General features: G+C 37.2%; 2 protein-coding genes across 2 annotated transcripts in view; both read right to left on the bottom strand.

The window, feature by feature from the left end:
• Positions 1–32,890: 32,890 nt before the first annotated feature.
• Positions 32,891–36,411, bottom strand: LOC127129606 (uncharacterized). The gene is made up of 3 exons (XM_051058781.1): positions 36,012–36,411; positions 34,668–34,856; positions 32,891–33,943 (listed from the first exon to the last, which is right to left on the bottom strand). The coding sequence occupies exons 1-3, from the start codon at positions 36,180–36,182 to the stop codon at positions 33,476–33,478; spliced, it is 828 nt and encodes a 275-aa protein (XP_050914738.1). The 5' UTR covers positions 36,183–36,411; the 3' UTR covers positions 32,891–33,475.
• A 34,643-nt stretch (positions 36,412–71,054) lies between these two features.
• The window catches only part of LOC127087499 (G-type lectin S-receptor-like serine/threonine-protein kinase LECRK2), a 2,061-nt gene continuing 1,026 nt past the window's right edge, over positions 71,055–72,089 (bottom strand). Inside the window, exon 1 of the mRNA XM_051028388.1 lies at positions 71,055–72,089. This exon is cut by the window's right edge and continues 1,026 nt beyond it. Within this exon, the coding sequence (XP_050884345.1) occupies positions 71,055–72,089 (1,035 nt within the window).

Here is a 72,089-nt window from a genome sequence, read left to right as displayed (position 1 = left end):
GGGGCAATGAAGCTCCCATGATCACCATTAAACGATTAGATGACCCAGCATATTGTTATGAACTTAATGCTGATGAAGTAGAAGAGAAACCTTGGTTCCACGAAGTAAAAAGATATTTAGAAACTCAGGAATACCCTGAAGGGGCATCCATCAATGACAGAAAATTTCTGAGGAAGTTCTCCGCTAAATTCTTTTTGAGTAATGGAGTATTATACAAACGTAATCATGATTCGACTTTGCTTCGCTGTATGGATAAAAAGGAAGCAGAAAAGATTATGGAAGACATGCATGACGGTATTTTTAGGACTCATTCTAGTGGACATACGATGGCCAAGAAGATTCTGAGATCAGGGTATTATTGGTCTACCATGGAAGCTGATTGCCACCATCACTCCAGAACTTGTCACAAGTGCCAGATCTATGCGGACAAAGTACATGTACTTCCTGCTCCATTGAACGTGTTGACAGCCCCTTGGCCCTTTGCAATGTGGGGAATTGATATGATTGGAGAGATTAAACCTACTGCTTCTAATGGACATCGTTTCATTCTTGTTACTATTGATTACTTTACAAAGTGGGTAGAGGCAGCCTCATTTGCTTCTATCACCAAGAATGTGGTGGCACGGTTCATCAAGAATAGTCTTATTTGTCGGTATGACATCCCTGAAAGAGTTATCACTGATAATGGTACTAATTTGAACAACAAGATGATTACTGAACTCTGCACGCAGTTCAAAATAAAACACCATAACTCTTCTCCGTACCGGCCAAAGATGAATGGCGCCGTAGAGGCTGCTAATAAGAATATTAAGAAGATTATACAAAAGATGACAGTAACATACAAAGACTGGCATGAGATGTTACCATTTGCTCTTCATGGTTATCGCACTTCAGTACGCACTTCGACAGGGGCAACTCCTTTCTCTTTAGTCTACGGAATGGAAGCCGTTTTACCAATGGAAGTTCAGGTTCCCTCTCTAAGAATTATGAAAGATGCAGGCTCAGATGAAGATGAATGGATTCAGACTCGACTCGATCAGATAAATTTGATTGATGAAAAGAGACTTGCGACTGTTTGTCATGGACAGATATATCAGAAGCGCATGACCCAGGCATTTAATAAAAAAGTCAAGAGACAGGTGTATCAAATTGGCGACGTGGTGATAAAGCGTATCATTCTACCACAAGGTGATCCTAGAGGCAAATGGACTCCCACATACGAAGGGCCATTTGTAGTTAAGAAGGTATTCTCTGGTGGAGCCATGATGCTTGCTACAATGGATGACGAAGATTTCCCGCATCCCGTGAACGCGGACATAGTTAAAAAATACTACGCATAAAAGAGACCCTCTAGGTCGACATATCTAGGCAAAAGTAAGGGCATCCCGGCGAACCAAAAGGGTTCGGGCAAAAATTAGGGATAAACATATAAAAATGTACACCCGGCAAGTCGAAAACCTGAAAAGGCGGCTTGGGCAAAAAAGGGTATCCTGGTGGACTGAAAACCTGAAAAAGCGGTCCAGGCAATAATTAGGGATTAAAGCGTATGACTATGTCCCGTTCTCGGTCAGCTTCACCAAAGTCAAAGAGACTGAACAAGCCAATCACTTCTATCCGACAGCAAGATATGAGATGCTTGAAGATATAATAGCAGTAGTAGAATTAAAATCAATAGGACTTTTTTTTTTTCATAGCTGTTTTTTTTTCTTTGCTTTCTTGACAATTTCCTCAAACTAGGATTTTTGTCTCCTTGTATTAAAATTGCTTGTTTATAGGCCCTCTTTCAAAATCAATACAATTTTATTTCCAAAAAGATACTTTTGTTTTACTTTCTCCATTTTGTTTGCATAAACGTCCATTGATTTAATTCGAATTAATATATGCATTTGAATATGATTGATGTTTACCGAAAATACATACATAAAATAGAAATAGCAATTACTAAAAGACTTTAGGATCAAGGATAAGGTTTAACCATGCGTTCTAACAAATCCGGTTGCAAATCCTATTCCCCAACAAGACCAGTTATTCCCAGAAGAAATTGGCACTACTAGACAGACTGGTCATCTCTTTTATCCCCAGTCAGGTTCTGTTGAATATTTCTACCATCAGACAGAAATCAAATATCCTCAGCTAAGAAAGGGTCATCAATACAAATATCTCCAACTAGAATATCGGGATTTATTTTCCCATGGCAAAAAATTTCAGACGCATAATTCATTCATGCATCATTTCACAGCATATACATGCAGGCAATGTTCGCATTTATTTTCAAGAGCATAAAACATCTCATGCATCATGACATGGCATGAGGCTAACTCTTTTTTTTTCCAAGTTAATTATCCTCCTGATACAGTCAAAATAAAGATTCATTCAGACGGATATCTTTATCGATTACATTCAAACTTCAGATACATCTTTCAGATATAATCCATATGAATATTCATTCTGACAAGCATTCTGATATCCTCCTAATGATGGCATCTTTAAGCCCATCCCAGACATTTATTGCAAATACAACATATACAAATATTATCAGATATAGCCTAACGTACGGCTCATTCTGATTCAGCCTAACGTATGGTTCCTTCAACTGTTCCAATACGGTCTAGCGTACGACCCATTTGGATATTCATCCCCTCATATACTACCTAGCGTACGGTACATTCTGAAATGTAGTCTAGCGTATGACTACCCCTTTTATCATCAGATATAGCCTAATGTACGGCTCATTCTACTACTCAGATACGATCTAGCGTATGATCCATTCTGATCTTTTATCATTAGATACAGCCTAATGGACGGCTCATTCTGCTACTCAGATACGATCTAGCGTATGATCCATTCTGATATTTTATCATTAGATACAGCCTAATGGACGGCTCATTCTGCTACTCAGATACGATCTAGCGTATGATCCATTCTGATCTTTTATCCTCAGATACAGCCTAACGGACGACTCATTCTGCAACTCAGATACGGTCTAGTGTACGACCCAGTCTGGCTCTTCTCATCAGATACTACCTAGCGTATGGCACATTCTGAAATGTAGTCTAGCGTACGACTACTTTTTATCGCCCGATACAGCCTAACGGACGACTCATTCTACTACTCAGATACGATCTAGTGTACGATCCATTCTGATCTTTATTTCTCCAGATATAGCCTAACGGACGGCTCACTCTGATACTCAGATACGGTCTAGCGTATGACCCATTCTGATCCTTATCTCATCAGGTTCAGCTCACCCTAATATCACCTAATGGATGACACATTATACGGTCTAGCGTACGACCCAGTGTGACACCCATGTCTTCAGATATGGTCTAATGTACGACGCACTCTGAAGCTCTCATCATCAAACTTTCTGGATGGCATCTTTAAGCCCATCTCCATCAAGACTATCTTTTAATTAACAAGTGCAAATTTTTGGGGCATTCTAAATGTTCAATAATCTTCCACCTCCAGATCACGAATGGCGTACATACCATTCTAATCCTCTCGGTTTAAGAATATTGAACAGGGGCAGCTGTCATACCCCAAAATTTTCCTGTTAATTTTTATGATAAATTGATTCATGCATGGCATTCATTTCACATTTGCATTCATTCATTAGCATACATTCTCATATAAATTATAAATTTTAATTTATTTATTATGTGATACAGATATAAAAAATAATAATAATTTTGGTTATCTGTATGATATAAATAAATTTTATATATATAAATAAAATAGTTTTAATTTAATGATAAATAAAAATAGATTTGAATTTTAATTGTATAATTAAAATTTTAAATTAATTTTATTTATTAAAGCTCATTAAATTATAATAACTATTTTTTATAATTTAGTGACTCATGTTCCATTTATTCATTATTTATAAATAGTATTTATTTAGTGATTCACGTTTTTTACTTAATAAAATTTATTTATAAGAGTAACATTTTAAAAAAAAGCCCATAAATTATAAAATAATTTTGGTTGATATAAGTAAGAATAATTTTGATTTCTTTTTTAATGATGAAAGTAAAAATAGAAATATGTTTAAATTTTAATTCAATTATGTAACTAAAATTTAAATTAATTTTTACTTAAATTATTCATTATTTATAATAATATTTGTATTTAATAAATATTTAGCAAGGTTAAACCCTAACCCTCCTAAAGTATAGGAAGGGATCCAAATATTTAGCAAGGTTAAACCCTAACTCTCCTAAAGTATAGGAAGGGATCCAAATATTTAGCAAGGTTAAACCCTAAAGTATAGGAAGGGATCCAAATATTTAGCAAGGTTAAACCCTAATCCACACCATTATAAATACTTCACATGGCTGCAGCGAGAGGGGGGGACAAAAAAGAGGAGAGATACAGCAGAAGAAGATACACAAGGCAAGGCAGAAGCAAGAAGATTCACGGGCAGAGAAAAGAGAAGCAACCATAAAGCACTCATAGCCTGAATAAGAACAACATACATACAGGGAGCAAGCTAGAAGAATCAGATCCCCAGTAAGTGTTCATTATGGAATTTGCATCCAGCATGATTACCTTGCAATACTCCTTAATTCATGCATGAATAATATTGGTTTAATATATATATTGAGATGATGTATTCATGGTTTGGTGGATGTTGATATTGCTTTATTCAAGTATGCATCTGTTCTTGATATGTCATAGCATGTTGGAGAAATTCTGTTTGCATGATTAAAGAATTATATCTGTTATTTAATTATTATTATATGAATGTTGTTTCTAGCATGATTATGTTTATTTCACATGCTGTTATTACATAATAATGATGATGATGATATAATGGTGATAATATAAATCCTTGGTTGTCTTTAACATGTATGTGTAAGGTTTGTTTTATCATTATCACTTGCAGTAAAGAGAACTAATACATGAGTAAAATAATATAAGCTTCTTGATTTGTGTATGGCTATTTTTATTATTGCATGATGATTACATATGATCTTATTTTATGTGTGTGGTTTGATATAAGATGAAGTTACAGGTTTGTTGTATTCACATGAAAGAAACAGCATGAGAAAAAATAAAGTAGCTTGCCGTAAGAGAGAAAGTTGTAACATGCATGGTGGTGTTGTGTCAAAATGGAAAAATCCATGTAGAATTAATATATATTTTAAGGAAGGCGAATAAATAACGAATGGACCAACATGGCTCGTTGGTAGCTCCCCCCTCACTGCAACGTAGAGGTCCTGGGGGAGCTTTTCAGTGTTTTACTATGTTTACTCCCTTTCCACTATAATTAATTCACCACTATTTTCTTTTATTAAAATAAAACCCATTAATTAATTTTCTAATTAATATATTATATTAGTTATTTAAACTAGGATACAATTTAATCTAGTTTATTAATTAAATTTTCATATATCACTTAATTAATTAAAATTGGCTATTTTGAATAATAAAAATCTAATTATATATTTTTTTCCTCTTTTCTTTTAAAATTGCTATCAATTTAGTCTGAGTTTTTTCATAAATTCATAAAAAAAAAGTTTCTATTATTATAGACTAAAAATATTCTTAATTCATTCTTAAATTTAGTTTATTTATTTCATTTGTCATGAACTTTCTATGTAATAGATTTAATTAGGATTTTTTTTATTTCTTTCTTTTTAGTTTAATTAGGTTTTATTATTTTGTATGCCCTTTTAATTTTGTACTCGTTAATTAAGATTTAGATATTTTATATCCCCTTTTAAATTATGTACCCCTCATCCTGAAGCCATGTAATAACGTAGGCTTATTTTTCGCTCTTTAATTTTTCCATACTGTGAATATAACTGTCTAGATGTATGCTAATAGGATTGCATGGAAAGATAAATAATCGAACTTAGATAAATTAATTCAAGATAATATATCTGAATCCAATCATTTCCACACTTGCACCTCTAGGGTTACCCTCTCTTTGTTGCCTTACGATATTACGGTCATGTCCCGCGAATGTGGGGATACCCTTAGCAAAGACCCTTTCGATTAAATCATCATCATCCCTAAACAGATAAGTCATAGTCCCTTCGATCAAAAGGTCAATGTCCCTACAAGATAAATCATAGTCCCTCGAACGTTGCCTTCGAATATATGACTTTGTCCCTGGAACGTTGCCTTCGAATATATGACTTTGTCCCTCGATGACCCTTCGTTGTAGCCTGCGATTAAATGATGACCGTTGTAGCACCTCAAATTTGCACCCTACCTTCTGTACATACATTCTCATGTTAGGTCATTAACATAACATAGTCCACTGCATAGCATTGCATTGTCCTTTGCCCAAGTGCAAGTTCAACTGGCAGAATTAGGTCAAACTGGTCAGGAGATCAGTCAGTCAAGCAAGCAAGTACAATTTCCAATGAGACAAGGCCCTAGGGTCGGTTCAACATGTTCACATGACCTAGGGGTCCTTTTGAAGTGGTTTGGTCAAGGTTTGATTGCTCAGAAGTCATCAGTCAGTGTGCAGTCTACTAGAAACCCTAGAAAGTCAACTGTTGGTCAATGGTGCATTTAATCAGTGATTGGATGGTGGGAATTGGTTTGAGAGGCCTCATTCATGTCCATATAAGCCTCATATAACATATCAAGCATCCACAGTGAAGAAAATAAAGTCAGACAAGAAATTTCCAAAAATAGAAAGTTGACCTGTAATTGGAATTTGCCAAAAATGGAAACTTCTTCTCCTCAAAATTACATCATGATACAAGCTTAAAATGAATTTATGCCCAACATGAAAGTTGAAGATCTTGTTCTCCCATTTCCAAAAAGTCCAAGAAAACTCAATTCCCATTTATGGTTGGCAAGTTATGATCAAATCATTCTCAAAAATTTTTGAACTTCAAAAGGCCATATCTTCCAAACCATTTGGCCAAATTGGGTGGGGTTTTTTGCTACAAGTCATATTTGATGCCCTCTTTCCAAATTTGTCATCACAATTCATCAAAAGTTTACCAATCAAAATGGCCATTTTTGAACTAGCATGAATTAATTCAAGTGAGGTAAAAAAATGAACTTTCAAAATTAAGCCTTCGCCATATTTTTACCACTTGGAATGGTTCAGAAATGATGTTTAGAGTTTGTTCAAGGCCCAATTCGTGCACATTTCATACACCCCATGTAATTTGGCTTGGTTTTTAGTAAATGTCCAAAACATGTCATTTTGTGCCAATTCCAATTACCACCTAAACTAATCAAGCTTAGCACCTTAAACAACAAATATATACTCCATTTTCTCTCTGAAAAGCTCTAGCACACAAGACTCAAACAGATCAAAAACCTCTTTCTCTCAAAAACTCATTTTGGACTCCATTTGAATTTTCTCTAAAGAACCTCAAAGAACTCGAGCTGGGTTTGTTTATGCCATCATCCACCAACCTTTGTCAAGCTTTTACAAGCACAAGAACACGACTGTAAGGCCATTTGCACTACTGTTCCATTAGAGCTCTCTCTCATGGCAGTTCAAGTTCTGAGCACAACCAAGCATTGCTGAGCCAAAAGCTTTCATCCATTCATCATCTAGAGCTGGGAGGAGCATCTGTTTCGAGCATTTACCACCAAACGACATCAGAATCACAACTGTTCTTCAAATTTGGTGAGTTTTCGACCATGACCATTTGCAAAATTATTGTATGCTTTAGCAAGATCTTTGTATGCTGAGTTCATTGGTAGTCGTAGTTCTGAAAATGGTTGAGTGTTCTGAAAGATATGTTGATTTGAAACTTGATGTATGAAAATGTTTTTTGCATGATTCTTCCATGATAAGTTGAATTAGGGAAAATGGTTGTTGGAATGTTGATGTGTGATGTTAGATGTGTCGAGTGATGTATTTGATTTCCATTTCTGGGCAAAATAATTTTTCACGATCTTGATGAAGATGAAGATACACTGTAGCTTCATGAACCCTAAGTTGCCTTGCCCAGATTTTGCTTCAAACGTGTTTTTGCATGCGTCCACTGTTCTATCGCCCATGAGCCAATCAGAACATTTCCTTCCCTTAAGTGAAACGCAGCGTTTCACTTAAGGGACGAGTTAATTACAATAATGCCACGCCCGGATTTAATTATTTGTTTAATCACATTATTTCTTCAATTATTATTTCATTTGTTACACAATCTTACAAAATTCATAAGTCAACCATTTTTGATCCAAAAGTCATGGGATTTTTTGCATATTGTTCATCATAATCTCTAGTTTTTTATCATATATTTTCCAGATTTTTGGCATGGATGGTTTTTTATTTGTGCTAGGGTTTTGCTCATGTGTCCATTTTTTGTACCCTTTGCCAAATCAATTGTGAAATGATGATGCTTTATCCAATGGCTTTGAAAAGTTTTATGCTCAAACTAGACACATTCATGGTGATTTTGGTGTAGAGTTTGTGAATTTATCATTGCTGGTTTGTGAGTTATGATTTTTTGAATTAGGGTGTGACAATTTGTGTCACACCATTGATATCCAACTTCATGATTTTTTCTACCTTGCCTAATGAACTCAATTTGGTCTGATTTTTTGCATGAACATGCTTATGGATGTCTAGTTTACATGTGATTTTTTGTGGAATTTTTGATGGCATTTCCTAATTTTTTGGAATTTTCTCCTCTGTTTGACCAAAATGTTGACTTTTGTGACACTTGATGCCATTTGTTTTGTGAAATTCTCATACATTATTGGATGGACATGAAATTTGACATGTGATTAGTAGACATCTTAAGGTTTATCATGGTGTTAGTCCCTTTCATTTATCATTTGCTATAACTGATTTATGATTTATTCAAGTTGGTGCATGTTTGGTTGACTTCTTTGAGCATGTTTGAACTTGCCTTGCCTTTCTGATTTTCATTGACCAACTTCCCATGATCCAATTGAGCTGAAATTTGGTGTTCTTACCATGCTATGGATTATGTTTGATCATGATTTATTTGATGATTTTTGGAACTGTTTATGATTGATTTTGAATTGAGTCTTGCTGTTGACTTCTATGAGCTTCCATATGCCATGCCTTGACCTATTTTGCTTATGAAATGATGATGATGAATGATATGACTGTGGAACCAATTGAGTTTGTTTCTTGATTGTTTGAACTTGATTTTGGACACTTGCCACTTGCTGTTTTGACTTTCTCATTCCCTTTTGACCCTAGGCTTGTCCTAGTGGTCTTGTTGCTCATGTTTGAGTTCATTTTTTCAGGTTAAGAAGCAATTGCCCAAAGAAACTTATACAAATTGATTGAGATTGCTTGATTGTCATGACTAACTTGTTTGTTTTGTAGGTTGCTTGGCTCATATGCTTGAGTCTTGTGCATTTCACATTTAACTGACTGTGTTGACTGTTGATTTCTACCTCATTTTGATTTAACTTTGAATTGAATACTGATGTTGTCTGACTGGTTTCAGGTACCTTTAGTTGTTTTTAGTTCTTTAAGAACTTTGCTTTGCTTTGCTTAATAGCAATTTGCATTGAGGTATAGCTTCCTATCTTCATGTAGTCTGGAAGACCTGGCCTGTTATTTGGCCAGGCAAATGTCTGAAGTCCTCCTTAAGAGGCAATGTTTGTGACTGTTTACATTTGTCCTTGTATAGAGTCAAAGACCTCCTAAGTGAAGAGGCAATTGGCAGAACCCAAGGGATATACAACCTATCCCCTGCTATTCTGTGTGTCATCTGCTTTGCTCACACCACTGTGTTGATGCATTGCAGATACAAACCCAAGATCTTGTACAATTGTACAGTTGAGTCAGTTTTAAATGTGTAGAAGGGTTCCCACTTTCTGAACCCACACATTCTTGTCTTAAGCTCTCCCAGGCCAGGGATAAGAGCTGTGAAGTCTTATCTTCACTCACCTTTCATCTGCTTCACCTTAGCCCCTCAATGGCAAGGTTAAGAGCTAACAATACCCAGTTCCAGAGGTTGTTTGTTGAGGTTGATATGACCCCTCAACTAAAACCTAACCTTGGTTGAGCCCATTGCTTGCATATAGTGTGTGCTACTTGTGCTTGTGTGTTTGATTGACTTGCTTCCTGTGCAAGATAGGTTTAGCTTGCTTCCTGTGCAAGTTAAGTTTGGTGTGGCTTGCTTCCTGTGCAAGTCATGTTTAGGATAGGCTTGCTTCCTGTGCAAGTTAGCTAGAAACCTTAACTTAGGGATGATTTTGCATGACAACATCTAGGCTCGAGTCGTAGTCTCCCTAGTGTTGTGTCTCCCTCTGTTAGGCTAGTCCTTTGTCCCTCCGTAGGGGAACTACATCGCCCTGATCCTTATATCAGATGAGGTACGTAGGCAGGAGATGAGCTGATCTCTCCGGGTGCCCTTTTGTTTTGTTTGTGTGAGTTGTTTCTCCTTTTCTGGTTGGAGTCCGATGTAAGTCCATCGAGTGGCATTCGGGTTCCAGTGTGGGTTTGTTTGGTTCGGATGCTGATGTAAGCCCAGTGATTGGCATTCAGGCTCCACGTTTGCCTTTGCATGTGTTTGTTTGTGTGCGTGTCAGCCGAGATACGAATGCTCTGATTCTTCTTCGTCCAAGAAGATACGTATGCATAGGATGCGATATCCTAGCGAGCATGTGTTGTTTCTCCGGTCCGAACTACTTCGACTCTGATGTCTATGCCTGATAGACTAAGTAGGCCCAGGATGCGGTATCCTGCCGAGTCAGTCTTGTTTGTTTTCTTGTGTCTCTTTCAGCCTTTGTGTGTGTGTGAGCAGTGTTTAACAACCATTTTCCTTCCTATTGTGCATGGATCCCGTCGAGTACAACGGATGCGTAGGGGTGCTAATACCTTCCCTTCGCATAACCGACTCCCGATCCCATTCTCTTTGGTCGCGAGACCATGTTCTTTCCAGGTTTACTCTGAGCGTTTCCTTTCCCTCTTTTGGGATAAATAATGCACGGTGGCGGCTCTGTTGTTCTTGTTTTCCCGCCGGTTTTTCGCGTAATGCGACAACCGTCCCTTCGAATGCTAAGGTATCCTTACAAATGTTGCCTTCAATGACCAATCGACGACCCCACGATGTCCCTTTACATCCAAAGGATAAGACTACTTACTTCTCAATAGTAAGGACAGTTTTACCCTCCTAAGGATATGAAATACCTATAAAGACATTGGTTAGGTATAACTCTTAAATGCTTGCTCACAGCTTAAAATACTTTTCACACCTCACACTTTTCAAAACATCTTTTAGAAAATCACCACTTGGTATACATTCGCACCAGAATCATCGCCGAGTTATATCTTTCTAAACATCTTTCAAAATCAAACGAGATAAACACTTTGTATACATTCGTACAAGAATCATTACAAAGTTAAACTCTCCTTTCAAAATATTTTCTAAACACACCACATTTCTCAAACACTTTCTCAGACAAGGAAAACATAAGTGAGTTAAGCAATTAAGAGCCCATGGATACAAAGGGTGCTAACACCTTCCCTTTGTATAATGTACCTCCCGAACTCAAAATCTAATCAAGGTTTTTCCTGTTCTTTTCCGCCTTTCTTTATTAGATAAAAGAAAAGTCGGTGGCGACTCTTGCTATCCGCAACATTGCTTTTCAAAGCAAAAACACAAAGTCAGTTCACCGTATCACAATGTTCTAAAACGTTTCTAGAGTCTTAATCCCATATATCAGATACTATATGTTAAGATGACTGATTCATCAACCCATAGAATTCTCAAGAGAAACTCGTCTGAGTGTAGTATTGTGTAACAACTGTTATCAAGTCTACACTTGAACAATCTCCGCACTACGTCCTAAATAGGCCAAGTTGGGCTAAATGTTCTACGGTTCTCAGCTTCTCGGACCCCCAATTTAGAGAAAGTAATGCATATCCACGACTTACTCGTGTGACATTAGTAACTCCAAAGAGGTCTCCACTGAGTTGGGGATCTCATGTCAACTCTTTCAAGACTACTCCTTCAAAGCCAACATGACTATACCACCCTTCTATCTTAGATTGCACTCAAGTTCGAGTTAGAACTTATCTTACAACACAGAGATCACCAAGCACAACAGACAGAGCATCACACAAATAGTATATACAAACAAACATCAAATATATAAATATACACACAAAAAAGTAGGCTAAACCCACTGAGGACTACTCCCCAGCAGAGTCGCCACTTAATTCATGTAGTGGTAAATTCATGACCATCAAGCTATGGATGAACTTGACGTCAATAAAACCAGAGTCGCCACCGCACTTTTATTGTTTCCAAGGAAAAAGTGAAAAGTACGAACAAAACCCAAAGATAAGAAGTTTCAAATCAAAACTAATAAAATGTCAGAGATTACAGGTAAGGGGGTTGGTTACACAGAGGGAAGGTATTAGCACCCAAAGTGTCCTAGGTACTCCTAGGGAGCCCTTTTTTGTGTGTAAGTGTTTTGGTCAAAATGATGTTTGATAAAAAAATATAGAGTGAGGGGGATGAGAAAATAATTCATTAATAATATTTTTGTGTTTGACAAGCCCTCTGGTCCTACGCCTACGTACCAACATAATAATGAGGGATCAAAACTCCGCAGTTCGTGGTAAAAATTTCAGAGAAGTTGATTAATTGATTTTATCAAAGGTTTAATAGGAAAAGGAACAAAAAGGCTAAATACTTGAATGGGATTGTTAGTTCTTTTTGTATTTTGAAATTAAAGTCAATATGGTTAAGTTTATTTATAAGTTTGATTTAAGAAAAGGTTTGAAAATTCATTGGCATAAGGCCAGAGTTTCTAATCATTAAAACATGTCTGAGTTTGAAATCACAAGCAAAGAAGGTTTTGAAAAGAGGGAGAGATTTGAAACTAAAGAAGGTGGAGGAGATGAAGGGACTACCCTAGACAAAAATTAAAAGTTAAGAGTTGAAAAGATCTGACCAATGGGATGCAATCCACAAGACAATAATGCCAGATACAAACCCATTTTCTTTGGACTTTTGAGCAAGCAACAAGCATAAGCAAACATCCAATCAAATCATATTAAGACCAAGGCATCAAATAAAGATATCCATAGCATCCAAGAAAGAACTCCAATAACTAGCAGTCTTCCAATGTATCAAATGAAAATATTCCTTGGCAAATTCTCAGAAACAATCATCAGATATCAATCACAAAGTCAAAATAACAGCTTGAACATAGAGACCACATAACAGATGAACAAGAAGCACTCAAGGTTGCTTCAGATGAAAGGCACAATCAAGGATGACTCAGTCTAGATAGTGGCATTAGCCAAGTCCTCAAAGCATGGGGAAGATACCTATTCTAAGCCCAAAAGTTCAGATCAAGTCCAACAGTCCATCAAGATATTTTTTAAGGTTTTTTAATGTTATTAGGTATTTTAAGGTCCCAAGACCACAAACAGAACAAAATCATAAGCACACAATATATACAATCACAAGATATAGCTCAAGTGAGTAAAGTGAAAAGGACTGAAACATAAACAAATTGAATGAAATGTAAATGAAAATGAATGATAAAGGTACTGAAATTTAGATAACATTTAGTAAATAATTTGAAAATAAAGCAACATTAATAAGAAGTTAGTCAATGTTAGTGAAGGATTTTTCTAGTTGTCTAAGTCATTCCTTGGAGAACACTCAACCATCCATTCACAAGTATGAATCCATGAACCAAGACATCATCCATGAGAAGGTCTCCAACTTGGATAAATCAACAAGTATGCCGCTAACTCTCATGAATGGAAAAAAGGTCAAGTTTTCACATAATGCCATGAAGAATTGGAGACTTACAATCTCACTTACAAGAATGATATGCCTTTTGGGAAAAATTTAGCTTTATGTTAAGCAATCGTAATTGGACTTAGGTAAAAAGTCACAACTATCTGAGGCTGGGCAATAAAGATATGTATGTTAATGCATGTTAGAGACTTGGTATAAAGAACCAAACTCCTAAAACATACCATACACTGGAAATAAAGTGGGAGGGATATATCTCAGTCAGGCTCATGTTGATTCATCTGACATAAGGTCATTGATGAATCAACTAGCATTAGACATGAAGAGAATTCATTGGTCATTGATGGATTGGGGAAGAATAGGGATGAAGATGAAGAGGGTAGGGGAAATGAGAACCCAAATTCATCACAGGAGGAAATTCATCTATTCAATACTATCCATTCATTTTGGGGGATGAAATGTACTTTTCATCAACCCCCTAAATCCAATAGTATTGATCAAATGGAAGTTTAAATCAACCATGATCAAGGCCAAACAGAAAGTCAAACATCACAAAGTCAATCAAATGGCTCAACAATATTTTTAAACAATTAAAAATCAAATTAAAAATGAATTTTTAAATGGATAAAACCTCAAATCCCTTCAAATCACCAAATAAATGGCCAAGGGATTTATCCTAGGTCAAACAAGATCAAAGGACCTTAGACAAAAAATTTCATAATTTTTGGAAAGTCGGAAGTATTTTAAAATATAAAAAACAAGTCCAAAATCCATTAATTCACTAAAAATATCAAAATTAATCCAAAAAATGATTTTAATTCAAAATATGGAAGAGGAAAATATTTAAAGAATTTTTGGTGAAAGTCCCATATTTTTTGGACTAAAAATGAACTAAACAAAATAAGTGGATTAAACATAAAATAAAAAATAAAATAAAATAAGAAAAAATGAGGGCCATCAGATCTCCCTCATTAACTGAGGTGGCAGATCAGATGGCCAAGCGCGTGTCATCCATGGTACACCTCAGTTAACGCGCTTGCAACATGAGTTATATGAACCAATGGCTAAGATTAGAACGTGGGAAGATGATCTGATGGCTAGGACCTTGCCACCACACTATCGGAGCTAGGGCTCCAGTCATCTTCTCCGGTGGACCTCACTACATTGATCCACCACCAACTTCCATAAAAATGAAAAAGTGAGTACACTACTTTAAAGAGAAAATCACCAGGAATCCAAATCTGACCTCAAAATTCTCTAATTCTAAGTATATTTAAAGATACATGGAATTGAGAATTGAGGAGTATGAATTGAGTTATTTTGATTTGGCCTCAAAGCAACTCAATCTTATTGCCTACATTGGTAGGTCTTCAGCCAACCAAAAATTAAGTGAAATGATGGAGAATTCAGGGAGAATCAAAGAAGCAAGGTTTAACAAAATCCACCTTCTGTTTGCAGTGATGAAGCTCGATCTTGATCTCAATTTGCTTGGGCTTGCTTCTACTAGCTTACAGGAGATGATTTGGATGCAAAAGGGCTTTGAATTCCTTGAGTTTCAATTACAAAACAGAATAGGAATCAAAACTCGATTTTAAGAGAAATCTTCAAAAAATTCTATCAATGAAGGGTGGGAGTGTTTGCAGGTTAAAGCTTGGGCCAAGGGTCCTTGATTCTGAGCAGAATGAGTTGCATTTATAGACTTCCCAATTAATTTTCACACACTTCCATTCAAATGCCAAAAATAGTAACTCTAGTGTGCATGGTTGCATGGGCCTGTGATAGGCCTAAAAAATGATTGGAATTGGTCCAAAATCATGTGCAAACTAACCTGGAACAATAGCATTGGGGCTCAAACTAACCTAATGAGATTGGGTTTTTTATTATTGCGCTCACCAAGAATTGGGGCTCTTGTGTCTATGTATCATTCATCGGGGGATAAAGAATTAGAGCTTCATAGTTCGGAGTACAAAATGTTTGTGTGTTGGTTGATTTTACATTGAAAAGGTTTTCGGAGTGATGCCCTAAGGCGCAAAAATAAGTTTGATGAGTTGGTGTTTGTTTTATGGTTTTTGAAAAGGGATGTTTTTTATTAGAATTGCACTAAAGACTATGTGCGGAGGTGAATATTTTAAACGAATAAGCTAAGCGTCTTGTGTCCAAAATACCTAGAGTAAGGGTGGGAAAACTCCTTTCTTACTCATTCCCCACCACTTAAGGCTCGTGGCACACAATTATAATTGTATTTTTTTATTGTATTTTGAGTTTGATTAAGAAAATGCCACTTGACGTTGGATCAAGGGATTATTGCTTATTAATTTTGAAATGGTGATATACATGGGCATTTACAAGAAAATAAATGCGAGAAATAAAGGATCTCATTGTAAGTTATCCCAAGATAAAGCCTTGTGTATGCAAAGTGACTTATGCTAGCAAGTGGATAATAGGCTTAAGAGAATGTCTCTCTAGGGTAGTGACATGAATTCCATTCTCACAATAAAAGATTGCAAGTTACAGATGAAAATCCAAGTTAGAGCAATTGGTCAAGAATTTGGGCAAGGTCCAAATGCAAGGGTCCTAATGAAACCTCTAAGTCCAACAGTGGGTCATAGATGAATGCATTTTTTTATCTTTTGATTTTATCATGTTTTTGTAGTTTTTAATTATGCAATGACAATAGGTAAATGACAAAAAAATAAAGATGCATGTGATATATATACAATGATGATAAATATGTGTATGGGTGCTTGAAATAAATGACAATGGAGTAAATTGACAAGAAAATAAAATACAAGATAGTATTGATGCAAAGTATTGAAGATGATACAAGATCATCTATAAATAGATTTGAATCAAAGAAGGTTATAACAACCTCAAGTCCATATATCAATGATTTGAAGAGTGGAAGATTGTATCACCCAAATAATTATAAGTTAAACATTCAAATCCAAGTTCCAGTGGTTAATGATCAATGGACACAACATAACCAAATAGAATCAACAAGTAAGGCTCAAGCAAATGGAGGTCTCATCTATACATCAAAAGGTTCAAACATGATCAAATAAGGGCAATCTATCAATACCTCAAAGTGAAGGCGTTGATAGGAGGGTAAGGAAACCTCACTATCCATTAAGCCTAAATTCACTCGAGAGTAGATAATTCTCTCCCGCCCTTTTACCTCAGATTTGCAGCTAGGTTGATGTTCCTAAAAGTTCCTTGAATTTCTGCTCTTAAACTCTCCTCTTCCTTTCAAAGTTCTACCAGATCCTTCTGCCTCTTTTTATGTATGCTAGGAAATTCTCAAAAACCTAGCTTTCCACTGCCTTTTAGTATTTATATGGGCTAACTTCTCAAATTCACATTTTTTGCCCAATTAATTCTAAATCTCTCTCATTCCATCTCTTACTGTCATTCCATCTTTTACTCTTCATTATTCACAAAAATGACTCATTCTCCTATTTAGTCAATTAAATAATGATTTAATTAGTATTATTTATTTTCTATTATTTTATCTTATTACAAAATAATTAATTTGCCTAATTATATGTAATAATGTAAATAATATTATTTATCTTCTCTCAAGTCTCATAACCCTGACAATTAGTAAATTACCAAAATACCCTTACATCCCGAAAATGTCACAATTCGCAAATAATTAATAAATCACACCATCAAATAAGTAAAATACTCAAATTATAAGTTGGGGTGTAACAGTGGTGGCGTGAAAAAATGACCACGAGCGCTCGCACGTTCGAGATGATAACAAAGTCGCCACCGAACTTTATTCATACCAAAAGGAAATGGAAAATATCGATAAAGCCCTTAAATAAAAATTAAATGGTCGTCACAACCAAATTTGGGTTCGGAAGTCGGTTATACGAGGGGAAGGTATTAGCACCCCTCGCATCAGTTGTACTCTGTAATACCCCAAAATTTGCCTTCCATTTTTTATTTTTCATCTAACTTTTGATTTGTAGTTCATCTGGATACATGCACGCCAATCACACATGTATCATATATTCATACTAACATTTGCAAGCATCTTCATGGATTCAAAGGTTGATGATGGATCATGCTTAAACCCTAGTTCTTGACTTTGGGTATTCATTGATCTAGTGGTTTGCTTTGACTTGGAAACCCTAATTCCTTGACTTATGATATTGATAGATCATTTTGCTTTGCTTGGTTAACCATCTATGTTCTTGAGTTCTATCCCTTGATCTTTGCTTGCATGAAACCCAAATTTGATGTGGTCCTTTGTTTAAGGCATTGTTGATCATCTGGTCATCTTTTGACCATGTAGCTTATAAACCCTAAGTCCTTGATCCCCTGTTGTTTGTCTAATCATCTATGACCTTGTCACTTGATCCTAAAACCCTAATTCAAAAGGTGCATCATTCCCTAGCACTTGTTGATCTTACTTAACCATCCAATCACTTGTGGATTTCTTTGTGCCCTAGTTCTTGATCCAAGACCTTGGTTCATTCATGTTGGGTTCATTGGTTCATTACATTTATTATTTTCATAGTGCATGGTTCCCTCATGGTCTATAGGGTTCAACTTGCATCATTAATTCAAATGGCCTTAGCATTGCATTATATATTACTTTTCTTGACTAAGTTGACTTTTGGTCAACTGTTGACTTTTTGGTTAACCATTTGACCAAAGTAAACAGATCATTTCTTGATGATCTTAAGTTTAGTCTATGGTTATTCACTTGACATTCATGCTTGATAGAAGCTATGTACCTTCCATTCATTAATACTTGATTTCACACATTTTGGAATTAACAATTCAATTCGATGCATTTCACTCATTAACATTTTCACATACACAAGTTTGCATTGATATTGACAAAGCAATTTTGCATACAATAAGATCATAGTTCATTACATGTGGGAATTCTCTATATTATAGTTCATTACATATTGTCATTATGCAAATTTTACAAAGTCCATACATCACCAAAATCCTATTACACAAACTATACCATGCCATGCCCTAGGATTGATCTTGCTTGCCATCCACTTGCCCTTCATGACCTTCACAAGTCTCTTTGTATTCACCTACATTAACATGACCCAAACTCATCATATCATAGTATCCAAACCATATACAAATAGCCATAACTACCTTAAAGTCCAAATGAATCCTCGCTCATCTCCATCACACAAAGTCTTATCAGAGACCCTTTAGAGCTTCGGATTGAAGCTCTAATTGAGGTTTGGATTTAAGCCTTTCACCTTACCCTCATTCACGGAAGAGAAAGAAAAACGAGAAGAAGAAGAAGAAACAAGCAAAAGAGGAAAGATCAAGGAGAAGTGAGCATACCAGTTTAAAGTTCATCACCTTCAGTTCATCCTCACTAGAGCCACCGTGTTGGAGGTGTTCCTCTTCCATCCATTCACCAAACTAAACTTACCAAGTTGAAGAGCACACTTCAGAGAACCAAAGCCCTTAACCAATTGTCTGATTCCGTGCACAAATGCCATTTATTTTTCCTTCAAAGATCTAGGGTTCATCTCTGGGAAGCTTCGATTCGGACTGCTCATTGATTCTTTGGACAAGATATCATTGGATTTGAACTCATGAATAAGAGAGGATTATTTTGATGTAGGTTCTTGGTGGTCTAGGTTCTCCTCCGCCGCGGGAGGCGACGCCTGCGCAGCGGAGACGGTGAAGACTTTAGAGAGCATGGCGCGTGCATGTTTTGAACTGAGCATTTCTATTTTTTCTCTCTTTCTTTTCACCATTCACACTCCTAAATTCACCACCACACACCCTCTGCGCTGACTTGGGTCGGTATTAGGCTTCTGGTTAGGCATGTACCACCTTTTTCTAGCTCAAACCACTTGTTCAAGCCATACACCCCCGGCCCAATTTATATTTATTTATTTTTATTTTGATCATTTTTGTTTTGCTTATTTATTTATTTTCAATATCATTCTAATATTGTAATATTGTTTTTCTATCTTATTTTACTTGTTTAAATATTTTTAAGTCATTTTTATTCAATTTTTGATTGCTTTGGTTTTAGTTTAAGTTGATCACTTGGTTGATGAGGTCTTCCACATTTCAAATCATTGATAGATGAACTTTTGGTTGACTCAATCTTATTTGACTCAAACATGTTGATAAATGATCATTTGATCATTTTTGACACTTTGAATTAATGATAGGTTATCCCTTAATGCGCCACATTCTGAGTCCTTTGACTTATGGATAGATTGATCCATATGTGATTGCCTTAGCTCTCCTCTTCACTCTTTCTATCTTCATACATATGCTTATTTTTTTTTAAACCACTGTGTTACATGTTTTAGGAGAATAACTTTATGGTATTTCTCTAACATGTTTTGACACATAAATTCTCATTGACCGGCCTCAGATAGGTATGGCTTCTATATAAGCCTACTTACGATTGCTTAACATAGCACTAGTCCCGATCCGATCAACTGACTGCTAACTCTTATTACTAACTATTGACTTGTTGACTTTGTTTTTCTTGTCATTTAATTCTTATAAATTTACTTTCATGCTACTAACTTCTAACATTTACTTTTGTGCTCCTAACTCCTAACATTTTGTCTTATTGAACTTTATTCCTTTTATTTTATCTTGTTCTTGTTAAGACATTCTTAATAAATCAAAACATAATAAAAGAGTTAAAGGATTGGATCACACTTTGCCCTATGCTTGGAGATGTGGACTTTGGACCTAGGACACTTAGAACCTTTGATTGACTTGGAGTGACCATGGATCTATGTACTTTTTGGACATTTTGCACTTTGGTCCTGGTGAGATTATGAACTTTTCTTGTTTATTGTTCATTGCATTATACATCTTCTTATCACATTCATATGCCTAGGTTAGCACTCTTTACACCCACATGGCCTTCTCTTGGGTTACCTAACAATGAGACTAGGGCCTTCTCTTGGGTTACCTAACAATGAGACTAGGCTCAGTACACTTTGCACCCACATGGCTTTCTCTTGGTCTACCTAACAATGAGACCCTAGGCTAGTATTTGTATGATCATGCATTGAGTGTTTTTCTATCCATCCCTTTCCCTCTGATGTAGCTTGATTAAATTCTATTTGATCAACTAGATCCTTCAACTTTGTGCACATCCCTTTTGTCCTTGTCAAGTGACCATAAGTCTCTTGGTCACTTCATGGGACTTGTCTTTGTTGCTTTGGATTTCTATCCTCCCAGCAAGTATAAGACCTCAAGCACCAGTCAGATATCAGTCATCTGCCTCATCCCCACGAAGCATCTCTAAGAACTTACTCCAATAACTTGTCAAACATTTACAAAGATTGCATGCCATGAGCCTTAAGCAATAGAGAATGGGTGAGAGGTAGCATTCTTATCCTCATTCTGAATATTTTGGATACGGGATGAATGACCCTGTTGCTCAGAGTATTTACCTTTATTCATAGACTTCAGTACAATTCAAGTCAGTTCTCGATCAAGTCTGTAGCTGCCTTAGTTGGCTCTCCCTTCATACCCTTTTCCTTTTGGGACACACCTTCATGGTTAGCGCTCATACCCTTCCTTTTGGGACACACCTTCATGGTTAACGCCCATACCTTTCCTTTTGGGACACACCTTCATGGTTAATGTCCATACCTTTCCTTTTTGGAACATACCTTCATGGTTAACGCACATGCTCTTTCCTTTTGGGATACACCTTCATGGTTAACGCCCATACTCTTTCATTTTTGGGACACACCTTCATGGTTAACACCCATACCATTCCTTTTGGGACACACCTTCATGGTTAACTCCCATGCCTTTCCTTTTGAGACACACCTTCATGGTTAACGCCCATACCTTTCCTTTTGGGACACACCTTCATGGTTAACGCTCATACCTTTTCTTTTTGGGATACACCTTCATGATTAACGCCCATACTCTTTCCTTTGGGGACACACCTTCATGATTAACATCCATACCTTTCCTTTTTGGGACACACCTTCATGGTTAACGGTCATACTCTTTCCTTTTGGGACACACCTTCATGGTTAACGCCCATACTATTTCCTTTTGGGACACACCTTCATGGTTAACGCCCATACCTTTCCTTTTTTGGGACACACCATCATGGTTAATGCCCATACTTTTTCCTTTTGGTTTGAACACCACCCCCTAATAATCATCTTTCTCAATCTTTGTCCTCCGAACTACGGAGCTCTGACTTCCTCATTGCACTATGAGGATACGTAGGCACGAGGATGCGAATCCTTGGCGAGCACTTTTCTTTTATTTCCCCCTTTCTCTCTCTGGTTCCATGAACTACAAGGCTCTGACTTTCTCATTGCACTATGAGAATACGTAGGCATGAGGGCCCCAATCCTCCTCGAGCACTCTTTTTCTAACCCATTTTCTATTTTTCATGTACATGAAGATAGCAATACCCATCCAAGCAAGAGCATTCAAAATGATTCCCATGGAGTACCATGGATGTGAGGGGTGTTAGTACCTTCCTTTTTGCATAACCGACTTCCTTACCCATTTCTCTATTTCCCCTTGGGTTTTATCGATATTTTCCTTTCCCTCTTTTGGGATAAATAAAGTTTGGTGGTGGCTTTGTTGTGTGTTCGATCATGCGACGCTTTCGGTCATATTTCACGTAGCTCCAGGTGCAATATTTGGGAGTTAACCCTAGTGATGTCTGGCAGGAGATGGATGACACCAGAGAATGTCATGCCAAGTTTGGATTTCTAGAGAGGCTAAATAGGTACCACATGGATTCAACAGTTAAGGCTGATGGAAATGATGTACATGTAACACATCATAGAGTATATGGATTGAGGTCATATGTGGTTAGCACATCCATATTCAGAAACAAAAGTGCATACTATGTTGGTGTCATCTGCTTGAGATACTTCATTGACTTAGGTAGGATTCATGAGAATAATTGGGGGCTCTTGTTTGGTTTATTCGAACTCCAAGTTAGGCGACACTTGTCTATGGAAGACTAGACAGGTGACATCAAGAAACACACTATTTATGGTAATGTATTTGCATCATTACTGTTACTAATATTTCATAAAATGTGTGTTACGCCATTACTAATATTTCATCTGAACCATTTTCATTCATGGATCCTTCAAGACTTTCCATGCTCTCCGGCTGGGTATATGTGGATGACTATGACGATACTTTTCCATGTGCTTTATCCTTCATCCCGCTCAAGGAGAACCAGGAGATCAAGTCGTATAAAGTTTATCTTGATTGCATCACATAAGATGATATAAACTTCACATTGTACGATGATGATCGTGAGACCTACCCCCTTCAACGAGATATCCTTCTACTTCCGATGGCTAGCATGTGGGTCACGACTAATGTATCGACATCTACATGAGTGAGTCATTCGTCAGTTCGGGTATCTACAGGGTATTCCTAGAGCCCCCATCATTGATGCCCCTACCGTAGTCTGCGTGCAGAGATGTTAATGAGATATTAGTGAAGTACGTGTGTTAGCTCCTCAGGTATTGATTGCGGTATACAACTACATCCAATGGTTTTTTAGAGTGTCGCATTCTTACATGACACTAAAGCAGAGAGAGCCACATAGGCCAGCACATCATGCGATATTATATGAAGAACGCGAAGTTGCATGTCTCTGATACATTAAGGGGGAGACCCCATGTGGTTTTGTTGCTTGTCCCTTAAGCTTTACTTTGAATTTAGTTTGATATTTGAGTCTCCTCTTTAATTGTGTATCTTCAAGGATCGAGTTTTGAGATCTATATTTTAGCATCCATAGTTCAAATTGTTTGTGTTTGAGTATGAACATTATGCTTCAAGTTAATATTTAGTCGATTTTTTGGAACAAGAATTTTGGAGATTTTAGATGTGTGATTTGAATCACACAATCCCTTGAGTCAAATCAAACAAGGCAGAGAGGAACTAGGATTTTGTGTAAGTTTGTGAGTCGAATCATAACTTGCAATTTATTCAAATCATGCACTTTATGAGTCGAATCACAGTTTGTACATCAGTCAAATCACAAACTTGTCTTCAACCACTGCCAAGTTTGAGTCGAGTCATGCTTTATTCTTGACTCGAATCACATAAAAAATGGGTTTCTATTTAAGTGTTGATCTTGTTCCACATTACTTTACCTATTGACTAAAATCACTAAATGCTCTTGACTCGAATCAAACATGATTTTTTCACTTCTTTTTATGCTTCATCTTCAGCTCATATAAATATTTTGTAACTTTCAAATTGATGACACTCGGTCATTGCATGTTTTCTATCGAAGAAACAAAGAAAAACAAGTCGAATATGATCAAATTTGATGAATAATGACCAAAGAACATATAAAAAATGACCAAGTGTGAAGAATTGGGGACTTAGAGAAATTTGGCTGAAAAGGGAGCAAAAAAGAGCAAGCCACTGGAATAATTATGTGATGCATCGCCCGCATAATAGAAAAGAAGAAAAGTGGTATCGTGCATGTTGAAGAGCAGCTAACGCAACATCGCACCCGCGATACAGTCTATTGCGCGCACGATGAGCCATTTTTCTAGGCATTTTCTGACGTGTTCTAGTACGATTTGATGGCTATAAAAAGGAAGACTTTAGAATTTTTTAGTGGTTCTACGATTGGAGATTGGAAAGTATGATTTACAATACCGGAAGTGAGTTTTGCAACGCATTCAAAGCCATTGGAGGCCATATCTTCAAGGAATTCTTATGCAATATTATTCTTAAAAATTGGTATTGTAATTTTCTCAGTTTGAGTAGCTAAACACTTTTAGGTTAGGTTTTGTCTGATGATCCTATCTCGAACCTGTTGGGACATATGTTTAATTTGATGTTGCGTGAATTATATTAATTATATTTTTATTTAATTTCTTCTTTTACTTAAAGCACATTATTTGAGATACTCTATTAATGTGATTAAAGACGTATATGGAATACTAACCCTTAGCCTATGCGTCTGATCTAGGGCAATCATCATACTTACACCGGTTAAATAGGGATATGAGACATCGAGTAGTGGCCTTAGAGTTAACGTACGATATCATCGTCTGATTTCACTTATGCTAGTTTAATAGCGATAGGAGACCTCTAGTAGGAATCAGTGAGTTATCCACCAAGGGATTGGGTATAGTGGTCTTGTTAACTCACTATGGAAATATAACGATGCTTGATTTATGTAATTCATTAGACATCAACAAGGGAGAAATAAGGCATTATATGCAAAACCTGACCACTTTCTCTAAATTGTCATAACACTTATGTTATTTTCAACTGCAAACTTGACCCCCCCCCATTGTTACTTTTTATACTTGCACAATTGTTGCTTTGTTAAATAGAAGTCGTTATGGATTCAATACTCTTTTTATTATGGAGGCACAATCAGTACACTTGTCGAGAAGTCATCAAGTTGTTGGCGCCGCTGTCGGGGATTGTTGATAATTTTAACAAGGAAGTGCTTGTGCAACATTTTGCTTATTTAGTTTTTGTTTTCTCGTAATTGTTTAATTACAATGCTACTAAGGTATTTCTTATTCGTGCATGCACAACTAAGGATCATAATTTACACCGCTTGATCCTGAAATTGAAAGGACTGCACGTGCCATCAGGAGAGTCGTTAGAGAAGTGACTTTAACTTAAAGGACATTAGTAAAACACAATTCAATAATTTCTTCTGACTCCGAAGAGGAAATCATCATCGCATACGTAACTCCACTACCCACTATGAGGGACTACTGCAAAAGGATTGATGAGGACATATTTCTATAGGGTTTCTACCGGCAAACCTCGCTAACTTTGACACAAAAAACTATGTGCTTTCAGGTTTGAGAGACAATCCGTACAACGGGAATGCAATACGAGACCTGTGGGAGCACCTTGCTCGCTTCTACGAAATAACCTCAATGTGCAGGCCAACTCGTGTCACTGAAGACAAAGTCAAGTTGAGGCTGTTTAGTTTCTCGCTAATTGGAAGAGCTAAAGATTGGTTGCTTTGCCTTCAAATGGAGCTATACGGACATGGAAAGAGCTAGAGGACAAATTATTTGAGAGATTTTTCAACACCACTCAATTTGTTGAACGAAGAGCTGAAATCATCAACTATGAGCAGCAAGAAACTGAATCATTGTATGACTCATGCGAAAGGTTTAAACTTTTATTATGTAGGTGCCCAAATCATAACATGGAGCAAATGCAGAATTTTATTAAAGGTCTCATGGGTCAAACGCGCATGCTTCTAGATGCTTCCACGCGAGGCACAATCAAAACTATGACATAACCACAGGTTAAAGACTTGATTGAAAAGATGTGCTTAAATGAATATCGTCCAAAGAGTGAAATATCAGTGAAAACTGAAACTGCAGGCACACCAAAAGGTATATTAGCTATTGGCATTTATACTGCAATTTCAGCTCAAATTGAATTCTTGAATAAAAAGATACATGAAAGCGGCTTGAGACAAGCTAATTTGAGTCAGGTACAAGCACTGAAATATGATTTCTGTGGAGAGGGGCATGAAAATGGAATGTGCTCTTTGGAAGGGTCAAGTGAAGAAGCTTAATTTGAAAATTTTAGAGAAATAATATGTATTATAACACCTACAATCCCAGATGGAAGGATCACTCAAACTTCATATGAAGCAATAATCATAATACAAGTGTTAACCATGGTGTTCAGCAAAATCAACAGGCTCCAACCCAAAGGAAAACTTCACCCCTTGAGGAGACCCTCAACAAATTCATCCTCGCCACTCAAAGTAGTTTTGAACAGGTAAATAAACAGCATGAAACAATAAGTAAGAACCATAATGCATATATAAAACTTTTGGAGATGCAAATTGGTCAGTTATCTCGGCAAATAGTCATTTAACCTAGTTCTAGTGGAGGACTTATATGTAACACTGTGAATAATCCTAAAAATGAGACCTACCAAGCTTTAGAAGCAGGTATTGAGGTAATCACCATTATAGGTGAGGATGAAGTAGTGGAAGAGGTTTTGATTGAAGAGTGTGAAGTATGGCCTGAGAAGGAGGAGAGTGAAAACCAAAGTGACCAAGCTGAGAAGGGGGTCACCATTGAGAAATTGATAGACAAAAACTCCCCTTGGAGAAGGACTAAGAAACAAATTCTTAATGACCATAACCCAGAGCTACCTTATTATGTAAAACCGCCATATCCATTCATTAAGTAAAAACCACTACAGGGAGATGAGGCAGGGTTGTTTACCGGGTTAAAAGAGATGTTAACCAAGCTTCAGAAGTTGGATAAATATGATTGAGAAATGTGATACAACATTGCTCCAAACAATGCCAACAAAACTAAAGGATCCATGTAAGTTTACCATCTCTTGCACTATTAGTGGAGTAGAGATGCACATGCTTTATGTGATTTAGGGTCGACTCAATTCAATGCCTATTAATAAGGCGAAAGAATGAAATTTAAGAGAGATCATACCTAGTAATATAACTCTCATCTTAGTTAATTTATTTGTTACTCATCTTAAAGGTGTTTTACAAGATGTATTGGTACATATCGATGGTCTAGTTTTTCCTGTAGATTTTGTGGTAGTAGATATGAAGGGAGACACGGGTGATTCAGTTATTCACAGACGCCCATTCTTGGCGACTGGGAAAGCGTTAATAGATTTTGAAACAATCAAACTTAGCTTGAAGTTCAATAATGAAAAAGTATTGGTTAATGCTTATGAATGAACACTGTATGCAGATGATCTGGAAACATGCGACCAAATGAAAGACAAAGGTATCAAGAATGGCAAAGGAAGGAATCAAGGACAAACATCTGGTGTGAGGGTATCCCTTGCGCCTGATATGCCTTAGGCATGGACCGTCAAGCTAATGACGATAAAGAAGCATTGGATGGGAGGAAACCCATCAGTAAATGCGTTTTTAAAATTTTGATTTTATTTTATTTAATTAAAACATGTCGATTTTTATATCTTATCTGGAAAGAAAAGAATGCAGGTGAAAAATAAAGTAGAGAAGACATCGGTGAAAGGAAAAGAAAAAAAAAGGAAAGCCCCTAGAAAAATCACGTAGCCTAACACACACGTGACAAGGCTCTATCGTGCACGTGATAGTTTCATGACGTTCATGATAAAGACGTTGGAGAATCTGGGATCTGTTAATATTGCACGCAATAGAGACGTTGGAGAATCTGGGATCTGTTAATATTGCACGCGATAGAGACGTTGGCAGAGAAATGTTAGAAGAACCGTTAGCATCACGTGCGTGATGAGAACGAAATTTTTCCTATAAATAGATATTTTCAAATCTCTTTTCCTCACAACCTTTTTCTCTAATCTCTCTTAACCCCAAATCTTTTCTAATCACCATCTTCTACTTAATATTTTCTCTGTGCAGTTGTTATTTTTGTCTGTTGTTGCAGGCATAATGGGTCGGAAAAAAGGCAGAGTTAAAAAAGGTTCACCATCACGCGCTACTCTCATACCAAATGCCCCAACTTTTCCAAATTGAAAGTTTCTTTCTGAAGCAAATTCTTAAAAGTATTTAAAGTTGGTGGAGTACCATATCGTGAGAGAAAGAGCTTTTGCATGCGATGATCTAAGGGATTTCGAAGAAGTGGTGGAAATGTTGTAGCAACGACAATGGGTAAGTTTTAATGATTTAATTCAGAAAACCAACAAAACCATTGACCTCGAGTTTTATGCAAATGCTACTTTTAGTGATGTGGGCTCTTATACTTCATATGTGTAAGGTAAGTACATTGACTACTCTGCTAGTGCTATTAATTCTATTTTGAATCTTTAACCTCCTCTCGCTTGTACTCTTAGGACTTATAAAAAGGAGCATCGTGTTATAAACGAAACCATGGCTCAAGAAATGCTTGATGCTTTCTGTAGACCTGAGGATGAATGGGTTATTGAGCGTGGCTTAATGTTGCGACTTAGAACCGTTGAATTTCTCCAAATCTCTAGGGCATGGGCCTCATTCTTTGTGCAAACTCTAGAAGCCGCTTCTAATCAGTCACAATTTATTGTGAAGCGGTGCTTAGTACTTTTGGCCCTTTTAAGGGGTGAGTCTATTAATGCAGGGTATTTAATTTCTGGAAAATATTAAAAATATGGCTAACGCTGCACAACGAACTTGGGGAATTTTTTGTCTTATTAATAAATTGTTCAGGAGAGACGAACTACCCACCTACCCAGATGATGCGATGATAGGTCCAAAAGAAACTATCAACTCTTCGGAAATTAGGAGGCTTCAACATAATCACCCAGCAGGAGCAGCTTAACAAGATCAAAAGGATAACCAAGCAGGAAACAAAGAAGAATTATACCAACCTTAGGTGCAACAACAGGCGGCGCAAGTTCAAGAAAATCAACAAGCATCAGAATTTCAGAGAATGATGGAAGCTCATGTAGTGGGAGTAACAAGGTGGATAATAGAAGTTTCACCCACCTTGTATGCTGAACTCCCAAGGTTCGCACCAGTATTTAGAGACTTCTACAACCAACAAGAAGACCACATGCTTGCCCAAAGGTTAAGAGCACGCTTTGCAAGTGCCGAAGAAATGGAGAATTATTTTAGAAATCAAAGCAAGAGAAAGAAAGAAGAAGAGAGCACATGAGAGCATAATAGACCCGACAAAATAATGATTTCAAGAACACCATGAATGATATGCATGATCTTTTTCGCAGTGATAACATGTGAAAAAGACATGTAGCAAGTTTTAAATTCCTAGAAGTTTTTATTTTCTAATGTATGCCCAACGAAGAGTAATAACACTTATAAGTATTATTCCTCATTGTATGATTTTAATCATGTTTGTCTTTAATGAATGAGTTTGCTAGTTTCTTTCAAATTTATAAAAATTGCAACTTAAGCATTAAATAGATGAACCAAAAACACCTTAAGATGAAACTTGATCATCAGGAAAGTGACTTACGAATTGAAAGCAAAAGATGAAAAAATAATGGACAGACTTTTACTCAACCTTCAGATACCTTAACTAGTAAGCTTTAAGCCAAATTATTTCCACTATTCACTATTCCTTTCATTGAGTGTATCCATGCATTATTGCTTTATCAAGTTTGAACTATTTCTGATTCAATTTATCTGGTTTGATTTACACACATAAAGGAAGTTGTTTGTTGTGAACTCTGAGCCTTTTTAAAATCACCTTATAGTAATAGGTAAAGTCATTTGCTAACCACTTTGAGTTTAGCCCTTCTTTCGGTGACTTAGCCTTATTTATTAGCCATGTGACTTGAAAGATTACATCTTTCCACCCTCTCTTTGGATTTAGGTAGAAATTTTTAATTCTAAAGTTGTACGAAAAAGAATAAGTTTGGGGTTGCTCTTGGAAGTGAGCAAGGTTTAAGTTTGGGGTTGGAGTATTAGAGAAAAAACGGTCAAAAATTCAAAAAAAATTGAGAAAATAAGAAGTTAAAAATAACCTCTTCAAAAAAAAAGAACGCAATATGAATATTGAGGACCACAATAGTGATATAGCTAGTACCGTTAATCGGAAAAAGAGTTGGTATGATAACAATATGAGAACTAGGTACCTAACTCCAAAGGTTTAAACCTACTTTCCCAAAACAAATGTTCTACCTGAACATAACCTATGTTACAACCGAAAACCCCCTCAAGTGTGTGTGTTTTGATTTCTTTGACGAATTCTATTAAAACATGATCAAACTCAGTATATATTTTTTGCATGTTAATTGAGAGACTCCTTATCAATTGAGTGAGGCATGGTGAGATGAGAGACAGGTTGAGAACTTGTCAAAGATTGACGATGTTTTCTGAATTTTTCGGATTGCAATTGGAGTCTAGAACGGTGGTCAGGTAAAACAAATTTCATATGGTGATGTTCATTTGTTATTGTTGGAACTTTTTTCTGTTTAGAAGTTGCAGTGAAGACAAATTACTTGACAAGCAGCAGTTCAAGTTTGGGGTTGTGATGACACTCGGTCATTGCATATTTTCTGTCGAAGAAACAAAGAAAAACAAGTCGAAGATGATCAAATTTGATGAATAATGGCCAAAGAACAAAGCAAAAATGACCAAATATGAAGAATTGGGGACTTGGGAAATTTGGCTGAAAGGGGGGCAAAAGCGAGCAAGCCACTGGAATAATTTTTGCGTTGTATCGCATGCGCGATAGAGAAGAAGAAAAGTGGTATATGTGTCATCGTGCGCGTGGAAGAGAAGCCAACGCAGCATCGCACGATGGACCCTTTTTCTAGGCAATTTTTGACGCGTTCTGGTACGATTTTATGACTATAAAAAGGCATACTTTAGACATTTTTAGGGGTTCTGCGATTGGAGACTAGAGAGTACGATTTACAACATCAGAAGTGAGTTTTTGAGCGCATTCGAAGTCATTGGAGGTCGGGTCTTCAAGGAATTCTTATGCGGTCTTATTCTTATCAGTTGGTATTATAATTTTATCAGTATGAGTAGTTAAACACTTTTAGATTAGGTTTTGTCTGATCAACCTGTTTCGAACCTGTTGGGACATATGTTTAATTTGATGTTGCATGAATTATCTTAGTTATATTTCTATTTAATTGCTTCTTTTAGTTAAAGTGCATTATTTGAGATATTATGTTAATGTGATTATGGACGTATAGGGAATACTGACCCTTAGCCTATGTGTCTGATCTAGGACAACCATCGTACTTACGTCGATTGAATAGGGATCGGAGACCTCAAGTAGTGACCTTAGAGTTAATGTATGATATCATCATCTGATTTCACTAACGCTTGTTGAATAGGGATACGAGGCCGCTAGTAGGAATCAGTGAGTTATACACCAAGGGATTGGGTATAGTGGTCTTGTTAACTCACCATGGAAATATAACGACGCTTAATTTATGTAATGCATTAGACAGAGAAATATGGGATTCTAGGCAAAAACCTGACAACTTTCTCTAAATTTTCAGAACACTTCTTTCATTTTCAACTGCAAACTTGAACATCCCCCCCCCCCCCCTCAATTGTTACTTTTATACTTGCACAACTATTGCTTTGTTAAATAGCAGTCCATGTGAATTTGATACTCTTTTTATTACTGTAACATTATCGATACGCTTGCCGAGAAGTCACCACAAATCTTTTATAATGTTAGAAACACATTCTTTCATTGATGATTTTAAAACTCATAAACCACTTGTTCTTACATTTTAAAATGGGTTTTATATCTTTCTTAAACACTTGCAAATGATTTCTTTCATCTTCTATCTCTCTTTTTTCTATTGTTGCATGGATCTGAATCTTATCTTGAAAGATTTGTGATTGGTTGAGGAGATTCGTTTTGAATTTATCGTTTCTTTGAAGATTTATTTAAGATTTTAGAGGCTTGCAAGAGTGTGTGGTATTGTGACTAGTTGTGACAGCTCCAATGGAAAAGAAGAATGTCTTTCTCTCCAAGTTGATCTTGGTAGCACTTTTTGGAAGTCTACGGACAGGGTATTAGTTCTTTTCGATCTTCAAACAGACCAACGCTCAAGACACCGAAAAAGTTGTGTGAAAATTATCGTAGACGAAGACTTAGGAGTAGGTTGTTGGGGCTGGAAGATTCAAAAAGCGGTCTTGAGTAAAGATTCCGCATAGATTTCAGTTTGTGGAGTTGTGTACAAGTTAAGATCCAGAATAGAAGAAATTTTATTTTAAGGATTTATTTATGGACTAGTGATTGTACGAACTCCTGTAATATTGTTGCAAATCATAGTGGAAGACCAACGAATTTTCAATGGCAACCATTGGAGAATGGATTAAGCGCAAAGCGATGACGAACGTGTCAAAGCACTATAAATCTCGGTGTACACTTCTCTCTCTCATTTAATTTCGTAGTTGATCGCATGATTAGGTAGTTTCTATTGCTTTCTCGAATTGCATGCTGAAAGGTTTATTTGTTAGTAGCGATTTATTATATAAGTTGTAGCTTTTGTTAGAATTGATAGTTTAACATTGTCTTAGTGTAGATTAAGTCTAAAGACTTTGATAGTAGAATTTTGTTTGTGATCGAAAATCATTTGATAACACATCTTACAATGATTTGGGGGTTCCGTTTCGTATTATTTCAATATTTTTGAGTTTCTAAAAGGTGGCTATTCACCGCTAAGGATGAGAAAGGGTGGGAAGAAAAATCCCCTTAAAATGTGACAACATAAACCTGTTGATGAGTATAATGAATCATATTAAAGAAAGACACAATGAGTGGATAAATCAAAGGGTGCTCGCAGCTGCCTTCTCGTTATTTATTTATTTATTACAAAATATAAGTATCAAGAAAAACCCATACTAATTGTAAAGAGAATCACCACAAAAAATAATCACCTTGCCCCAGATGCACTGGTATTCATTCCTAAAGTTTTGAAATATACATGAAAACATTTAAGAATAATGATAAAAATAGTGACATCTATCTGTACTCTAAAACTATAGTACTACAGATCTCCATTTATTTTAAAGAAACAAATAGGAGCTCAATCTATTGATACAGCTATATGGGCCTCAGAAGGCATAGTGAGAAACTCTCCCCTGTACTTTTGTTCCAATATGGAAACATGAACACTTCAACTTACTATTTACAAAGAAGCAAACTAACTGAACAGTAGAACGTTGACAGCTTCAGAGGAACTCCACATTAACAGCCAAAGCTTCGGGTAAAAGTACTTCCCTAAGATTGGTAGATCTTCGAGCAGATAACATGATTGAGCTATTTCAACCAGTCCATTCTTTTCCATCAGAGGTCACTAAAGATCATAACAGCCATTTCTTGGTACCCCGTATTTGAATCCTCTCATTTCACAGGACGTACACCAATTGTTTTAACACGAAAACGGTACTGGGGAAAAGATTCATCATCGTCATCTTCATCATCTTCGCTAGAATCATTGTCAACACTGTCCCACCGTGCATAGTCCAGAGCTGAATGTCCTTTTGGTTTTGGAATTGTTTGCCATCCTTGCTCTGCTGATTCGTTGTTTAGTGCTCTCGGAATTTTAAGCTCTTCTGTTGACTGTTTAGGCTCATACTTTTGGTCTCTTTCCTGTTTGGATGAAAACTTGGGGTCTGTTTCTTTAGGGGTACATTCAATACTAATTACACCTTTGCCAAGCTCAACCTTTTGATCTATCCTAACATTAGAAGTTGCCGCATATTTCTGTCCTATTTCTTCCTTCTTTTGCTCACCTTTTAGCATCACCTCAGCCTTCTCATCTTCCTGTTCTTCAAACTCCTCTTCTGACTCAGGTATTGGAGCAAGTGACTTTCCTTGATCAAGGAAAAAGAGTACCATTTTTTAGTACCAGCTGATTGAGTATATTAATTACAGTGGACGAAATTCTAGGCCAGTTTTACAAGGTTAGAGCACCCATTTTTCTCTCCCCACCTTTTAGTTCTACTTCTACTTTTCCTCTCTTCATTTCTCCTATATATTTTATATATTGAATACAACTAGTTTTAACCAACATATAACCATTTTCTGTCTTTTAACTGTTTAACATGCATTTAATGTGTTTCTGCTATCAACAGGATGTGCAAGGGCATGGAAAACAGAGGAAAAAACCTAAACCACTACACAGTAATCCCTCAGAACCTTCAAACCTAATTACATGCTGTGTTGTTAATCCCATGTAGCATTGCGTAGCACCGATCCCCTAAAATGCTATAACGGTATAGCTGGTAGCGGGATAACCGCTATTGCAAAGACTAAAAATCAGTGTGCAAAGCAAAATTAAAGACACCTTCATGCGTAATAACTAAAGAACCTAAAATACATAGCACTAAAACTTAAGCAAAGAAGAAAAACACAACAGAACTGAACCAAAGTATAAAGAACATAAAGATTGATTGTTGACGCCGGGCCAAAAGCGTCGTGCTAAACTCTATTAGAGTATTAGTGCTGCACTATTCTGCTATAGCGCGCTATTGACAATATAGATTACATGCAACTGAATTGAAAACATAAGAAATAAGGGACAACACCTTACCAACTGTGTCTTCAAGCGTGCATAAAGGTTTTGATAGACCTCGGAGGATGGATTCAACTCCAAGAGTCTGTTGACATCAAAAAGTGCAGAATGGTACTCCTTCAGGGTCACCAATGTTTGAGCCCGCAACATCAATGCTCCACTGTGATTGCTATCAAGCTCAAGCACCGAGGTACATTCTTCTGCTGCCTGAAATGATAGTAACCATCATTGATTGCATCCCATAAAAACAACTATTAGACTGCAAATTTTTCAGCAAAAGCTTACAACTACAGAGGGAAACTGACAAGAAAAGGCATCATTCCAAAGTATGAAATCCTACCAAATATTTTACTATGCTTGACTAAGATTAGATAGAGGCTTAGAGCTCAAAAAGGGTTCTCGAAAGTACATCAAAAAGTAGTGTGAACTGGTACGCAAGCACCATTTTGCTGTTTGCGTGTGTGTAAACGAGTTACACTTCGATGATCACAGATTCACAGGTCTAAATAAATCCCAACCATTGTCACAAAAAATGGATACCAAAAGGTCACGAATCGAGAATGGGACTGTAAACTAATAAGAATATAATACAACATCAACAACACAGCCAATTTGTCAACAGTACTCATTACAATTACAAATAGTAGATCCTATCGTTCTACATAGCTACAAATAAAGAAAACAAACAAATTTGATTCAACTAAGCAATTCTCAATTCACAAGTCATAATTTGCACATAGCTGAAAAAAAGGTTGACAAGCAAATCCAAATAATTAGATTTCCTAAAATATCATAAAAATATTTGAACCTTCTAAGAAATGTTTGTAAAGCCAGAATTAAGTTTGATTGTTTCAATAAACCTTACAAAATCAAAAAGTTCCTCCCTCTCAAACAATTTATCTTTGTCTTGATCCTCTCGAGTTTAACAAAAAGAGAAGTGTTCTAACCAGAGAATTGGATTCCAAAGAAGCACACTTTTTATTAGAAAATAAGAAATAACATGAGAGCAAGCTCTCTCAAGGATTTCCCCTTCACAATAGAGTTGCTACTCTATTCACAATTGATTACAATATTAAATAATGATTCACTCTACATTGTAATTCACCTATTTATACCAATAGCCCTATAACAACCTTAACTAACTAACTTCTATAACAACCCTTAACTACTCTAACTAACCACTATACTACCTCCTAACAAGTAAACTCTAGCCAATTACGGTTCCAACTTAGAACCAAACTCAGGCACTCTGAATCGATTCAACCTTAATTAAAACTCAATAAACTGAAGCTAGTAAACTAATTCATCTCGATACGATAAATTAACAGAGAACAGTGAGCGATGAACAATAAGAAAACGAACCTTCTTGAAATCATGAAGTTTAAGAAAACAAGCAGCACGATTACTATGCAAGGCGATCTTCTGTGGATTCGTCTTCGCCATAGCGATGGCTTCGGTGTAGAACCCTAACGCCTCTTTGTAGAGTCCGTCACGGTACATCTGGTGACCCCGTTCGATCTTGTTCGACGCCATGGATTTTCAAATTCGAGCATAAACTTGGAAGAAGAATTTGAATTTGTTTGGACTGTTATGTTTAAAGGAAAAAAAAAACGAGATTGATTGAGATGATTTTGATTTTATAGCTTAGATTAGTGACAGCTCGCGTGTAGAGAGAGGAACGGAATGAGATGAAGAAGGTGTTTGAAGTGATTCCTTCAACCAATTATTGCGCGTTTGCCTCTTCATGTTTTTCAATTTTTTAAGAAAATGTGACAACTCTTTATTTAAACATAAAGTATGGATGAATAAAAAAAGAAAATTAGGAAAATTGACTATATAGTAGTATTAAATTATAATTACAATTTTATTATTTTATAAGTTTACCATACGCATAAAGAAATTAGTTAATATTTGCATGTGTGTTTGTTATTATTCTTTCCAAACTAGATGGGTAGGCCTCCTAAGCATTATGTTATGAATAAAACTATGTTATGTACTACTAATTCAATATTTATTGAGAATGATAATGAAGTGTATTTATTTTATATTTTATTTTATATAAAAGAGATAATATAATTATAAAAGATATGTACGGTGTCGTTGACAGATGTTTGGTATCAGGTACTAAATTTATGGTAAACTCAACTCCATGTTCCGGAAGCAAGTCACAAATATCTTCAGGGAAAGCATCAGAAAAATCACACACCACCGGCATATCACTAGCCACAACATTTCTCTCTTCTCAAAGAAACGAACATCACGAGCACCTGATTATCCTTCCTCAAAGACATCTCAATCTGACCAGCAGACATAAAACTCATATATGCACTCTCCTCGAGTTTAGAAAACAACACCACCACATCCAGAAATCGACACTCTTGCAATCAGCGGCACACTAAACCAACCCTACACACCTAAAATATATCGGAAAAGTAGAAGCTTATCCCCCACTTGTTTCAATCCCGCCCCTTCTGGCAAGCGATTAGAAAAACAAACAAGCATCGTCAGTGTTTCACATATGTTGCATACTAGGAAACAGATAAAAATCACAAAATCTGGCCGAAAGGACCAACCTGCTCTGATACCACTATGTAACACCCTAAACCCTGAATCTTGATATAAAAGAGAAATCCACAATCTAGGATGCTACTCAAAATATAACATTCATACTTCATAAATATTGTGTCTAAGTTATCTACATTAATCATAGGTCTTAGTCTTCTAAATATTTCGACATGCATTCTCTTCGTCATGATGTCTGCAATCTGATTCTCAGTTATGCAGTGTTCTAAATTCATCTTCACAACTGTTACCTGCTCTCGAAGATAATGGAACCTCATTTTGATGTGTTTGCTTCGATCATGTGCTATCGGATTCTTCTACAGATTGATAGCTGACGTGATGTCGATCTTCATGGTAATTGCTCCATGACTCTTCACTATTATCTCTTCGATCAGATTCACCATTCACATTGCTTGAGATGCACAAAGGGAAGCAATTGTGTATTCTGCTTTGCACGACGATAATGCCACTACTAGCTCCTTTCTCGAACTCCAAGCAACGTGTGCATCACCTAGCATAAACATATAGCCAACTGTGGATTTTTTATCCTCAGCATCACTACACCAACTTGAGTCGGTGTATCCCACTAGTTTGCATTTTTTTCTTCATCAGCTGCAGGAAACAAAATGCCATAGTCGAGAGTTCCTTTCAGATACCTTAGTATCCTCTTCGCCGCCTAAATGTGATACCTTTGGCTTTTGCACGAATCTACTCACCATACCTACATTGTATTATAAGTCAGACCTTATGTGACAAAGGTATCGAAGTGACCCAATAAATCTTCTATATTGGGTTGGGTCGACATCATTTTCATCTAAATCTTTTGACAATTGTAATTTGGGCTCAGTTGGAGTCAAAGTTGGGTTGCAATCTTGCATCTTAAATCTCTTGAGTATTTCACCTACATACCTTCTTTGATGCATCATCAAACCTCTACCACTCTTGTGGAATTAGATTTCAAGAAAATATGAAATGTCACCTAGATCTGACATTTCGAATTCCTTGTTGAGATCACCTTTGAAGTCTTTGATCTCCTTCTTGCAGCTACCTGTTATCAACAAGCCATCGACATAGAGACATATTATAAGCAATTCACTTTTGCTTCTTCGTACATAAACTCCATGTTTAGTTGTGCACTTCACAAATTCCTTCTCCCTTAGAAAGCCATATATCTTCTTGTTCCAAGCTCTTAGAGCTTGTTTAAATCCGTACAGGGCTTTATGCAGCCCATACACTTTTCTTTCTTCACTTTGTTTCACAAACCTAGCTGGTTGTGCAACGTAAAATTCTTCTTCTAAGGGGCCATTCAAGAATGCAAATTTCACATCCATCTGACACATTTGCCAATTGTTCATGTTTGTTAGACCAACAACAACCTGATTGTTTCGATTCTAGCATTGGTATCTAGAGCCTATCGACCATGGGAACACCATTCATGGCAGATGCAACGCGGCTGCAGAATTCCATTCGTGAGGCGGAGGAATGCATTATGACGACGGTGGAGCCATGTATCACCGGGAAAATCCGCGAATTGGAGAATCGTTTCGAACTTCAATTCACCAATGTGCAAGAAGCCATGTGCGGAATTGGATTTCATATGTCGAAGTTAGTGGCGGTGCATCGACATGGTGGTCACCAGCGATGGAGCACCTCGAATCGCAACATATTGGATTTTCCAAAATTCACTCGCGATGATGTGGAATCCTGGATTGTGAAATATGAATGTTTTTTCGTTCTGGATGGAACGCAAGAAGGGGACAAGGTCTCGATTGTGAGTATCACTCTTGATGATAACTCTTTTCGTTGGTTCCAAAGTATAGAACAGGGATCGAATGACCATTGACATGGCTGAATTTCTTCGAGACATTGAAGATGTGATTTGGCCTCGAGTTTGATTCACCGATGGAAGAACTCAAGAAGTTAGTGCAGACTGGTTCCCTGGAGGCGTATCAGGAATCGTTTGACAATTTGGTGGATAGAATAACTTAGATAGAATCTCAAAAGCTATAATTATATTTGGGAGGCCTTCAACAGGAATTGTGTAATGGCGTGAAAATGTCCGCCCCTTGTACGGTGTTGGAAGCTACTCGTATGGAAAAGTTGCAAGGACGAAGCTTGGAATTGTTGCATAAATGTTTGGTGCCTGCAAATCGAACCCATAGTTCTTGGAGTGAGAAGAAGAGAGCAGTTTCTAACACCTTTGACAAGAAATTGATGCCTCAGGAGAAGAAAGGGATAATTGAAGGTTCTCAGAAGAGCATTTTGGGAAAGCCTACATATACGTTTCAAAAGAAATTTTCCCCTAAAGAAATGGATGAACATAGGGCTCAAAACTTGTGTTTTTTCTGTCATGACAAATTCTTTCCTGGACATGATTGCCCTCAGAGGAAAAAATGCAAGTTTTCCTTATGGAAGTTGGGGAGGAAGACCATTTGGACTCAATTGAGGTTGATTTTGTTTCTGAGGGAGTGTCTAATAATCCTACTCATAATGTTGAGCCTACTGTTTCCCTTAATGCCATTTAGGGAGACTCTTATCATCCTATGGTGAGATTGATAGGCTGGCTGGGTAGAAAGAGAGTTCATGTACTCATAGACACATGCAACACTCATAATTTCATTATCCAAATATCATGTAAGGAAGGGCTCAATATTCTATAACCTATGCATCCCTTGCGGATAACTGTAGTTGATGGCGAGCTTATACATGGTGTAGGACGGTGTGAATGTATCAGGTTAAAGCTTCAAGGGTATGACTTTATTACTTATGATATTGTTATACCATTATCTAGTTGTGATGTTATATTGGGCATGCAATGGTTAAGGCAATAGGGTGTCATACAATGGGATTTTACCAATATGGATATGGAATTTTCTATGAATGGTATGCATGTGAAGTTGCAGGTTGTTAAAGAAAATAAAAGTAGGGTGGTTTATGCTTCTAAATTGCATCAATTAGTGGTTGAAGATAGCTTTTATTATATGTTGTAGTTGTTACCTTGTTCCACTAAGGCAATGTGTTGTTCTGTGACCACGGAGGAGATAGAGAATCTTGTGAGGAGGGCTCATAGAGAATCTATTTTACATGAATTCCAAGAGGTCTTTGAAACACCTACTCAACTGCCACCCTTTAGGGGTATTCATGATCATCAAATTGTGCTAAAGGAGGGTTCTAACCCAGTTAGTTAAGACCTTATAGATATCCATCAGCTCAGAAGGATAACATTCATGGCATGGTTATGGAGCTCTTGGATTCGGGATTAATTCAACCAAGCTTTTCCCCTTTTACTTCTCCAATTGCGTTAGTCAAAAAGAAAGATGGGAGTTGGCAAAGGTGTGTGGATTATATGAGGTTGAATGAAATGATGATGAAGGCTAAATTTCCAATTACTTTGGTGGAGAATTTATTGGATGAATTGAGTGGTGTCGTGGTGTTTTCTCAACTAGATATTAGGGCTAGATATCATCAAATTAGGATGAAAACTGAGGACATGCCAAAGACAGATTTTCAAACTCATGGGGGGCAGTATGAATATGTGGTGATGCCTTTTGGATTGTCCAATGCACCAACTACTTTTAAGGGAACAATGAACACCATTTTTTCTGGTTTATTGAGGAAGTGTGTTCTTCTCTTCAAATATCTGATTTCTTTGAAATTTAGATGGCCAAGTCTATAATTCCATATCCATTCATCTTTGTTGACTGCTGTTGCAAGGTACTTATACTCCATCACATTAAGCTTAATCTTGAAGGTTCTATTCTGAGACATTGAAGCCTTCAAGATCAACCTTCCATTTGAGTCGAGAACTCTCATCATCTTGTCTTCGATCGAAACCTTGTAGTTCTTTTTGACTAATTGTCTTATGCTGAGCAAATTTCTCTTCATGCCTGGTATGTACAACATATTTGAAATTACTGACCTCTTGCCATCTTTCCTCATAATCAGAACATCACCAACACCTTCAACTGTTAGAGTATTATCATTTGCAAATTTTATCATGTTCTTCATTGAGGGCTTTATGTTGACAAACTAATCTTTCGTTCTAGACGTGTGCGATGAGCATCTTGAGTCCAAGTACTACTAGCCCTTGAATATATCTTCATTTCTCGTTGTAACCATCAACAACATCTCTGCTTCTTCATGTTTCACCAACTTTGTGTAAGTTTCTTGATACTTCTGCTTTTCTGGACAATGTTCAGTGGACCACATACATCAGTATGTATGAGGGCCAAAAGATCATTAGCTCTTTCTCCTTTTCCTGTGAATGGAGACTTTGTCATCTTTCCAATTAAACAAGATCTGCATGTCTCATATGATTCATAATCAAAAGAGTCCAACAGTCCATCTTTATGGAGTTTGGAAATGCGTTTCTCATTTATGTGGCCTAATCGACAATGCCAAAGGTAAGTTGGAGTCTCTACTCCATTCTTCCTATCTTCCAGGTACTTTGGGCAGTTCCTCTTCTAGTGTGCGGTCTTACCGCAATGGAAGCAGGTGCCTTCCTTTTCTATGCTTCCACTAGGCTTCAAAGCAGCACTAGTGGGTTTGGGTTTGGCAACTTCCTTGCCTTTCCCTTTATCATGTTTGAGGACAATCCTCATGTCTCGGTACCAATCCAGAAAATTTGTCCTAGACAATTTTTCCTTGTCAAGGTTTGATCGCAATATGTTGTTAGTGTTTGTTGTCATGGTAATCTACATAAGGATTAATGAAAATATAAGTATCATTGACATATTTAATTAGGCCTTTAATTAAACATGCTCCCACTATTTTATTCAAAACAAATGACCCTCATCATTTGATTCGGAAAATCCCGTTGGAAGATTTTCTAGTGGGTCGAGATCCATATTTCACTTCGTTCTAAGTCCGCGTAGGCGGATTACACAAAACTAGGTTATTTAGGTAGGAACTCCTTCCAATTGTATCTCATACAACTCTCGAAAATTTCAGTTGGGTGAATAACTCCTTATTCCAATCCATCATATGGATCATTCCCAACTCTTGCTTCTAAACATATATATAATCTTATTATAATTTGTTTAGTTAAGTTTGACCCTTTATTTTAACAGTTGAATATTACAATTATCCCATCGCACCTTACCAATATATAGATCATGCACCTCGCGTAGGCGAAACCTACATTATCCATTACTAGTCTTGATGAGTGTTAAAACTTGGAAAGCATAAACTTAATATTTATTTTGAGGGAATTGCAATTTTTCTGATCTCACCGGCTTGTTTATCATATAAACCGTCTCTCACATGCATCAACATACATTCACACAAAATGAAACAGTTATGGCCCCTAGCGCAATTGTTCTCCCAAGCCAATGAGAGAACCTAAGCTAACCTACAACGATCTAAGCTTCTCCAAGCAAGATCTTCAAGGTTGTCCTCCTTTGGCACTGACTTCTTTGCTTTCTTCATATCATTACATTACATGAAAGAAACTCGTTTTACATACGAGGGAGTGAGATGAGAAAAGAAGTTACATTTGGGAGATTAAGAGAGAGGCACGACACGCAGGTCGTATTTTAAAATCCAAAACAGAATAAAGGAAAACTAAGGCCATAATCGATCACCACAAGACAATAATAAACACTTTATTATTATTATTAATTCCTTTAATTAATTAAAATCAAATTAAGTTTCGACGACCGATCATCACATTTTAATGAACAATTCATTTAAAATCGATGTCGCTTTTCGTATCAACACTTGACACTTTTAAAGCACTGAGTTAGCCGAATGGGTGAAAATTTCCTTGCGTTAACCGGTTAACCAAATGCGTTAACCGGTTAACACTGTTTGAAATCTTTTAGAAAATTCTTTTCTGCCTTGCGTTAACCGGTTAACCATATGCGTTAACCGGTTAACACTGTTTGAAAAACTCAGAAAACTGAATTTCGTCTTGCGTTAACCGGTTAACCAAAAGCGTTAACCGGTTAACACTGTTTGAAAACTCAAAAATTTTAATTTCGCATTGCGTTAACCGGTTAACCATACGCGTTAACCGGTTAACACTGTTCCAAAAAGTGTTTAGGAAGCACAACTCTTGTGCGTTCAAACCCCAATCGCATAACTCTCTGACAACACAACCCTTGTGCCGTCACTAACCCTGATGCACCAATTTCAGACCGTCAAACACGTCTCGATTGTTAATTCAGTATGATTGATCAACACGTCATTGCTTCACCATACTAATGTCGGATCAAGAAGCAAACGACCGTTGATCGCTCAAAGGAAAACAATCATCGAGGGTTTGAATGAACGAAACGAGAACACTATATCATATATAATGTATTTTGCATCAGGATCACATATATCACATATATGTAACTTGATCGATCTCAATTTAACCTTTGATTCATTCTGTTTTAATCATATTATTACATAACAAAAACAGATATCAGATTCATGGTTTCGTAAGTGGCTCTGATACCACTGTTGGAGAATAGCCATCCAAGGCGCAGCGGAATTTAAAAATTTCTCCATTTAGTGATCCTTACGAATGGGCATGATCAGTGATAGAATCGTTACCTCTTGTGGCGATTCAAACCTTTGGTGCAGATCTCTGATAATGATCAAAACCTTTGATACAGATCCACGGGGCGATCACGAACGTTGAACGATGACAACGTCTCTACTCAGTCCACACGAACGAATTCCTTCAATCGCAGTGCTAGCTGTTATGAATGAAGGCTTTGAGTGAGAGAGAGATACGAAATTCCAACTCTTCAGTTGTGTTGTATTCCCATACAAAGCTTCTGCACAAGAGCTCTATTTATAGAACCACTTGTGTGGGCTTCAAGCCAAAAAGCCCACTTAAGTGCATTTTGGCCTATATCTCATAATATGCCAAAATCACTTAAGTATTTGGTACCTTACCATATTTCGTATTCTGCTTAAGTACACCGTACCTTACGATGTTCCTTAATTATTCTATCTCTCATCAATCCGTCCTTTGTGTGTGACCCTATAGGTTTTCGCGGCGTTGGAAATTATATTAAATCACGCATTTAACATAATAAACAGTGAGCGGTATCTAGCAACACATCACTGCTACCCAAGTCACGAAAATGTCATGTGATCTGACAAAACCTCCTGTGATAATAATTATGTGTATAATTACCCCTTTGCCCTTATGTCTATATTGAACACAAGGTATAGACCGTGTCACCCTTGTCCAGTTCAATATTGGGCCCATAGACATTTATCCTGTTACGCAGGATTGGCAAATTCCATCTAGGACACTCATGTCCCTCAGCATGCTTCGTGGAGTACTCATCAACTGTCTTTATGGTCATCCAGTTACAGATAACGTTGGATCAGTAATAAAGCACTTAACTCTACATCTAGGATCCATAGTGGTTTCAGGTCGAAGAGTGGTATACACTATTATCACCATGAGAATAACTTATGACACTTTACATAACTTTCTATATAGTATTCTCATAGCGGGTCAATCTGGTATAAATATTACTCCTAATATTCATACCTATGTTTAAGACTTGATAACTCTTTATCCATGATCCATGAGAGGTGATCATCAGTCTACAAACATAATAGTCTTAATGCTTTAATGTTATCCCACTTCACATTAAAGCTCGACTACGGATACTTTAAGAACAATGTCCTTATGTTTAATGTGTTCTCATGATTAAGTCACACTTAATACATTAAACGGACTATCTATTCCAGGGACTTTATTAATCAACCATAATAAAGAAAATGCCTTTAAATAATTCGATACAAGTACCAAAAGTATTGGCCTCTAGGGCTTACACCAACAATCTCCCACTAGCACTAGAGCCAATCATGCATACCCCGTATGCCCATTGATCTAGTATGGCCATCATGCTTCTGCTGCGCAAGAGGCTTTGTCAGTGGGTCAGCTATATTGTCAAGTGTAGGTACTTTACATATTTTCACACAACGCCTAAGTATGTCTTTGGATCGTTGGTGAGATCTAGGCTCCTTAGCTTGTGCGATAACACCATTGTTATCATAATAGAGACCAATGGGATCCACAATGCTATGGACTATGCCAAGTTTATTGATCCAAACAGCTTCCTTTGCTGCACTTAAGGCAACAATATACTCGGCCTCAGTTGTAGAATCAGCAACTGCATCTTGCGTTGAACTTTTCAAGCTCACAGTGCCACCATTTAAGCAAAACACATAACCAGATTGGAATCATTCATATTAAAGTGTCTCAGCACTTTGTCTATGTACTCTAACTTAGGCCAAGCATTTCATGATCTATCTCTATAGATTCTGATAGGCTGCTTCACCTAGGTCCTTCATAGAAAAGCATTTCCCCAACCAAGACTTTACTTGTTGCAGGGTAGGGATATCGATTCCAATGAGTAATATGTCATCTACATATAATACCAGGAATACGATCATGCTCCCACTAACCTTCTTGTAGACACAAGGCTCATCTTCATTCTTGATGAATCCATACAGTTTTACTGTTTCATCAAGGCGAAGATTCCATGAGTAGGTCACAGGCTCATCTTGATCCATGAGTAATACATCACCTTGAGTATGTGATCACAACCCCAAACTTAGCTTGTTGCTTGTCCTCAAGTAACATTTTATTACCATCAAAGATCATGTCACCCCAAACTTACTGTAAAACAGTTCTTACCACAATACTGCTGAAATCTTTCGCACTGGACCTCTTGATGTTTTTTCAGGTTTTCTGATTTTTCCACATAGCCAACGAGCTAGAAACTTTTTCCCTCATTGATATGATTTTACCTGTCAGCTTATATCACACTCTCACCAAGTCTCTCTGGGTTAAAGTGTTATCACTCTCAAATCACAATATGCAATATCAAATCAGAAGTTTGAATAAATTCTCTCATCCTATCAACATGTACAATCACACACACTTTTTGAGGTCTTTTTGGGTTGTAACGGGGCTTTGGTTTAGGTAGGGTATGAAATTGGAACAACGGTTTTTGGGTCTTTTGGTTCATAGTACATGAAATCATTCTCTCACTACGTTTCTTTCCTATTATTCCTGTAGGGTCTTGCAATCCTCTTTTCCTTTTATCTATAGTGAATGTAGCATTTTTCAAAAGCTGTTCTTTTATTGTTTTTCGCTTTTCTCTTTCTTTCTTTTCATGTTGTTGTTGTTTTTCTTTTTTTTTCTTTCTCTTTTTCTCTTTTTTCTTTTTTCTTTTATACGACATTCACTTACTATTCACGTACTGCAAAGCTACCCCAAACTTAAAGGTTGCTATTCCAACAGCAACCCCAAACTTAGATAGAAACGTAGAGATGAAATCAATCCTCACATACTCTGAACAGGGTAGGATAGGTACAAGGTCATGGCTTTAGAAAAAAACGGGTATATCAAAAATAAATGATTAACAGGCTCAACAGGGTAAAACAATGGATAATAATAATAATGGGATGGCTAGAAAGGCTCTAGGTGATAAACAAAAACATGCCTCAGTGCGTGTAGTCGTACAGCTAATAATAACAAAAGAACATACGCAAACCAAGATTGATAAAGACATACCTGATATCTCTCATATGATGATAAGTGTTTGGCTTTTTCTGATCTCACCAGGACGGGTTAAGCTGACTTGTTCTATCATACCTCTGAGTTCAAAGCTCATGCTCGTGGTTCTGATGTTAATCTTAACCAGTGCGTCCAATCATAAACAACAGTATCTACAGTCAGGGGACTGAAAGAGAGGACGCCCAAGTATTTGGTGTAAGTGATCAAGAAAACCAATAACCAGACATAGTCACATATCTACCGAAATAAACAGGAAAATGGAGGTAAACCAAATCAAATTCATTAGATTAAGCCAACCCATAATAGGTGATTACATCCAAGCAAAAGAAAATAAAAACTGAATAAACCAAAAAGAAAAATACACACAGAAATTTCAAACCTCCCTTGGGTTGCCTCCCAAGCAGCGCTTCGTTTAACGTCGCATGGCTCGACGGAACACCTCATACTCAGATGAGTTTAACAGTTTCAATTGGTCCCCCTTCACCGGGATCATATGGTTTCAACATCTGACCATTAACCTTGAAGGTGTCGCCATTCTTCTCATTTAAAACACCAATACCACTTTTATGTTTCTTCAGTACCTTTTCATCTTCTAATTCTGGTGAAACTCTCAGATCTTCCCACCTGCGTGGGTTGTATTTCCTCCAAGGGGTTTGTGTATCCAGCATAGCAAGCACTTCTTTTTCTTTTTCCTCATCCTTCTCCTCCATCTCTCTGACCGACAGACTAAGAACTCTTTCTAACGGTAATTCCGGAAACTTTCTTTGAATTGTGCTAGTTACAATTTGATCAATCACTTCTACGGAGTGGTTTGTACACATATTCTCTTTATGTTTCATAGTATCTCGGACATCAATTCTGAGCTCTTCATCATACACCTTTAGGGTCATGGTACCTTCCTCCATATCTATATTGCATCTCCCTGTTTCTAAGAAAGGTCTGCCCAGAATCAGAGGTATCTCTTCATCTTCTGGCATTTCCAAAATTACAAAATCAACAGGAAAAACAAATTTATCAACTTTGACCAGAACATCCTCAACTACCCCAAAAGGTCTCTTCACTGAGTGGTCAGCAAATTGAAGTGTCATTCTGGTATCTTGAACATTTCCAATTCCTAGCTTCCTGTAAATAGACAAAGGCATAAGGCTAACACTAGCCCCCAAATCAATCAGCGCCCTTTTAAAGGACCTATCTCCAATGGTACACGGGATGGTCACAGAACCTCTATCTGGCTTCTTTACTGGTGTAACACCCTTCTACCCAAACGACATATTTAAATAGATTATCAGAGTACAACATGTAGAAGAGTTTACATTTCTTACAACATAACAATTATCGCATCACAACATAAAACATATTATTTATTTTATTAAAACTTCGTAGCGGACAACAACATTAATATTATCATTCATCATATAACAATTCATAATAATGGTTCAACATTATCTCAACAAAACATCTCAACATGTTAGTCATCATAAACAACGTAAATAATAATCAATTATCTATCGAATCCCATAACCCCGGTGTCACATGACCAGAGCATTTGACTCGACTCTGTAGAATAACTCTACACTTATTCTTCAAACCTCAACAATAGCTACTCCTCTTTATCTGCACATTGCTCATCATAGATGAACATAAACACATGCAGAAGGGGTGAGAATTACATTATTAAATAATAATATAACGACAGAAATATAAACATAAATATATTTCACATATGCCAACACAGCTCATCATACTCCTCATAATCAACATATTCATGAACATCAACAAAACAACATATCAAATGCAATGCACACACCCATGCATGACTCAACACGACTCGGTATACCCATTTTGTGACCAACTACAGGATCACCACTCCCAGATTCATCACCATAGAATCCGAGTTCCCCGCAAGGAACCAAGCCTCTCAACAAGCCCGGAGTCAACAACATCATTGGAACTCAGTCCGTTCATCACTAGGCATCGGCCTTTCATGAATGCATGCACACCAAGCATGCATCATAATCAACATAGCAACAACAGCATCATATAGTCATGTTATCATCATCATTAACACATCCTATCACTAAAGCATATCACATCATGCCACATAATCAAACACAGTATTATCACACTCTACTAATATCTATACCACTCAAAGCAACGGGAAATGATCCCTCATATACCGTGCATCAGCTAAGTTACCTCGCTCAGCCTAAACAACCAAAACTGCACAACAACAGCCCCGGAAAGACCACAGTCTGCCCATACGCGTATTGCCTATGCTCATACGCGTATTACCCACGCCTGACCAAATCCATACGCGTATTGCCCATGTCCATACGCGTATGCTACGCGTATTACATTCCCATACGCGTACCAACAGAGACCAAAACACGTTCAAAACATCATCTTCCTCATCCATACGCGTATTGCCTAGTGCCATACGCGTACCAGCAATCTCATACGCGTATTGCCTAGTGCCATACGCGTATGACCAGAAACCAGATTTCCAGATCTGCAATGGCTTTTTTCTGCTACGAGATCTATCCAAATTCATCCTTCCACAGTCTAAATTTCACACAAAATCACTCATATCATCTAATACAAATAGTTCCCTATTCAATTTCACAAATCCTAACATCATTGCATATAATTTCTACGAATTCCTTCGATTAAAATCCCAATTTCGTTCATCCAATATTTCACCATTTTCAGCATATTATTGTTTAATAAGGTTCAGACCCCTTACCTCTTTGGATTGAAGGAAGCTCTGAGCAATCTTTGGCCTTTTCCTCTTCCTTCTCTTTCTCTTCAGCGTTTCTCCCCCCTTTCTCTGACTCTGAGGCAAAACACGTGAAACCACCTGAGTCCTCACTTTGGCCTCTTTTATCCAATTTCCACTTTTACCCTTCCACTCTTCATATTCCATTTATTTTATTTATTTAATTATTATTAAATAAATAACATCTATAATAATAATAAAAATAATCCAATAATTCAACTTCATTTAATTAAATTAATAAAATAATATTAACTCAATTAAATAATTCTCTTATTTTAATCGGGGTGTTACAACTCTCCCCCACTAAAAGAGTTTTCGTCCTCGAAAACATACCTCAAGTAAATAGAGCCGGATACGACTCCTTCATCTGATCTTCACGCTCCCAAGTCAAGCTCTCACCAGCTGGACCTCCCCAAACAACTTTCACTAGAGCAATCTTCTTACCTCTCAGGGTCTTCTCTTCTCGGTCATCTATCCGAATTGGCAACACCTCAACGGTCAAATTATCCCTCACCTGGATATCATCCAACTGAACAACATGCGAAGGATCCGCAATATATTTTCTCAACTGAGATACATGAAACACATCATGCAGATTAGAAAGCGACGGCGGTAAAGCTATCCGATACGCCACTTCCCCAACCCTCTTCAAAATCTGATACGGGCCCACAAACCTCGGAGTAAGCTTTTTAGACTTTAAAGCTCTACCCACACCTGTCGTCGGAGTAACTCTCAAGAACACATGATCTCCCTCTTGGAACTCAAGTGCCTTTCTCCTGTTATCATGATAACTCTTCTGACGACTCTGAGAAATCTTCATTTTCTCCTGAATCATCTTAACCCTTTCAGTCGTCTGCTGCACAATCTCAGGTCCGAGTACAACACTCTCACCTGATTCATACCAACACAATGGAGTTCTACACCTCATACCATACAATGCTTCATATGGAGCCATACCGATACTAGCATGAAAACTATTATTATAAGTAAACTCCACCAACGGCAAATAACTATCCCAAGAACCACTCTGCTCCAACACACAAGCTCTCAACAAATCCTCCAAGGATTGGATAGTTCTTTCAGTCTGACCATCAGTCTGAGGATGATAAGCTGAACTCAACCTCAACTTAGTTCCCAACGCTTTCTGCAAACTTTCCCAAAATCTAGAAGTAAATCTGGGATCTCTATCAGACACAATACTGGATGGAATACCATGCAGCCTCACTATCTCCTCAATATACAACTCTGCCAACTTCTCTAAAGAGTGATTAATCTTCATCGGCAAGAAATGCGCCGACTTAGTCAACCGATCCACAATCACCCAAATAGAATCATTACCTTTCACCGTCCTCGGCAATCCCGTCACAAAATCCATGGAAATGCTATCCCACTTCCATTCAGGAATCTTCAAAGGTTGCATCATACCTGCCGGTTTCTGATGTTCAATCTTTGACTTCTGACAAGTCAAACAGGCATACACAAACTTAGCAACATCTCTTTTCATACCAGCCCACCAAAACAACTTCTTCAAATCTTGATACATTTTAGTTGCACCTGGATGGATACTCAATCCACTTCTGTGGCCCTCTTCAAGAATACTCTTTTTCAATTCAGACACCTCAGGAACACAAACTCTACCTTTAAATCGCAGGATGCCATTCTCATCAATCTCAAAATTACCACCATTACCCTGGTTAACCATAGTAATATGATCAACTAGAGCGACGTCAACTTGCTGACCATTCCGAATATCTTCCAGAATTCCACTAGTCAACTTCAGCATACCCAACTTTACACTATCAGCGGAAACTTCACAACCCAAACTCATATCACGGAACTGTTCAATTAACTCAAGCTCCCGAACCATCATCATAGACATATGTAGAGACTTTCTACTCAGCGCATCTGCAACTACATTAGCCTTACCGGGATGATAACTCAATTCAAAGTCAAAATCCTTCAGTAATTCTAACCACCTTCTCTGCCTCATATTTAACTCTTTCTGATCAAACAGATACTTCAGACTCTTGTGATCACTGAACACTTCGAATCTGGAACCATACAGATAATGCCTCCACATTTTCAACACAAATACAACAGCTGCAAGTTCTAGATCATGCGTAGGATAATTCCTCTCATGAACTTTCAACTGTCTAGAAGCATAAGCTACAACTTTACCATTCTGCATCAAAACACCACCAAGACCCATCAAAGAAGCATCACAATAAACAACGAAGGATTCACCAGGATTAGGCAAGATCAACACTGGAGCACTGGTCAACCGCCTCTTCAACTCAACAAAACTCGCTTCACAAGCTGCATCCCACACATACACTTGACCCTTCTTAGTCAACTGCGTCAACGGCAATGCCAACTTAGAGAAGCCCTCAATAAATCTGCGATAATAACCAGCTAACCCCAGAAAGCTGCGTATCTCAGTAGCAGACTTCGGAGTCTCCCACTGTAATACAGCATCAACTTTAGCCGGATCAACAGAAATCCCACCACTCGAAATCACATGGCCAAGGAAACTCACTTCCTTCAACCAGAACTCACATTTAGATAACTTTGCATATAATTTCTTTTCTCTTAACACCTGCAAAACAATTCTCAGATGTCCTGTATGCTCTTCTTCCGTCTTAGAATATATCAATATATCATCTATGAACACCACAACAAAATTATCAAGGTACGGATGAAATATACGATTCATATATTCCATAAACACACCTGGAGCATTAGACACACCGAACGGCATCACAGTGTATTCATAATGACCATACCTCGTACGGAAAGCAGTCTTCGCAATATCATCTGACTTCACTCGGATCTGATGATAACCCGACCGCAATTCAATCTTACTGAAAACATGAGCTCCAACCAACTGGTCCATCAAATCATCAATCCTCGGCAATGGATACCGATTCTTGATAGTCATCTTATTCAACTGCCGATAATCGACACACAACCTCATCATACCTTCTTTCTTCTTCACTAACAATACTGGTGCACCCCAAGGAGAAACACTTGGACGCACAAACTTCTTCTCAAGCAATTCTTCAAGTTGCTTCTTCAATTCAACTAATTCAGTTGCCGACATTCTATAAGGAGACATCGACACTGGACTCGTACCTGGTACTAAGTCAATGGCAAATTCGACTTCACGTTCTGGAGGTAATTCACTTACATCCTCCGGAAACACATCCTGAAATTCACAGACAACAGGCAAATCTACACTCACCACTTTCTTATTCGCTTGCAGAGACACAAATAAAGCGAATATCTGAGCTTCATCTTTCACAAATTCCCCCACCTGCCTAGCGGATAGAAATCTTGCCTCATCATTCTCACCAACTTCAGAAAACCGCACCGTCTTACTATAGCAGTTGATAAACACGCCATAGAATTCTAGCCAATTCATTCCCAGAATAATATCAATTTGGTGCAAGGGTAAGCACACCAAATCAACTACGAACTCCCTCTCAAAGATCGTCAAACGACAACCTCGACAGACAACAGAAGTCTTCACAGAACCATTAGCAGGAGTATCTATCACCATACTTCCGCCTAGGGACGACATAATCACACCAATCCTGGTCGCACACTCATACGAAATAAACGAATGAGTAGCACCAGTGTCAACAATAGCAAGCAATTCAACATTATTAATCAAGCAAGTACCTTTAATCAGATTATCTTCTTTAGGAGCTTCAGCCCCACTCAGAGCAAACACCCTACCAGTAGTATGAGCTGCAGTAGCCGCCTTCTTCGGTTTCGAGCACTGCAAACTGATATGGCCTTTCTCGCCACAATTAAAACATGTCGGACCAGCATCCTTACATTCCGTAACTCTATGACCAGCCTGACCGCATCGGAAACATCTCAGCACTTTCTTGGTACAGCTATCAGCACGGTGGCCTGGCTCGCCACACTTGAAACATTTACCAGCTACGGGAGATCCTCCCCCACTTGTCTTCTTCGCATCTACCACTTTCTGCTTACCTTTACCATTCGGAGATGCATAAGGACTACCACGATCCTTATTCTTCTTCTCACTAAGACTCTTGTAGTGAGCAGTCCTAGCCTTGCTATCTTCATCAAATATCCTGCACTTGTTAACCAGTGTAGGAAACCTACGAATCTCCTGGTAACCAATGCCTTGTTTGATCTCGGGACGCAACCCGTTCTCAAACTTGACACACTTGGATTCCTCAGCATCAGCATTATTATAATGAGGACAATACTGTACCAGCTCCTCAAACTTCGAAGCGTAATCAGCAACAGACATGTTACCCTGCTTCAGTCCCAGAAATTCCATCTCCTTCTTACATCGCACATCAGCAGGAAAATATTTCTCCAGAAAGGCCGTCTTGAACCTTTCCCAAGTCATCTCAGCACCTGGTACTTCAATCCTCTGTCGAGTGTTATCCCACCAGTTTTCAGCCTCTTCAGATAACATATGCGTACCAAACTGCACCTTCTGTGCTTCAGTACACGTCATCACCCGGAAAATCTTCTCAATTTCCTTCAGCCAAATCTGAGCACCATCTGGATCATAGCGCCCCTTGAATGTAGGAGGGTTATTCTTCAGAAACCTTCCCAAATTCCTAAACTCGTCGACCGGCGGATTCTGCTGCGCCTGCATAGCCTGCGCCATAGCAGCCAAAGCCTCAGCAATCGCACGGTCATTTTCTCCAGCCATACTCTGCACGACACAACTACAACCGTTAAATATCGACAGTGTCATTTACATTAATCGACCAACAGGGAAAATATCACATTATGACTCGACTGGACTGACCATGCTCTGATACCACTAATGTAACACCCTTCTACCCAAACGACATATTTAAATAGATTATCAGAGTACAACATGTAGAAGAGTTTACATTTCTTACAACATAACAATTATCGCATCACAACATAAAACATATTATTTATTTTATTAAAACTTCGCAGCGGACAACAACATTAATATTATCATTCATCATATAACAATTCATAATAATGGTTCAACATTATCTCAACAAAACATCTCAACATGTTAGTCATCATAAACAACGTAAATAATAATCAATTATCTATCGAATCCCATAACCCCGGTGTCACATGACCAGAGCATTTGACTCGACTCTGTAGAATAACTCTACACTTATTCTTCAAACCTCAACAATAGCTACTCCTCTTTATCTGCACATTGCTCATCATAGATGAACATAAACACATGCAGAAGGGGTGAGAATTACATTATTAAATAATAATATAACGACAGAAATATAAACATAAATATATTTCACATATGCCAACACAACTCATCATACTCCTCATAATCAACATATTCATGAACATCAACAAAACAACATATCAAATGCAATGCACACACCCATGCATGACTCAACACGACTCGGTATACCCATTTTGTGACCAACTACAGGATCACCACTCCCAGATTCATCACCATAGAATCCGAGTTCCCCGCAAGGAACCAAGCCTCTCAACAAGCCCGGAGTCAACAACATCATTGGAACTCAGTCCGTTCATCACTAGGCATCGGCCTTTCATGAATGCATGCACACCAAGCATGCATCATAATCAACATAGCAACAACAGCATCATATAGTCATGTTATCATCATCATTAACACATCCTATCACTAAAGCATATCACATCATGCCACATAATCAAACACAGTATTATCACACTCTACTAATATCTATACCACTCAAAGCAACGGGAAATGATCCCTCATATACCGTGCATCAGCTAAGTTACCTCGCTCAGCCTAAACAACCAAAACTGCACAACAACAGCCCCGGAAAGACCACAGTCTGCCCATACGCGTATTGCCTATGCTCATACGCGTATTACCCACGCCTGACCAAATCCATACGCGTATTGCCCATGTCCATACGCGTATGCTACGCGTATTACATTCCCATACGCGTACCAACAGAGACCAAAACACGTTCAAAACATCATCTTCCTCATCCATACGCGTATTGCCTAGTGCCATACGCGTACCAGCAATCTCATACGCGTATTGCCTAGTGCCATACGCGTATGACCAGAAACCAGATTTCCAGATTTGCAATGGCTTTTTTCTGCTACGAGATCTATCCAAATTCATCCTTCCACAGTCTAAATTTCACACAAAATCACTCATATCATCTAATACAAATAGTTCCCTATTCGATTTCACAAATCCTAACATCATTGCATATAATTTCTACGAATTCCTTCGATTAAAATCCCAATTTCGTTCATCCAATATTTCACCATTTTCAGCATATTATTGTTTAATAAGGTTCAGACCCCTTACCTCTTTGGATTGAAGGAAGCTCTGAGCAATCTTTGGCCTTTTCCTCTTCCTTCTCTTTCTCTTCAGCGTTTCTCCCCCCTTTCTCTGACTCTGAGGCAAAACACGTGAAACCACCTGAGTCCTCACTTTGGCCTCTTTTATCCAATTTCCACTTTTACCCTTCCACTCTTCATATTCCATTTATTTTATTTATTTAATTATTATTAAATAAATAACATCTATAATAATAATAAAAATAATCCAATAATTCAACTTCATTTAATTAAATTAATAAAATAATATTAACTCAATTAAATAATTCTCTTATTTTAATCGGGGTGTTACAACTGGAATCTTCATACCCTGCAAAATAGCACTACAAGTTTCAGTTAGTATCACAGGGTCAGCGTCAGTGGTGCGCTTCTTGGAGATGATGTCTTTCATGAATTTCGCATAGATAGGCATCTGCTCGAGTGCCTCAGAGAATGGAATATTGATTTCTAATTTCCTGAACAACTTCATGAATTTCTGAAAAATTTTCTCATCTTGCTTCTTTTTTTTGTTTCTTTGTGGGAAAGGAAGCTTAATGATGGGTTTTGGTTCAGGGAGCTTTTCTTGTACCACCGGCGGTATTAAAATTTCTTCCTCAGGTGGTGTCTTGTTTTCTAAGATTTCCAGGTCCACTTCAAGCAACTGATCTTCTTCTTCATCCTTCTTCTTACGATCTTCAACATATCTTCCGCTTCTTGTTGTTACCGCACTCATATTATGGTGCTCCCTTGGATTTGTCACTGTTGCACTAGGTAATGCGCCCGGTGTTTGAAAATTTGTTATCTGTTGTGCTATCTGACCCAATTGAATCTCCAGATTTTTAATGGATGCATTGGTGCTCTTCTGATTATTCCTGGTCTCCTCCTGAAATTGCATATTCTGAGTTGCCATCTTCTCTATAGCAATCTCCCAATCCGCTTTCTTCGGTATTTGTTGCTGATAAGGTTGCTGTTGCGAATGATATTGTGGTTGGTAAGGTGGTTGTTGTTGTGGAGGTCCTTGGTTCTGAATATTACCTTGTTGATCTTTCCAAGAGAAATTAGGATGATTTTTCCACCCCGGATTATATGTATTTGAGTAGGGATTATTTTGCCTCAGGTAATTTATAGCTTGCACTTGTTCTGCGGTTGCAACACAATGCATGGTAAAGTGTGGTCCACTACAAATCTCACAAATCATGGTCGGAACCGGTTGAACTTGAGCAACAGTCTGGGTACCTAAATTCATCGCTTTCAATCTTCTTTCAACCTCAGCAGCAATCTGATCTTCCATTTTCACTACCTGATTTGCTAATTTCAAGTCAATTTTTCCCTCCGGCTGATTCACAGTACGGTCATATAATTCCAAATGCTCATTCGCTGCAATAGCTTCGATGATCTTTTTGATACCGGTTGCTGTTGAAAAATTAGATGAGCCACCAGCAGCTGTATCAATGAGTTGCTTAGTTCTCATCTTCAGCCCGTTTACAAAATTCTGCATTTGTTCAGTTTCATCCAGATTATGTGTAGGACATGCAACTAAACATCTCTTGAATCTTTTGTATGCATCTCCAAGTGTCTCTCCGTCTTTCTGTTTAAAATTCACAATGTCATACCTCTTACGGATATACACAGAAGCAGGAAAATACTCGTTCAAGAATGTTGTTTCCATTTGTTGCCAAGTAGTGATGCTTCCTGCGGGTAGGGAATAGAACCATTCCTCAGCGTCCTCAGATAACGTGAATGGGAACATGACCAATCTCTTTGCCTCTTCAGAATGCCCATCAATTTTTAATGATGTAGTCATAGTCAGAAACCTCTGCAGATGCTTGTTTGCATCCTCATTGATCTTTCCTGCAAAAGGTTTGCTTTCTAACTGACGGATAGTTGAGGGGTGTAACTGGAAGTGAGCAACATTAACAGGTTGGTTAACAATGGTCAACCGCACTGCTGGGTTATTCTGTCTGCCATAGTCACCTAAAAGTCTTTCCGCTGGGGGTGGGTCTGCAGCCATGTTTACAGTGTCTGAATGTGAATCTGTGTCTGACTCAGATTTTTCGGAGTGAACAGAGACCGGTGTGCCAGGTGTGACCGGTTCTTCGGTGTCAGAGTTTGCCAGTTTCTTTCTTCTAGCTTCTCTGAGCTTTGCGCACAATGTTCTCTCTGGTTCTACGTCAAAATGAAAATTAGCTGAGGCCTTACCTCGCATACACAGATTAGACAGAAATTAGTTATAATAACAATAAAAATAAAATTAACAGTAAATAAAATTTTGGATGCAGAGCAACAAAATTCTAATTGAAAATAAATTAATAAACTCTATTATCTTTGGCAGTCCCCGGCAACGGCGCCAAAAACTTGATGGGCAAATAGCAAGTGTACTATTTTTCTCACTGTAGTAATAAAAGGGAAATTTCCCGTTTGTCGATCTCAAGGACTGCTTGACGACACAGAGTTTATAGATTGTTTCAATTAGACAAAAACCTTTGGTTTTTGTGTTGTGATTAATTATACTACCAATTACAGATAAATAAAACAAGTAAAAAGGTTGAGCGAGATACAAATGAGAGAAGATTGCTAAGGTTCGGTGAATGAAACTTCTTGTAACAGATATAATTTATGAAGGTTTAGACAATATTCCTGTCCAATTAATTCCGGTCCTCAAGGTTATCTATTCCTAATTCCTTAGTGAAAAGACCTTTGATTATGTAACCTAATTACTATGTCCATAAATAATTAAGTTCATACTCAAGCATTCAAATATCAAGAATTACCGGTCAGATAGAAAATCCCTAGTCCTAGGTTATTTTTACTATCCAAAGTTCTTATCCAGATCAATGAATAATCGCTGTCCAGCTTAAACTATTCATAGTAATCATCATTCGTTGGTCCGACGAATAAAGCATAAAGAACAGTAATAAGAACAAATCAATGGAAACAAGAAATAATCAATGCATTCATAAATATCAAATCTGTCACATTCAGAATCAGGGTCACCCCCCTAGCAATGGGGGTTTAGCTACTCATAATCGAAATAAAAACAAAGATTAACATTGTTGTCATTACAGAATTTCATGAGGAATCAATCTTCAATCGTCGGAAAACTCTTGAACATATGAATCCTTTGATAATCGTAGAGTCTCCAGTTCTCAAAACGCGTCTCTTTTCTCTCCAAATCGTCCAACCCCCGGAAAATCGTGTTTTGCCCTCTAAATAGCTATTCAGTTGGGCTTTTCCTGATTCTGGGCTTGATACGCGTATTGCCCAGTCTCATACGTGTATTGCCCAGTCTGGTACGCGTATTGCATGTAAGACAGCCTCTGATACGCGTATTGCCCAGTCTGGTACGCGTATTCACCAGTTTGGTACGCGTATCACCAGTTTGGTACGCGTATCACCAGAAGCTTGTCTTTTTGCTTGATTTTCACCCCTCTGGTCATTTGCGTATGCTACGCGTACAGGGAAGGTCCATACGCGTATCATTTAAGACCATACGCGTATGGACAGCAAGTTCTCCAAGAATTGATTTTTTTCTTCCGTTTTCTTGCTCGGGCTTAATTTCGCATCTGACGTTTGATTCCCTGAGCTTCCAGACGAGTTTTTTACCTGCTAACATACCCAAAAGTGTAAAATATCCTCAAGAAATTCATAAGTAACAACACACTTCATATTATAGAATTGAGCTTATATCTAACTAAAAATGCTTCAGTTTACGCAGTTTACCTGACTTATTTACTGTTAAATAGTGAAATACCTAGCATAAATGGTGACTGATCACTAGCCAAGGGTCTGATACTTGTCTCCATACTAAAATCAACCCAACCAATCAAATCAATTTTCTGTCTTAGGTCATCTTTCAAACCTTTTCAGAAAGGGTGTGTTACTTCCGTTATACCATGAATGAAGCTTAAACCTTCATGCGTGAGCAAGTAATGTTTAACTGCTAGAATGCGATCCAAGTGCATCCATTCTACCGCAAACAAACAAACACCCAATGCTCCCATGCTAGAGAATACAAGCAAGTCAACAGTAGAGCATTAACACCAACACTGTTTATAAAAACTGTTAATTCCTTAGGATTGGCATTAATTTTAGAAAACAAATAATGTAATCATCTTTGTTGTTTTAATATGTTGGGTTGAAGAAATTCAACATCTGGACCAACATGTCATGTACGATGTCACGACATCAGGTCTGTGACATCGCACGTGTGTAGAAAACTGAATTAATTAATTCAGTATATATTCTGGGATCAGCAAGGATATCTGGTGAATATCCTAACTCCCATGTGGAGGTCTTGAAGACTCAATCAGAAGATATATAGGCTCAAAATATGGAGATATATATGGAGAGATTCTAGGATTGAAGACCTTGTTTGTAGCAGAATTTTTCTGCTGAAGTTGTAACAGCAAAGAACAAGTCTGCTGCGATTTCTGAAGGCCCAAATCCAGTTGGGTGATTAGGTTATAAATAGCTGATTGTAACCTAGTTTTTGTAAGCCTCTTAGAATGAATTTTTAGGGGTGTGTGTAAGGTAAACCTCCCAATCTGTGGGAAGGTTACCATGTGTTTCTCAGTGTTCAAAGCTGAGAGTATCTGTAACTCAAAGCCTGTAGGCAAGAGTGATTTTGTTCTTGAATGAAGCTGTGAAGCAAGTTCAAGGTGTGTTAACATTACATTGTATTTGTAGTGATAGGAATGGAAACTGGAGGTTTCTATCTAGGAGTTCCTATGTATAGATTGCATTGGGTAGGGATTAAGTGAAGAGTTGTAAACGGGTGAGTTTAACTCTGAATTAATACTGCTAATAGTGGATCTTCTTCCTGGCTTGGTAGCCCCCAGATGTAGGTCATGTTGGACTGAACTGGGTTAACAATTTCCTGTGTTTGTTTTCCTTCTGCATGTGTTTATTACTGTCATAACTCAGCAGGTATTCCAGTCAGCTTATCAAGATGATAACTGACCTGGCATATAGCCTTCTGTTTGAATGTCAATCAGAATGTTGTAACATTCATCAGGGACAGTGCATACTGAATGATAAGCAGGTTAACTTCAGTTCAGTATTTACTTAAGTCTGTTCTTTTCAAGGATAACAAACCTGGCTGAAGGATCATTGTGAAACTGTCAAACTGGATGTTTTGACAGTTGATACTGAAGGCTGATACTGAAGTAGAGACTAGTTGGTCCTTTACAGTACTGCAAACTTAGCACAATACGTTTCCAGAAACATAACAGAATCAGCATATGTTCTGGATGTCGAACTGAATGTTGTGACATTCATTCCCAACAGCAGGTGCTAAAGAGTAGGATGATTGGTTTTTCTGGTTCAGTGTTTTTCTCAGGCTATTCTTCAGGGAATCAACAGCTTAGAGAAAAACCAGGAAACCAACTACTAACCTACAATTAATGAACCTAACAAATAGCCCAGTTGTTAGCAATCTAATAAGTGGAAATTAGATTAACGTGTTCAACCTTTAATTCAGGAAATACAAGTAAAAGAAAAACACACTAGAACAATGTAACAGGTGATGTCCAAAATCAACAGTAAGACATCATGCTGATAACTGTGGAAGAAAACAACAGAAGGGAGTGCTAGGATTGATTTCTGTTGAGTCCTTCTTCCTGATGCACAGAACCAGGCGTTCATACATTCTAGGGTGACATAGAATGAGATGTCGTGACATCTGTGAACGTATGCATATTAGTACAGTGGTTAATAACTATCTTGTTGTATTAGTTACAATGTTAGATCAGATGTCATGACTTGGAGTAGAACATCTGAATTCTGACTTCACCAGAATTTCAAAAACAACCAAACAAATACTTTGTTTGTAAGCGGAACTACGAAGCTCTGACTTCCTTGTTGCATGAATGAGTATATGTAGGCACAAGAGTTCGAATCCTTGGTGAGCACCTTAATTTAAAAGTTATTTTTGCTTTCCATCTTATTCTCTTATCTCATTTCACTGATAGCAAGTAACATTCAGATAAGCAGCATCCATACGCATTGATACAAGCTAGTGGTTCCCATCGAGTACGATGGATATCAGGGGTGCTAATACCTTTCCCTTGCATGACCGACTTCTGAATCTATTCTTGGTTGCGAAGACCATTATCTTTGGGATCTTATCTTTATTTTCCATTTCCTTTGGAATAAATAAAATCCGGTGGCGACTCTGTATTTTTTGCGGCGTGACAACTGGCGACTCTGCTGGGGACTACAGAGTTTCCTAAGCAAGTCAAACCTAACTTGCATGTATCCTTTTGCCTTGGATGTTTATTTTTGTATTGATTGCTTTATATATTCATGTTATATATATCTGTTGTGATCTTGTGGGTTGGATTCTATGGAGTGAAAAGCCTAACACATAGGCTTAGAGAGCATACCTAGGATATGAGGGACTTCATATTGACCTGTCAGACGTATTTCTCTTGGGGGGAAGATACGAAGATCCTGCTTGAATGAGAGTGAGGTTTTAAAGAAGTCCTTAGATACATACTGTAGAGGTTAAATTTTATGTTACGAGTCCATAACATATTCAAATTTAGATCAAAGAAATAAGATCTTTTGGGCAAACGTGGAAAAATATTTGGCATGCAAAGTCTTAAGGGAAATTATAGAGATGGGTATAGTAGGAATGAAGATAGATGAAGTGTAACAAGAGGCTATCAAGGAATGGAGCATTGTGACCAAGTAGAGAAGAGAAGTAGGGAGGCGAATAATAATAATAAAAATGAATATTGTGTCGTACAATATTAGGAGAGGCGCTAATTCATTAAAAAGGAAAAGGATAAAAAAAACATTGCAGAAATGGAATGTGGACTTGTGTTTCATCCAGGACACCAAGATCCATCCAGGTAATGAATGATTATATAAAAAGAAACCTATGGGGTAACAACGAGGTCAACTGGTCGACTAAAGGTGCTCAAGAAATGTCATGGGGGTTGGTGATTTTGTGGAGAAAGGACATTATTTCACCATGTTTCAGCTTCATAACAGAGGGGTTCATTGGCATTTGTGCATAATTGAATGGGAAGGTGTGTTATTTTGTTAATATTTATCCATCATGCAACATTGTTAGTAAGAGGAGGATGTGGAGAGAACTTAAAATTTTGAAAGGAAAACTGTTAGATGGGGGTGGTGTTTATGAGGTGATTTCAATGCCATTAAGGACACAAAGTAAATACTAGGGAGAGGTGTTAACATGAGATTAAGTGAAATTCGGGAATTCATTGAATTCATGGAAGTGGTAGACTTTCCTACAATAGGTAAAAGATTCACTTGGATTAACGGGGATGAGATACCAATGAGTAAAATTGATAGATTTCTGCTATCTGAGGGCCTCATAGATGATTGGAGTGTAGTTGGTCAGGAGGTAGGGGTCTAGGACATCTCTGACCATTGTCCAATATGGTTGAGATCCAAAGTGGTTAATTAGGGGTCAAAAACCCCTTTAAAATCATTAATTGCTGGTTTGATCACCCTGACTTTGTGAAATTTGTTTAGAAGGAGTAAAATTCATTCTTATTGAGAGGAACACAAGCTTATGTACATAAAGATAAAAAGTTGCTAAAGGAAAGATTAAGGCGGTGGAATAAGGAAGTTTTTAGCTGGGTTGATTTGAAGATTGAGAAAGCTGTTGGGCGAGAATATGAGAATGTAACCCTTTAGAGAGGGTGAGGGGTCAATAGAACTCCCAAAATAATATAACCGATTTGAAATTCGTTTAGCTTGAAAAACTTATTAGATTTTAAAAAGAAATATGCATGGCAAAAGCAAAGGTTTATATAAAAATGATTACGCTTATTAGACTATACAAATACATAAATTGGATCAAACAAATAGTAAAACAAATCAATATGGTATATTGAATTATGACCAATTAGCACAAGAAGTGTAAGTATACATAATACATCCAGATAGAATTCTAAATCATATATTTTAGTCTTAATCAATAAAACAAGAAATTTGTAGCACCAATCTAATAAAACCTATACTAAAACAATAAATCTATACACTGAGAATTAACTTGACAATATATGATTCAATGAAAACCATAAAAATAACCTAAACATGCAATTCTACGGAAATATATATATATATATATATATATATATATATATATACAGAGAGAGAGAGAGAGAGAGAGAATGGTTCGATTTTCGTCCTCACTAAGTTTACACCACTCTTCAATGGTTTACCAATACGTTCATGCTTCTAGAATAATCTATATGCTTTGAATTCTAGACTAGCAACAATCAAATAGAATATTAGGCTCATCTCGTCGGGACGAAATTGGAACGGGAGGTCGGAGCTACTCTTATTAGAGTAAAAAGAGACTCCCAATTGATCACCAATCAAGTATGAGGAGATTTCCAAACCAAAGAGTCAGGCTTGGTCAAATACCTCTGGTTGATCCAGGAGATGACTAAGTGTTTTGAATCATCTGAAATAGTACATGTGAGCCGAGAAGAAAATGTTTCGACCGACTTGTTAGAGAAGTTCGCTAGTAAAAAGAAACAAAGAGTGAATAGAATTGTGATTCAGGAAAAACCGTCGACTCACCCACGGACTATCAGAAATGGGATATATAAGACCTGCATCCAACAATTTTACCACTTCCTTCATTGTCGGATTGAGTCTCCTCTGTGGTTAGACTACCGACTTGTGGTCGTCTTCCATGAGAATTTTATGCATGCACACAGTAGGGATAATACCCTTCAAATCCTCAATTTCCCATCCAATAGCATTTTTGTACTTTTTCAAGACTTGGATCAGCTTTTCTTCTTGGATATTCTGAAGGCTTTAGTTTATGATAGTCGGACATTTTCCTTCAGGTTCGAGAAAGACATATTTGAGATTGTCAGGAAGTTGTTTCAACTTTGTTTCCTTCTTAGGTTCTTCATTCTCCTCACTAGATTGAGGTAGGCGTAAATCCTCCCACCGGTGTGGTCGAGATCCTTTCCACGGGGTTTGTGCGTCCAACAAGGCAAGCACTTCAGATTCCCCGTTGTCCACCTCTTTATCCGACTCGAAAATGGACAAACTCAACACTCTTTCCAAAGGTGACTAGGGTGTAGGCAAAGGATTATCATATGTCGTCACCTGATCTAAAACCTCTATAGTATGACTGGTACAAATATCATCCTTGTACCTCATGGTGTTTCGAACATCAATTTTAAATTCTTCATAATAAACCTTCAGTGTCATTGTTCCTTCTTCTATGTTTATCAGGCACCGTCCCGTCTCCAAAAAGGGTCTCCCCAGAATGAGAGGGATCTCTTCATCTTCCGGCATTTCAAGAATTACAAAATCCATCGAAAATACAAACTTATCAATTTTCACCAGAACGTCTTCAACGATGCCATACAGTTTCTTGACCGAATGATCGGCGAATTGGAGTGTCATTCTGGTATCTTGCACAACTCCTATACCAAGCTTCTTGTAAATGGATAACGACATGAGACTCACACTAGCTCCCAGATCAATTAGAGCTTTGTTGAACGACCTATCTTTAATAGTACATGGGATAGTGACAGCTCCACGATCCTTCTTCTTTATCGGAATCTTCATACCCTGCAAAATAGCACTACAAGTTTCAGTTAGAATAATTGGGTTAGTGTCGGTGGTACACCTCTTTGAAATGATATCCTTCATGAACTTGGCATATGTAGACATTTGTTCAAATGCCTCCAACAAAGGAATGTTAATTTCCAGCTTCTTGAACAACTCTAAGAATTTTTCAAAGTTTTTCTCATGTTGCCCTTTTTTGTTGTTTCTAGTGGGGAATGGAGCTTAACAACCGGCTTGAGCTCAATGACTGTTTCTTTCACAACCGGTTTCGGTGATGCCACTTCTTCTCTAACAACTTCATTTTCTTTGATCTCAAGGTCCACTTAGATCAATTGGTCTTCCTCTTCATCCACTTACTCAACAACTTCCTCATATTTACCACTTCGTGTTGTCACCGCACTCACATTATTATGCTCTCTAAGATTTGTCACGGTTGCAATAGGTAGAGCACCTTGTGATTGAGAACTAGAAGCTAGTTGCTGAGCGATTTGCCCCATTTGGACTTCAAGATTCTTTATAGATGTCGATTGTTCCGAGTTTCTTATTGAAACTGAACATTATGGGCAACCATTCTTTCAATTGCAATTTCCCAATTAGCTTTCTTAGGGGCATGTTGCTGTTGTTGTTATTGATATTGAGTTTGGTACTAACCATGTTGAGGAGCGGTTCCTTTTTGGTCTTTCCATGAGAAGTTGGGATGATTTTTCCAACCCGGATTGTACATGTTGGAATAAGGATTATTCTGCTTCAAAAATTTGATTTCCTCCATTTATTGAGGAGTTGCAAAACAATACTCCCTCCGTTTTTTATTATAAGTCGTTTTTGACTTTTCACACGTATTAAGAAATGTAATAATTATGAAATGAAAAAGATAAATTATGAAGGATTTTACAAAATTATCCTTCATTAATGGTATTGAAAAGACAAATTGATATAATTGAAAGGAGAGAATAATAAATATTTAATGGTATAATAGGAAAAATAACATTAATGATTCATTGGTATTATAAAACGACTTATATTGTGGTAAAAAATATTTTTTCAAAGTGACATATAATAAAAAATGGAGGTAGTAATAAGTTTGGTGCGGACCAGTACAAATTTCACAGCATACAGTAGGGACCGGTTGGATCTGTGCCACCGGTTGGGTGCCTATATTCATTGCCTTTAGCTTCTTATCAACTTCAGCAGCTATAGTATCTTCAATACGGATTTTATTAGTTTCCAGCTTTAAATCTATAACCCCTTCTGGTTTGCTATGACACCTATCATACAACTCAATATGCTCATTAGCAATAATAGCTTCAATGATCTTCTTGATACCGGTGGTTGTTGAAAAATTTGTGGAACCACCGATTGCGGTATCAATAAGTTGTTTGGTCTTTATTTTAAGACCGTTCGTAAACATCTTCATTTGTTCAGTTGCATCCATATTATGGGTTGGGCAGGCTACCAGGACTCTCTTGAATCTCTTATAGGCGTCTCCTAAAGTTTCCCCATCCTTCTGCTTAAAATTCAGAATTTCATACCTCTTCCGCAGAAATACCGACGCTGGAAAATACTCATTCAGGAATGCCTTTTCCATTTCTTCCCAAGTTGTGATGCTACCGGAAGGTAAATAATAAAACCATTCTTCAGCTTCTTCCGCTAAGGTAAACGGGAACGTTCTCAATTTCTTGGCTTCTTCAGTGTGACCATCAATTTTTAGAGTGTTGCTCATGGTCAGAAACCTCTGCAAATGCTTGTTTGCATCTTCATTCACTTTTCCAGTAAAATGCTTCCTTTCAAGCTGATTAATGGTACTCGGGTGCAGCTGGAAATTAGCCACATTCACTGGTTGGTTGACAATAGTTAATCTGCCGATTTGTGCATTGGCACCTCCGTAGTCTCCAACAGTCTTTCTGCTGGCGGTGGAACATCAACCATAGTTTCGATCTCTCTATCGGAACCTGAATCTGAGCTTGAATGGATGGAAAGTTATTCTTCGTCTGATTCCAATCTGGCTAATCGAGCTTGTCTGAGTCTTGCCCGCAAGGTTCTCTCGATTTCTGCGTCAAAAGGAAAATCAGTTGAGGCCTTACCTCGCATACAAATATCAGACACAGATTAGTTGATATAATCGAAATAAAATATTCAAAATACGGTAAATAAATTTTAGTTACATAGAAACAAAATTTCAATTGAGATAATTTTAAACTTATATTTGGCATTCCTCGGAAACGACACCAAAAACTTGATCGGAAAAATAGCAAGTGTACTATTTTTAGCGATGAAGTAATAAGAGGGATGTTTCCCAAAGATCGATCTCGAGGATTGCGCAACAATATATAGGTAAACAGTCACTCAATTGAACAAAAGTAATAGTTATGGTTTTGGATAATTCACTGTAAGGAAAAATATAACAAATAAATATTTTCACAAGTTAATATGATATGCCAAGGAAGGTGTATAAAAATCTCCTGTAATGACCCTTGAGTGTTTATCTCCTTAATACTGAACATTGTTTCAATTACTGGATCTTAAGATTATTTCCCCCTAAGACCTCAGAGGGAAACCTTTGGTATTCAATCTAACCTCTAAGTCCTTAGGTGATTATGATGAAACCAAGCATTTTAATTTAACAAGAATAATTCGGTAACCATAGGGTATCCCTAGTCCTAGGTGATCTCTACTATGGTTTCACTGTATGAAAATCTTAACCATTGCAATCCTGCTAATCGTTAACCATACATCAATCTTAATTTTTGCCATAAAGAAAGCATTACGCAAATCATACAGTAAATTGAAATCAAATAACATATATTAAGGGAAATCAAACATCAGAGCCATTACATGATCAATTCAGGGACACCCCCTGGCATTAGGGGGTTTAGCCTATCATATTATTCAAATCAGATACAAAGTAAAATTGAGATATTACAAAAAGGTCGGAATTACGTTGATCTTCAATCGTGTTCGCTCTTGAAGGATCTCAATTCTTCTTCGCTTTTCACTGCTTCAATCTTGATCGTCTTCAATTTTCTATCGTATAAAAAGTCCCTTTCTCCATATTCAAATCCACTGTAAATAGTTCCTGATGACAATTTTTCTTGCGTAAAAGTTTAAAATGCCCTCCGGGATAAGTTGTGCCCAAAACAGCACAAAACTGGAAAATCAAGTGCCCAAGCCAACACTGGCCATGTCAGGCAACACGTCAGGTCGTGTTGGCTTTTGGGACACAATGCCTTGACACGCCCCTTCAGGGAGGCTGACACGGGCCGTGTCAGCTGACACGAGAACCCATGTCAGCTCCCTGTTTTCCATTTCCATGCCATTTCTCCTGACACGGCCCGTGTTGGCCAACACGGGTGGCCGTGTCAGGGCTACTGTAAGTCCATTTTTCTTCTCCCGACGGGCCCGGAACGCATGTTTTGCTTGTCTATCCCTCCGATACACTTGTTTACACATGAAACCAAAAGAACTACCACAAAAGGACATAAAATGGAGTATGATGATGCATATAACATGTACTCAACAAATAGAGACAACAATACCAAACATATAAATAACTAAACAAAACAGTAAAATAAGTGGACTAATATGTTACCGGTTTCTTACAAAGGTGCCGAATGAGTGTCAGAAAACAAAGAGAATTGGAGACTGATCAACCTCCAACCATATAACGCCTCACATGGTGTCATTTCAGTGCTAGAATGGAAACTATTGTTATAGGTGAGCTCAATCAACGACAAGTAACTATCCAGTTACCTCCTTGTTCTAAAATACACGCTCTCATAAAATCCTCCAAAGACTGAATAATCCTCTCTGTCTGACCATCTGTCTGTGGAAGATAAGCAAAACGCAACTTCAGCTTAGTACCCATATCTTCTTGCAAAATCTGCCTAAATCTCGACGTAAATCTCACATCTCTATTTGAAACAATACTTAACAGAATACCATACAAGCTAACAATCTTCTCAGTATACAACTCAGCTAACTTCTGTAAAGGATAGTTGATCTTAAATGATATGAAATGATCCGATTTAGTAATTCTATCAATGATAACCCAAATGGAATCACATTCATCCGCTGTGTTCAGCAAACTTGTCACAAAATCCATGGAAATGTGGTACCACTTCCACTCAGGAAAACTCAATGGTTGGATCATACCTGATGATTTCTGACATTCAATCTTCGAATTTTGACAAGTCAAACAAGCATAAACGAACTCAGTTACTTCCTTCTTCATTCCTAGCCACCAAAACAATTTTTTCAAGTCTTCTTACACTTTAGTGGCACCAGGATGAATATTTAGACCATTCATATGACCTTCATAAAGAATACTCTTCTTAATCTTAGGTACATCTAGTATACAAACCCCGTCTCTGAACCTCGTCACATCATTCTCGTCGATTCTGAAATCGCCTCCCTTACCTTGATTGATTAACACTAGTCGGTCAACAAATACCACATCGATTGTCTGACCATCTCTGATCTCTTCAATAATACCACTGATCAGCATCAATATATCCAACTTCACACTATTAAGAAATATATGAATACAATTTTTAGTTTCAACCACAAGTAACATCGTTTAGAGTCATGTTCTAACAAATACCTAATTTTATACAAGAAATCTCTAGGAAGATAGTAAAATCTATCGACATGCAATTTCTAAGAAAATAATAAATCATAAGCATTCAATTCAAAATATGAGAGAGAGAGAGACTTGGGTATAAAATGGGATTTGTCCTTCACAAATTGGAAGGTTATTTTTTTAACTTATTTGTTATCTCATGTACAAACTTTTGAAGTATAAGAAATTAGACAAATTGTACAAACTTATTATGTATATACTTGTCACTTTAATTTCTTCATCTTTAGGTTTTTCTTACATTATATGACAAATTGAATTAATTTTTTTAGACTATTTATTTTAAATGTCACTATTGTTTGTTTCACACATCAAAAGTATTGTTGTAGTCAAATACTATCGTTTTATAATGGAAACCTAGTTAAGTCAATATTTTTAGGGTAATGCTAACTTGTGCCCCAAAGACACAAGTTAAGAAACCTACAAATAGAAATTTTTTATTGAAAAAAAACAATAAAATAATTAATTATGAATTTGTATTAAATTTATCACGCAAATTCCAAATTTTTATTTATTTATTTATCTCTTAACTTGTATCATTGGGACACAAGTTAGCATTACCCATACTTTTAATACGAGGTTTTAAAATCATTTCATGGAGATCGATTTAACATACAATAATAACAATATCATAAAATTATACAAAACATTTAACACAACATGATGCACGTTAAAAGTGTGTTTGATTTAAGTTTTTCTGATTTTACACATACAAGATACATGTGTTTTTTCTTCTAGATAATCTTTTGCAACATTCTAAGAGGAAGATATTGCATACAATGCTAATTTTTAGAAGAATATAATAAAAGATACAACAAATGAGTTTTTGTTTTGGGAAAAAACTACTGATGTGATCATCTTCTCAGCATGTATATTTTTATTCACTTTCTTTTTTAACATGTACCACTGATTACGAGAAAAAATAAACAAGCAAATACACTTTCTTAAAAAAAAGTGAAAAGTAACATCAAAATCACATTTAAAAGGGAACTAACTTTAATTAGAAGAACCATACAAGTATGGACTTGGAGGAATTTCAACTTCAACGATCCCTTCTAGCATTAACAAAACCTTCTTCATTGGTGGCCTTAGAGATGGATCTTCTTGAGTGCACCAAATAGAAATCATGACAAATTTTTCCAATCTACTCGTATCATTTACTACCTCATATTCACTTTCTAGAAGAATGTCCATTTTTCCAGCCTTGTAGCAATCATATCCCCAATCAATTAAAATCCTTTTTTCTTCACTAACATTATCATCCTCTACATTTTTCCTACAACATATAATCTCTAGTAACAACACACCAAAACTATAAACATCAACTTTAACAGTGATCGGTGCACTCCTAAACCAATCTGGTGCAACATAACCTTTGGTTCCTCTAATTCCAGTTTTTGTGTGACTTTGATTAATCAATAATAGTTTTGCTAACCCAAAGTCGGAAATCTTAGCATTGTAATCATCATCAAGAAGTATGTTTTGTGGCTTTATGTCACAATGGATAATTTGGGTGCAACATTCCTCATGCAAGTAAACAAGACCCCTAGCAATCCCAATGATAATCCAAACTCGTTGGTTCCAACTTGGTTTCAAAGGGGTGAAAAGGAAGCTTGCTAGAGTACCATTACTCATTAACTCATACACCAAAATTCTGTGTTGTTCCTCACTGCAATATCCATGAAGACGAACAAGGTTTCTATGATGAGTTTCAATTATCACATCCATTTCATTTTGAAATTCTTTATCACTATCTTGGAACAACTTATCTAGTTTTTTAACAGCCACACAAATATCTGAATCTATTGTTCCTTTGTATACAATGCTACAAGAACCTCTTCCTAATTCTTCTCTAAAGTTGTTTGTTATTTCTGTAATTTCCTTAAAGGTAAAAACTCTCAAATTTTTGTCAATGACACTTGTGTTTGATACACTACTTTCAATCTTGTTATGGTTGCGCCAATAAAATATTGCACCAACAAAACTTAAAGTCATAAAAATAGATATTCCAATAATAACTAATATCACAAT

The sequence above is a fragment of the Lathyrus oleraceus genome, chromosome 1, assembly GCF_024323335.1.
Source record: "Lathyrus oleraceus cultivar Zhongwan6 chromosome 1, CAAS_Psat_ZW6_1.0, whole genome shotgun sequence".
NCBI classification, from domain to species: domain Eukaryota; kingdom Viridiplantae; phylum Streptophyta; class Magnoliopsida; order Fabales; family Fabaceae; genus Lathyrus; species Lathyrus oleraceus.
Note: the sequence above shows the minus strand (reverse complement) of the source record. Positions and strands in the feature narration are given on the sequence as shown.

What these genes read in the sequence shown, in the direction of transcription:
- LOC127129606 (XM_051058781.1), bottom strand. Translation starts at nt 36,182, where the DNA reads ATGGCGTCGAACAAGATCGAACGGGGTCACCAGATGTACCGTGACGGA. An exon ending in AACTTCATGATTTCAAGAAG is followed by an intron (nt 34,857 to 36,011) that starts GTTCGTTTTCTT and finishes CTATCATTTCAG; the next exon opens with GCAGCAGAAGAATGTACCTC. An exon ending in CACGCTTGAAGACACAGTTG is followed by an intron (nt 33,944 to 34,667) that starts GTAAGGTGTTGT and finishes GATCAAGGAAAG; the next exon opens with TCACTTGCTCCAATACCTGA.